Genomic DNA, 67649 nt, shown 5'->3' with positions numbered 1-67649 from the left:
CCGAACGCAGACGAGAGTTTTGGCAGGGGCTGCTTGCAGCCTATGTTGATCTCTGTAAAGCGTTCTATTCAGTGAATCGAGATGCCCTCTGGAGGATTCTTGGTCTTCGTGGGGTGCCACCAACCAAAAGATGGGATAATTGATACTCTAATGGGTATAGGTTCAACTATTCTTAAACATAAAGACCTAATTGGTTCTACTGCTTCTGCTGTGGGAAATGTAGCAGGTGCTATAAAGAGTAGAAAAGATGCACGAAAGGAATCTCATAAATTGCAAGCAATAAAAGAAATTAAGAAAGGCAACAAGTCTGAAGACGACAATGGTTCATGAGCGGTATTTGACGATGTAGATTGTTTCAGAAGTCAAGGATGAGACAATGTGATAATTTTTGACCAAGTTATAAAAATGATCAACATGATGTGGTACGGGTGACAGGTTATTAGCTGCAAAATGTCGAAAACCCGTTTTCGTTCAACAACTTTCAAAATTTGACCTTTGCATAACCTTTAAAGGTCACAAAACAATGTTGTGGACATGAAAATAAGGAACAGAATATGTGCTATAGTTTATTGGAGTTAGTTCGTCGAAGAAGGTCGAAAACCCAGTTCGATTCCCACAACTTTGAAAATTTGACCTTTGTGGCCTTTAAAGGTCAAAGGTCAAGGATTATGACCTTTGGTGCAAAACTTCCTCTGGAACATTGCAGGAACAATATAATGTCATATAGGCTATATGGCATTTCGTATTCCTCGGATTATCCATACTTTGATGAAATCAGCGTAAAAACAAACTTGAGGGGGGCACCACGGTCAAGGTGTTCGAGATAGAGCAAAATGGTTTGAAGACTTTAGGTGGGGAATGATCTCAAGATTATGCATAAAAGATATTGTCATCCTAGCTCTCAAAATTTGGGCGGTCATATGATTTTTATGTCAAAATTCGCAATTTTCTAAGTTTTTGACCTTGTGACCATGACCTTGGGACGAAAATGAAAAATCAGACAACGACAAGTTTTAGATAATTCATTTTGCTATTCTAATACCAAAGAACCAATTCCATTCAGTCAATTCCCAAGGAAAACATAGATTTTTTTTATCCGACTACCCCCTAAAAATGGCTATTTTTTGGCGTGGCTCCGCCCACAATGGGCGTAGGACGCCCACATCCAGGAAAACACAACTAGAAATTGATATCGAACACATAACCAAGTTTCATCAAGATTGGATTAAAGTCCACGGAGTTATGCTCTGGACAGAGAGACAGACAGACAGACACACAGACATTACGAATATCGTGGTCACTCTGGCTGGCGCTCGTGAACCAATACTTGGGTCAGTGTTTCAAAAGTTTTAACATCTGTTTTCCTCAATAAATAAAAGTATGGAAGCAATTGATAGTATCTATGATTTGGATGATACCATTCCCATTCAAACTCCACTAAAAAATAAAACTACTTCAAGGTAAATGACATAACTGAAACAGACTGAAATACAAATGGAACAAAAAGTTTTGAAATAAATCATCAACAAACTTATTTGAATCTCGCCGAAAGTTTCTTGTTGTGTAAATTTACATTCACTAAGGCTGTAAATAACACAAACGCTACACTCGTAAATGATTTCTTCTGGAAAATGTTTGATAGTGTTCGTTTTTATATTGGAACACAAGAAGTTGAAGCGATTGATTATGTCTCTGCTGCATCTGAAATGATGAAATTTACACTATATTCATTTGGTGATAGAAAGAGAAAGCGAGCTGTCGAAGGTTTTATTCCTGACATGGCAAAGAGAACAAACACAGACCCTGGATATAGTCAAAGAAAAGGAATGTATAATGATACAAAAGCAGGTAATTGTTTTACTGCGGCAGTTCCTCTTGAAGGTATATTTGGATTTTGTCATCATGATAAAGTTCTGTATGGTCTTAAAATTAGGTTTCAACTGCAAAGGAATGATAATCAAAATATATTGCTTTTTGGTGTGGCTAATGCTTTTGCTGCTTAGAATAAATTTCTAATTGATGAAATTATTTGGTGTGTTAGTGAATATACTCCTAAACTTAAAACAGAAAAGATGTTGAATAGAAGACTTAACTTAAAGAAACCGCTCAATGTATCATACCTTAAAAGAAGATGCCAACACGTTAAACTGAAACAAACCACTTACACATGGAATTTGGGTGTTCTGGAAGGAAAGTCACGATATCTGTGGCTCATTTTTTTAAAACCAGATGGTGATACTGCTACTGATAAGAATAATGCGTTGAGTGATAATGCTAAGGTGAAACAACTTCGCGTTTCTCTGGATGGAACATTTTATCCACGAGATTAATTGGAAATTAATTGGAAAAAAAATGATGATGCTGAAGCGTACAAGCCTCACCAAAAGGTGTGTGAAAGCAATGGAAATAAAGAACCCATTTTGGATATGACAGCATTTAAAAGTCTGTATACAATCTATGCGATTGACCTGAGTGCTCAAAAGGAAACTATAAAGTCTAATCGAGTGGATACTTCCCTATACATTGAAGGAGGAGAGAGTGAAGAAGTTGATACATATTGTTTGCTTTTGGAAGAAACAGAATTACAGATTAATACAGATAATGGTGTTATGATTAGTCTCACATTATTTTTTTGATAAATAAATGAGTCGTAAAGTGCCAACTGGGGTATATGTTAATCAAATCAATCTTCATAAACTATCATCTTGTATTCAAATTCAAAAGCCTTGTATTATTAACGTCAATACAATTCAGAGAAAAGGAGCAGTAAGAATTGATGTTTTGCTCACAAGAGAACAGGTGAAAATCTTGCATGATACTGGCTCACTTAAAATTAAAATGTCAAAACTAATGTTGAAGAAATATTCAATAAGAGAGACAAGTGGAGGATTTATCCCATTTCTAATTCCTTTATTTGCTGGTTTAAGTGTGGCTGGAGCATTGACGGTGGTATTTCAGCAGCAGTGAAAACTGCCAACGAAAGGAAGGCTCAACTCCAGGCTCAAAAAGAGTTGGAAAGACATAACAAAGACTTGGAGAAACAAATTAGTGGAAGTGGTGTAATTGTAGATTTTACTGAAAAACTTGAAAGTCTACCTGATAAAGCGAGATTGTTAGTTGGAAATATGCTTTCTTCTATTGCACAAGCAGGTGTAAAATTAACTAAAAGGTATAATGGATTATATCTTTATAATAAACAAATGAGCATTGATGAGTGGTTTTAAAAATTTGGAAAGAATACAACATCAAATTTAGAACTTATCAAATATTGTAAGAAATTAAGAATTCATAATGTGGTTATTTGTATGAGAGATGAATTAACAAACGTGTTCAAACATACAAAGAATATTGTTATGAACTTAGAAGATAATAATGGGAAAGGTTCTCATTGAGTTTGTGAGCCTGGTGTTGGCGCAGTGGTTAGGGCAGCGGCTTGGGATCCAAAAGGTCCTGAGTTCAAGCCCTGTTGGGCCACTGAATTAATACACCAGGGGGTTGATTCAGCCTGTCATCCTTCCGAGGTCGGCGAAATGAGTACCAGTATACTGGGCCGGTGTATACCCCGGGTAAAATAGGTGTACCATACCCCTGTGTCGTAAGAGGCGACCAGGGTTGCGTCAGGAAGGGCATCCGGTGTAAATCCTGTGCCAAATCATTATGCGGATCATAACGGATGATCCGCTGTGGCGACCCCTAACGGGAGCAGCCGAAAGAAGAAGTTCTCATTGAGTTTGTATTTTTAATAGTCAAGACAAATATTATTTTGATAGTTATGGTCTTCCACCACCTGTTGAAGTAATACAATTATTACAGAATGGTGTTTATCAAACATTTCAAGTCCAAGAATTAAATTCTAAGTGCTGTGGTCAATTATGTCTTTACGTGTTATTTCAACTCAACAAAAATAAAATTTTTAATGACTATTTTTAATCTAAAATAAATGACATGTTGGGAAAGATGGTTCTATCTTTGGTGTATCCCAAGAACTGGATATTGATTTATCAAATTATTACACAAAGGCACAGGCTGAATGACAGAAATATAGTATCGCAAAAAATATTAATATGAAAAATGTTTATAAATTATTAAATTATCCAAGCCCGATTGACGCGAATGACTTGGTGAGATTAAGTGATTTATCACAATATATATCCTTAAATAAAATGGCACGTTTTGTTAAACGAGTATAATTTACAACCACAACACCTGGTTCAACAAACCAGACACCTTTTCTTATTAAATTCAATTACCTGCTTAGTATTGAATTTTATAAAGAAGGAAGTATAGTTAATATGAGAATTGAGAAATGGAGGTATATGTGTGATTTAAGATATAATTGGTCTTTTTCATTGAACCTTGAAGACCTACACGGTTTTTATCAGTCTCGTAAAGAAGAATATTATCCTCTTTGTAAGAATCAGGAGATATGTGGAAGCACAATTAGCAAACAACAAATACACGATTTTGGGAATAGGAAATTATATGATGATCAAGCAATAGTTTATATGACAAAGAAGGAAGGAAATTGGATAATTATACAAAGTCGAGGAATACAAACTGATTTAACAACAGGAAGATGGGGTGGTATTAAGTGTTATCATAATAATCTGTCACATATTTCTGATACATAAATGACAGCAAGAAGGCTTCAAGAAAATTATAATTTTGCATTCAAGGATACCTATAAGAAAAGGGTGTTAGATTTTACATTCCTTATAAATTGGAACATACACACGGGCATTTTTCAATTAAGAACTGGCCTTATAATGATATTAAAAAACCCACAAATAGAGATTTGATTAAAATATTAAATAAAAATGAACTTCTAAAAGTGATGCAATATAAAACTCTTTTAGAAATCATCAATAAATCTTATTGGTTTCCGATTATGAGAAAAATAATTGTGGATTTAAGAGTATCGCAGAATCCAGATGAATATATGTATGATCTTTTTGGGGTGAAAGTGGTTGAAGAATAGTAAGGGATGAGGAAGGAGTTGAAGAAACAGACTAAAGAGAAGGAGAGGGAGAAGAGAGAAGGAGAGGGAGAGGGAAGAAAGAGAGAATAAATAAATATAAAAAATATGGAAACCAGTGAGATTATAAAAAGATCAAAGGTATTACAGGAAATAAATACATCTCAACGCACTGAGGAGGAAAACAAAGAATTGACAAGTCTATTAGAAATAAATATATGCTTCAAGAGTATTAACATTGATTTCAGGGAGAAGATTTTAATGAGAAAGTGGAGATAAAGAAGAGAAAGAAGGAAAAGATTATATTTTATACATTATTTCCGAGTTTGTGGTTTTGTGTCGCGCTATCTTCGACTTTGTTCAGCGCTCGAGTAACGTGATATTCGGCTTACATTATCTCAAAGACCATATGAGGTACATGGTACAAAAAAAGTAAATAAAATGGTTCTGAAACAGTGAAATCGTATTCCACTGACTGCATTAAAGTAAAATTACTACTGATACTCTGCATCAGTTCCTTTCTCAAACACACCCACCCCAACATGTCGCGCAGAGCGCGGGTATGCTAGTTATTGATGATGTTGGTGTAATTATCTTTGATTAAAGTTTTACATTTTTTTTTCTTAAATAAATGGAGGAGAGAGTGAAGACATTTCTGAGGATTCTTTATGTTTTAAAATAAGATTCAAATGTGCATGTTGGAAACTAAAAAGGTTTTCGCACTCTGTAGGAATTTTTCACATAAATAAATGAGTTATTGTCTCAAATGTAAAAAGAAAACCGAAAGTAAAAATATCTCGTATCTTCAAAGTAAAAATAATAGGGTTATACAAAAAGGTACATGTTCGGTGTGTGGCTCTAAAAAGAGTAAATTCATCACCAAACACAAATGAGGGGGAGATATACAAAAGTTTTTATCAGGAAGTAAATTTACAACAACTGGAATACCAGGGGAATTACATCTACCAGGGTATTCTTTCTGTGGTCCAGGAACAAACTTGAATAAAAGATTAGATGAGGCTGACAATCCTAAACAGTGGAGCAAACCTATCAATAGGGTTGATGAAGTGTGCAGGAAGCATGATATTGATTACGGGAATAACACGACGTTGGAAGAAAAACATGAAGCCGATAGAGAAATGTTGTATCATTTGTCTCCGATACAAAATCCAACGTTGAGAGAAAAAGTTGATAGGTTCATCGTGAAGAAGATGATCAGTGCTAAAGTGAAACTTGGGCTTGGAAATTCAAAAAACTTATAGGCTCTAATGATGTCATTAAGATTGAAGAGCAATTAGCTGATGAATTACATAAACCAATAATCACAAAGTTTCAGAGAAGGAAGGTTTATTCCAAGGAAGTTGATTATATCTGGTCCACTGATTTAATTGAACTCAATGATGATAAGGGGTACAAGTATGCTTTAACCGATATTGATTTGAGGAGTAGATATGCGTGGGTTGTCCCTTTGAAAAACAAAACAGGTAATACTCTTATGTTAGCTTTCCAAGAGATATTCAATAAAAGCAAGAGAAAACCTAAAAAGCTATGGACTGATGAGGGTACAGAGTTCTTCAACAAAACATTTATGAATTTTCTTTAAAATAACAACATTACATGAAACAGCACCTTTAATGAAGGAAAAGTGGTTGTAATTGAGCGTTTTAATTGCACTTTAAAAGAGAGACTATATAAAAAATTCACTTAACTCTGTTCTCAACAATGGTTATCTTTAATTCAAGACATTGTAGATAAGTATAATGATACGATTCACACCTCAACGAAAATTAAACCATCAGATACATTTACAAAATTAAAATATGAAAAAGAGATTAATGCCAGAAAGCCTAAGTTCAAAGTTGGTGATATTGTAAGAATATACAGGTGGAAATCTCATTTTGAAAAAGGTTATACCAAGCGATGGACAAATTAACTTTTAAAAATTGTTGATGTCGTCGGCACAGTTCCTTGGACTTACAAATTATGTGATTTAAAGGGGGAAGAGATTTTAGGTTCATTTTATTCACAGGAATTACAAGAGACAAAGACAAATTGAAAAAAAACCTTTGGACTTACAAATTATGTGATTTAAAGGGGAAGAGATTTTAGGTTCATTTTATTCACAGGAATTACAAAAGACAAAGATAAATTGAAAAAATCTTTTTTGACTCCACCCCTTTTTAACTCCGCCCCTTTTTGACTCTGCCCACACAAGCCCCACCCACGTAAACCCCACCCACAAAAGCCACATCCACACAAGCCCCACCCATGCAAACCCACCCATGCAAACCCCACTCACAAAAGCCACATCCACACAAGTCCCACCCACGCAAACCCCACCCACGCAAACCCCACCCACATAAGCCACATCCACCTCCATCATGTCCACATAATTAGTGATTAGTTTATTTGTTCCCCATACACAACATATTTATTTGATTAAAAAAACATTGCTCCACCCACACAATCCACATCCACACAAACCCCATACACACAAGCTCCACCCACACAAGCCCCACCCACCCACGCAAGCCCCACCCACACAAGCCCCATCCACACAAGCCCCACCCACCCACACAAGCCTCGCCCCCCTGTGCGCCCCCACCCTTGACCCACCACCCCCTCCTCCCACCCCCCCACCCTTCCCCACACTCACATGCGGAGGGGAGAGGAATGAGGGGGGTAGTGGGTCATTGGGGGAGCGCACCTACCCCCCAACCCTAACCCTCCCCCAACCCCCCCTCCCCTTTACATCTCCTTTATTCTTTTTTGTAATTCAAAATCAGATAATTTTACACAAAGCATATATAATTAAACAAGGTTAAAAACATTGAACAAAATCTTCTTTCGCAGCAGTCTGATGGTTTGTGATTTTGAAACTCGGTCAACATATTCTGTTCAAAACAAAGAGGGAAGAACAATTAGGGTATATAAAGATGATTATATCATGATATCTATCTATAATTCCAGCAATCTGTGTGTGTGTGTGTGTCTGTCTGTCTGTCTGTCTGTCTGACTGCGACCGCCGTTTCTTGACGACCGCCAGTCCGATCGGATTGAAACTTGCCAGGAATATTGCCGGGGCCCCGCAGATGTGCCTTTTCGAGGTTTGATATCGATCGGACAAGCGGTTCCCAAGTTACAGCCATTTATCTGTCGGCCAATGACAAGACACGGTGCTATGACGTCACGAATGACGTCACAATTAATGTTTGTTTATTTATTTATTTATTATTATTTCTTTTGCACGATTGAAACTTGCCAGGAATATTGCTGGGGACCCGTGGATGTGCCTTTTCAAGGTTTGATATTAATCGGACGAGCGGTTCCCAAGTTACGGGCATTTTTCTGTCGACCAATATCTGCGAGAGAGATAAGAGGGGGACAGGAGAGGGGGGGATGAGAGTGGGAGCGAGAGAGGAGGAGGGAGAGAGGAAGGGCGAGACAAAGGGGGAGCGAGGTGGGCAAGAGAGGGGGGGGCGAGAGAGAGGGGCGAGAGAGGAGGGGGAGAGTGGGGGGGGGCGAGACTATGGGAGAGAGAGGGGGGCGAGAGAGAGAGGGAGCAATTCTTCAACACAATTCTTCTTCGTTTGATATGACTTCACAATTGACACTGGGAACCTGAGTATGTTTCCCAAGTTATGGCCATTTATGATACGGTTGGTCCAATCTAATTGAAATAATGCCCCTAACCAGTCGTCGTTTACGCACCTACGGGCCCGTACTAGTAACAAATAAATTTGCAAAATTAATGTTTGAATTCTGAAATATATAATTATATATATATATACACACACACATCATGATGCGGTCTTCATGTTAAAATATGTCCTCGCTTATTTGCCCTCTCAGTTGGCATTAACTCATATTTGGCAGCCCCAAAGATCCTTCCTCATCAGGCCATTTGTTTTTTGGACCAGTCTGTATGGGCCAATCAGATCAGGTCAGGTATGGGAGCATGCGCCGGAGCAGCGCGTAAGATCGCACGGCCAAATCCCACTTATACGACATGTCCCAAGTTTATTGCACAACAAATTTCAAAATTTTCTTCAATGAGTTGAGGTTAACCCTGATCAATAATTCAACATTTTTATTTCGGCATTGCATTGCGTACAATTAATGATACTAAGACCATAATTTATTTTAGCTGAGAGGTACGTTGAATTAGCCTTGAAAAAAAAGCTTGGAAAAAATGATGAAATAAATAATTGCCTGCAGCCTGAATTTGAGCCGGTGTGCTTACAAATTCCTGGGCCAATTTTAACTCCCAGTCCGTCACTGACTATATGTCAGGGGTTGAATGATGTTTATTCTTCAGCATGTATTGTATTGCGCGTTGTAAATCGAAATAAGCATCGTTCAACTTATATCCATGTTGTGTCACAAGGTGAAGACATAACATTCACAAACGTGGATATAAAGGAGAGCATTGCATATTTTGCAAGAGTTTGCATTTGGCTATTTATTTCCATCCTGTATGAAAAATAATTGTAATGGATACTCAATATACTGAAAAGTAGATGTTTGGTGTAAATAATGTACAGACTGAGGGTATGGACAGATTAACTTGATGTTACTAAATAAGGAATTCCCTTGAATGTGTAAACAAATGCACACAAGAATCTCTCTGTCGGTGAGGAGCAAGATGAGAAAGAGATACAAACATCTTCCAGACCTGTCCATTGATTTATCATCGCATGTCCTTTGAGGCTGATGATGGCCGTTCACCTGTGACATGCAAACCACTTGGGAACCTGAATATGTGTATGGAGGAGGAGCTGTTGCGCAGCCAACAACAGCACTGTGAAATAGCAAACAGTGTAATCTGGTGTCAAGGAGTGTACAAGACAAGACTTGCAGTTTAAGCAGGAATTTATAATTTGTTCAGGCTGCCAGCAATAACTCACCTCCCTTTTGCACAAGACATCGTGGGATCTTTCCACCAACGAATGTGAGCCAACGGGTCCTTCCAGCTTAACGTCCTTTCGAAGGACAGCAGACACACTGATGCATCGCCCTGCATACAAAACACCATGGTGAAAGTTTATTGCTCGATCAAGATTCGAACCCAGGTTAGACAGCTTACAGTTAGCATGCATACATTGAGGCTATCCTGCCAGCCTATTGATTCAATATTTAAATGTATAGCCTGCAATGCTTACGTGACATTGTTCAAAAGTTACATCATATTTTTAGTTTCAACTTTATTGGGACCATCTACACTCTTTCCTCGAAAAGAAACAAAAAAAAAAAAACAAGTAGTTGCTGTTGATGCGATTTACTGATGTGACATCATGGGACACACAGGAGCTGCAAACATCTTCCAGAAATAAATGCTGAATAATTACATGTCCATGTCATTGTGACCAAGGGGCTGACCGGATGGCCTAGGGGTATGCAAACTTGCCTCTAAGCTGTCTAAACTGGGTTTGATTCCCATCCCAGTTATAAACTGTCATCCTAGTGTTTCATCAGCAGGGTAATTCCTCAATGTGTGTGCAGTCCTTCAGATAGACATTGAACGGGCGTCCCGTCTGCCAGCATTGGTTGGTGGACGCTAAAGATCCCACAGTGTCCTTCACGAAGAGTAGATGAGCTATTGTCGGCACCCTGAAGAAATTACAAATTCCTGTCCTAACCTACAGAGGGCATTGCATAAGCAGCACAGCTATGCCCTCAGCCAATGATGCCACCCTGCTGCCTTGTGCTGCATATTAATGAATAAGATTGTGACCAAATCATGTGATGTTGCGTTGTGACAAATGTTTTCACATTGAGATTCAACGTGGAAGTCACAAACTCAATACTAGCTTTGTCCACATCCAGCATCAATCAATGCATTACACTGTCATCACATTGACTACATGAGAAATCAAATCTGAGCTCAAAGAATGATTTGCCACACCTGAATCAGCTCCTATTCCAGCTCATCGAGGGGTTGTAGCTGTTTTGGTAAGGTTTGAACATGCCAATCGATGATACCTCAGATTTGATCAATTGGATTTAAATATGGTGAAATGATAGGCCATTAACTTTGGCATTGAGAAGGGTTCTTGTTCGAATGGCCCTGTGAGGAGGAGCATTATCGTGCATCAAGATGATTCCTGGACCATGTTTTTGAAGGGTAGGCAACACATGTTTCTCTAAATCTCTACATTAATCTGCTGTTTTGCTTTCTCTGAATAATTTATGAAACTGCCATAAGATTTCCATGGATATGGATCAAGTTGGTGCAAAAGGTTTCAGCAATACCACCCCACATCCTGATACTTCCATGTCGAAAAGTTGTGGTTTCCCAGACACAGATTGAGGCATATTCTCAATTCATCTTCTGTAGACCCGTGCATGGGAATCATGCCTTTCAAGGAGAAACCTGGATTAGTCACTGAACACAAAACTTGCCCATCGCATGCCTGTCCATCAGACATGCCGATTTGTCCACTGCAAACGTGCTTGGATGTGTCACAGTGCAAGTCTTGGATCCACAACAGGATGGCTAGCAAATCCTTGCATCACGAAGATGCCTCAAGATGCTGTTGACACTTGTCCTGAGAGGTCGAGGGAGTGGGCTTGTAGTACTCTGGGCATTTCAAAACCGATTGTGTCGATGGGTCATGTGAATGTATGGGTCCTGTGTGGCAGTCGTTATTCTGGGACATACACTGCTTGGCATATATTTTGTTGATTCTGTGCATTGATAACGGCTTCTGGCTTATAAGTTAAATGGCTAATAGAAGACCGTGCTTGAATGTGTCAAATGATTTTCATTCCTGTCATTTTCTGAAACACGTGGCATTGTAATGGATTGTTGAAGAATCAGAATTTCTTGATGACCCACACGCTGTTGTCTTGCGAAAGATTGCTTCAACCTTGATCAAAATACTTCACATCATCTCGAAAAACTATGGGTGCATGCGTTGCACATGCTAAATGATTATTGCATGAGGCAACTATAACGGCATTCGGTAGAGTTTATACCTCAGCCAGGCTGAACAGTTCACGATTTTTAGCCCACTGTTAGGCCGGATCTGCATTCGGACCTGAACCAAAATCTAATCGGCTTGTTCTTGTCACCGACCCAACTCCATCCATCAAATGTTTTCATAACCCGTCCACAACTTTTTGAGATATCGTGCTTTATATCGTTTTTTGGCCCATCTCTCAATTGTGAAGAATCACTGAAAAAGAAGAAAACTTTAATCCTCATATCCGGATCCAGATGGTCACCAAAATCGAATCGATTCGTCCTTGTCACACACTAAACCTGTCCACCCAGTTTCATCCGAATCCATCAACATTTTGAGATATCCTGCTCACAAACAAACAGACAAACAAACAGCGGTGAATACATAACCTCCATCTACCTTCGGTGGTGGAGGTAATTACGTTACTTGGAAACTTTCACTTGGCTGTTCTGCACATCCCTCGTGCCAAAAAGCCACTTGCAAAGAAGGCTTGTATCACCCAACAATATATTTAGAGGCTCCAAGGCTCTTGGGGTAGATTTCAGGCATTCACATTTGTAAAGAGAAAGCAAAATCTTTACTATAAGAGAGCCATTACTCTGTGTGTTGCCATTTTTCTCAGAGATTGCTGAACGGATCTTCGTCAAACCTTCAGGGTTCGTCATTGAGTGCTTGGGACTGTTTTAGACCAAAAAAGAAAAAATTGAAAAATTTGAAAAAGAAAGTTCGATTTATTTATTCTTTTTAGAATTTTTTTTGTTTTTTAGGATTTTTTTTTTATCACTCAATAGTGCCGAGACCTTTTTGATTAATGACAGTTATATTCAAGTATACATACATGTAAATAGGTACAAAACAATTACCAGACATTTAAATACAAATAAATCTCTTCCAGAAGCAGTCGAAGTTGGCGGTACATCTTTTTCCTGAACGGCCCCATATTTATAAATAGGGCGCAAAATTAGCCCCAAAAAATCAATGGTACATTCACGAGCATCCATTCGACGAACAACATCTAATTCCACTTCTAAGGTAACACTTTTACAACATGCCTCTTCGCAAATAATCTACAGGGTGTTTACAAACTCCTGTTACCCCCTCCACAGAACATGATAAGTGAATATAATGAATACACATGTATTTTATAGTCATAGAAAACAAAATAGTAACACTAGCATGAACAAACACATGTATGTGTGTGTATGTATGTATGTATGTATGTATGTATATATATATATATATATATATACATATATATATATATATACATATATATATATATATATATATACATATATATACATATATATATATATATATATATATATATGTATATATATATATATATATATATGTATATATATATATATATGTATATATATATATATATATATATATATATATATATATGTATATATATATATATATATATATATATATATATATATATATATATATACATATATATATATATATATATATATATATATACATATATATACAAACAAACATGACAATAGTGACCGAAGCTTTTCATGCTGCACTCCTCAGGGTAAAAATCGCATCAAGTGAAGAAGGAAGTGAAGACGCGTGCTTAAAACAGGTCTCAATAAGGTAGACGCTGATTGGTTCAACTGTAATGATGTCACGGTAATCCGAATGCCCATTGGTCGGCTCATCATTTTCACCTCGAGCTCCCATTGGCTGGACCAGAGTTCGTCGATGATTGACGTTTGCAACCACATCCTGGAGAGAGGGGGGATGGGTTTCCCCAAAGGTCCATTCACCATTTGTTACCGTACTTCCCTTGATCTTTCCATGCTGAAAGAGACAGAGATCGTATAAATTCCTTTTGACGACATAATGTTGGATCGGTGGTGAGGATGAAGGTTGCTTCCAACATACGTAAATGAAACGAGCTCCGACCTCGGCTCAATATCCTGAACATATCTGCATTGTACTGGTCTGCACAGATGGGGTTGGCAACCAGGTGCTGTGCAATGACAGATGAAGCAGGTACAGTGGCCGGTGGTTGCTGGATATTTCTCCATGCTCGAACTGGTTGTGTTCCAACCCTCACAATCTTTCCTCGAATCACCAAGGGGACGTGTTGTTTTGATCCGATCAGCCAATCTTAGTGTTGTGTGGCCCACGTACCGAGCTTCACATCGGCACTTAAACTCATAAATAACATTGCTGGTTTGTGAGTTGGGTAGCACATCCTTGTTTACTGATGTCAGCAAATGGCGAGAGGTTGAGATTACTCGGGGTTGCACAGCCGGAAACGTGTTGGACACAATATGTTTGATTTGTACTTCAAGCCTTCATGATGATTGCCCTTTCCAGGGCATCCTGATATAGACTGGACATTTGTCTGGACCAATCTTCCGATCTTTTGTCGTGTTTAGAAACTTGTGTATGTATCTCTTAACTACATGCTCAGGATAACCATTCTCACCGAGTATATTCATGATGTTGTCAATTTCAGCAGGAAGATTACAAGGTGAGCAAATCCTCTGTGCTCTGTTAACCAGGATATTGATCAAGGCAATTTTATTTCTCGTGGAGCTGTAGGAGTCCCAGCGAGTATACTGCCCTGTGAAGATCGGCTTCCGGAAGACGGATGTTGTGAAACCAAGGTTGGATCTATCAACCAACGCATCTAAAAACGGTAACGTGTTTGACGATTCCAGCTCTGTGGTAAACTTTTATGTTTATTCCAGCTCCGTGGTAAACCAGGTAAACTCCGTGGTAAACTTTTATGGATGTTTATTCTGGATGAGATCCGTCGCTTAAATCGCACACAGTCAGCGCTACGTCACGTCCGACGCAATGCCTGGAACGAAGCACGTGGTTTCATGTCGCTGTGTGACACGATCTGGTTTTGTAGATACATTGCAGCGATTGACCAACGTGCAGAGAAGGCGGCGCAGAAGAAATGTGATCGTACAATCGACTGCCTGAAGGAGAAACGATTCGGTTCCCTGATCAAAGACTCATCCCAGCATGTACTCAATAAATCGGACTCTAATCTGTCTGACATGGAAAGGTTTGCGTTGGCGCACGGTTTTAACTTTGGCATTCCCAACCAGAATATCAAGAGGGAAGACATTTTTGCTGAGTTTGAACTCCTGTATGCTCAACTATCAATGCATCAGGCTGTGTCAAACGAAGCAGACCAGGCGCTGAGGGCAAGGCTATCGGACCTCATGCAAGCGTACTGTGGAATCCCGAATGACGTCACGGATGTTCTCTTGGCAATACAAGGATTGAGGAGGAATGCTGCCTTCACATCTGCAAACCGGATAAAGGCCCCGGAGTGGTAATCATGAATAAGATTGATTACATCGACAAGATGATGGACATTCTGAAGGACGAAACCAAATTTAAATATCTGGGCGGTGTAACGGAACACGATTGCCACCTCAGGTGGAAGGTCAGATCGTCAAACGACTGTTGCAGCTTCTCAAACGTGGAGAACTATCAAATGAGGTGTACAACAGAATTAAACCTGTTGGAGCCCAACATCCAAGAATGTACGGCCTGCCGAAGATTCACAAGGAGAATATCCCTCCAAGACCAATACTGTCCATGGTGCGATCGGCACAACATGAACTTGCCAAGTGGTTGGGAGAGATCCTGCAACCAGTCTTGGATTCACTTTCTCATTTCGTGGTTAAGGATTCCTTCACATTTGCAGAATCAATTCGAGCTAAAACACCGACAAGTGGGCACAACATCATGGCATCCTTTGATATTAAAAGTTTGTTCACGAATGTACCATTGACGGAGACGATTGAGATATGCACACGTTTGCTGTATCACACCGATCTGGAACAACCGATGATCTCGGAACACGTCTTCGTGGAATTAATGAACACAGCAACAAGGGAGGTGCAATTCTGTTTTAACAACATGATGTATGTTCAAATGGGACAGTGTGGCCATGGGTTCTCCATTAGGCCCAGCTCTTGCAAATATCTTTGTAGGCTATCATGAAATGTCGAAACTGACTGGTCGGCAAGGGGTCGATTCGCCCATCGTATACTATCTGTATGTTGATGACATTTTTGCTTTGTTTGAGTCTCGGACGAGATGTGACAATTTCCAGGCATGGCTCAACACTCTCCATCCAGCGCTGAAGTTTACCACGGAGCTGGAATCGTCAAACACGTTACCGTTTTTGGACGTGTTGGTTGATAGATCCAACCTTGGTTTCACAACATCCGTCTACTGGAAACCCACTTTCACAGGGCAGTATACTCGCTGGGATTCCTACAGCTCCACGAGAAACAAAATTGCCTTGATCAATATCCTGGTTAACCGAGCACAGAGGATTTGTTAACCTTGTAATCTTCCTGCTGAAATTGACAAAACTCGGTGAGAATGGTTATCCTGAGCATGTAGTTAAGAGATACATACACAAGTTTCTAAACACGACAAGAGATCGGAAGATTGGTCCAGACAAATGTCCAGTCCATATCAGGATGCCCTGGAAAGGGCAATCATCACGAAGGCTTGAAGTACAAATCAAACATATTGTGTCCAACACGTTTCTGGCTGTGCAACCCCGAATAATCTTTACCTCTCACCGTTTGCTGACATCAGTCAACAAGGATGTGCTACCCACCTCACAAACCAGCAATGTTATTTATGAGTTTAAGTGCCGATGTGAAGCTCGGGACATGGGCCACACAACACTAAGATTGGCTGATCGGATCAAACAACACGTCCCCTTGGTGATTCGAAGAAAGATTGGGAGGGTTAGAACACAATCAGTGCGAGCATGTAGAAATATCCAGCAACCACCGGCTACTGTACCTGCTTCATCTGTCATTGCACAGCACCTGGTTGCCAACCCTATCTGTGCAGACCAGTACAACGCAGATATGTTGAGGATGTTGAGCCGAGGTCGGAGCTCGTTTCATTTACGTATGTTGGAAGCAACCTTCATCCTCACCACCGATCCCATATTATGTCGTCAAAAGGAATTTGTACGATCTCTGTCTCTTTCAGCATTGAAAGATCAAGGGAAGTACGGTAACAAATGGTGAATGGACGTTTGAGGAAACCCATCCCCCCTCTCTCCAGGATGTGGTTGCAAACATCAATCATCGACGAACTCACCTCCAGCCAATGGTAGCTTGAGGTGAAGATGATGAGCTGACCAATGGGCGTTCGGATTAACCGTGACGTCATTACGGTTGAAACAATCAGCGTCTACCTTATTGAGACCTGCGTATAAAGCAGACACCTTCAATTCCTTCTTCAATTGCTGCAATTTTTACCCTTAAGAGTGCAGCACGAAAAGCTTCAGTCACTATTATGTCGTGTTTGTTTGTGTCCGTATTAAAGTTCTGTAGTACCAAACATCTGTTTACATATATATGTGTATATATATATATATATATATATATATATATATATATATATATATATATATATATATGTGTGTATATATATATATGTGTGTATATATATATATATATATATATATATATATATATATATATATATATATATATATATATATATATACATATACGAGGTGTGTTCAAAAAGTATCCAACCTTAATTTTTCGTGCTTAAACTAATGAAGCTCGGGAGGCGTGGTTTGGTGCACGTATGTAGACGATCCTAATCCGTATGCGTGAATATTTTCCCGCCTGCAGAAGCTGTCAGTCGCCGACAGACCGCCGATGAGTGAGGAAGTGTAAGTGAGTGCCGTCGGATTTTCGTTTTTGACAAAATGACGGATCACTGTGGTCTCATCGCCAGTGATCACTGTGTTGAAGAAGTTGGGATCGCTGTTCAGTCTCCAGCATGTCCTGTGCGATCTCCAAACAGAGTTACTTCTGCTCGATCATCAGCAGCTTTGGCACGAACTTCGCTGAGATTCTCCTTAAGCCCAAATCCTCAGTCACAATGGAATGAACGGATCCAATGCTGACACCCACCTCATCTGCAAGTTCTCTGATCGTGATTTGACGATCCTGCATCAGCAGGGTCCTCACTTGGTCAATGACGATCTCATTTCGGGATGTTGAGGGCCTACCAGAACGTGCTTCACTTTCCACTGATCATGTGCGACCAGCTTTGAAGCGGTTGTACCACTCTTTTATCTGTGTGGTGCCCATTGCTTCGTTCCCAAAGGCCTGTTGAATCTTGCGGATCGTTTCCACTTGGGAATCGTCAGGCGTTACACAAAATTTGATGCAGTAGCGTTGTTCAAGTTTTTCTGTCATTTTAATGACGTCACTTCTTTAATGTTATCAAAACTTGTCCATAACGTATTCGACGTGTGCTAGCGTTTTAGACAAATTTTTCATACGTCGGCATACGCTGGCTAAATCGTCAAGGTGTGACAGGGCCTTCAGAGAGGGGATCTATCCTTTACGCTTCTCAATGCATCACATTTAAGATCCCATTAGACATGGGGATGGAGCTAATCTGAACATGCATTTAGGAAATAACTGTCTGAGGACCTGGATGTGTGAATGCATTCATCAGACCGGATTCTGAAATCCATAACAATATATATTTCTATATGTGTGTATGTGTGTATATATATATATATATATATATATATATATATATATATATATATATATATATATATATATATATATATATATATATATATATATATATATATATATATATAAAGCCTGGTGTTGGCACAGTGGTTAGGGCAGGTCCTGAGTCCTGGTCCAAAAGGTCCTGAGTTCAAGCCACTAAATTAATACACCAGGGGGTTGACTCAGCCTGTCATCCTTCCGAGGTTGGCGAAATGAGTACCAGTGTACTGGGCCGGTGTATACCCCGGTTAAAATAGGTGTATCATATCCCTGTGTCGTAAGAGGCGACCAGGGTTGCGTCAGGAAGGGCATCCGGCATAAAACATGTGCCAAATCACTATGCGGATCATACGGATGATCCACTGTGGCGACCCCTAAAGGGAGCAGCCGAAAGAAGAAGAAGAAGATATATATATGTGTATATATATATATATATATATATATATATATATATATATATATATATATATATATATATATATACTCACACACGCACACACAGGGTGGCCTGAAAGTCACTTTACCCCTTCCCAGTGAAGCATTGTTCTTGATCTCTTTAAATATACAGGTTTTATTGAACAGTACTTACAATAATTAATTTGTTATTGTATCTGTATGTGCTCCATCATTCTTCTGAGTCAGTGTTTCTGCATACCATAGAGGGCGAGGGGCGAGGGCAGATGGGAAGGGACGGAGGGAAGTGCGAGAAATTTATCAGGGTTTAAAGTAACTTTCGGGCTACCCTGTATATATATATATATATATATATATATATATATATATATATATATATATATATATATATATATATATATATATATATATATATATATATGTATATGTATATATATATATATGTATATGTATATGTATATATATGTATATGTATATATATATATATATATATATGTATATGTATATGTATATATATATGTATATGTATATATATATATATATATATACATATACATATACATATATATATATATATATATATATATATATATATTTATATATATATTTATATATGTATATGTATACATATATATATATATATATATATATATATTTATATATATATATATATATACACACACATAGATAATAATGCTGTCTTCTCCCCCCTTCCCCCTCGTGCTGCCTTCTCCCCACCTTGCGCCACCTTCTCCCCCCCTTCCCCCTCGTGCTGCCTTCTGCCCACCTTGCGCCACCTTCTCCCCCCCTCGCGCCACCTTCCCCTTGCGCCGCCTTCTCTCCCCCCTCGTGCCACCTTCTCGTGCCGCCCCCCCCCCCTTGCTCTGCTTTCCATTCCCTTCTTTCACACTATCCTCCACCATACAACTCTCCGGAGGTCGAGGAGAGGAAAGAGTGTCAAGGAATGTGCCAATTGACCAAATGAAAGCTTTTTCTTTTTATTTTATTTTTTTCTTTTGTGCAGTCGGAACTGCTGCTCGGATCAATACGGTTTTCATAAAACAATGAATCGCCAAATCAAGGCAGGATAGCCGAGAAGTACACATGCTCGCTCTTAGCTCTCACCTGGGTTCCTATTCCGTCTCAGCTATAAACTGTCATCCTGGTGTTTCACAGGCAGGGTGATTCATCATTGTGTGTGCGGTCTCTTGGATGTACCTTCAGCTGGGCGTCACATCTGGAGGAATCCCCCTCCTCCTCTCCCTCCCTTCACTCCCCTCCCCTCACTCCCCACTTCCTCTCTCACCCTTCTGCCCCTCTCACCCGTCTCTTATCCTTCTGCCCCTCTCACCCCTTCCTTTTCTCTCCCACCTCTATCCCCTCTCTCTCTCCCCTCCCACCCCTATCCCTCTCTCTCCCACCCTTCTGCCCCTCTCACCCCTCTCTTACCCTTCTGCCCCTCTCACCCGTCTCTTATCCTTCTGCCCCTCTCACCCCTTCCTTTTCTCTCCCACCTCTATCCCCTCTCTCTCTCCCCTCCCACCCCTATCCCTCTCTCTCCCACCCCTATCCCTCTCTCTCCCACCCCTATCCCTCTCTCTCCCACCCCATCCCTCTCTCTCTCCCACCCCTATCCCTCTCTCTCTCCCACCCCTATCCCTCTCTCTCCCACCCCTATCGCTATCCCTCTCTCTACCACCCCTATCGCTATCCCTCTCTCTCCCTCCCCTATCCATATCCCTCTCTTTCCCACCCCAATCCCTCTCTCTCCCACCCCTATCCCTCTCTCTCACCTGCCCCTTATCCCTCTCTCTCACCTGCCCCTATCCCTCTCTCTCACCTGCCCCTATCCCTCTCTCTCTCTCCCGCCCCTATCCCTCTCTCTCCCGCCCCTATCCCCTCTCTCTCTCTCCCGCCCCTATCCCTCTCTCTCTCTCCCGCCCCTATCCCCTCTCTCTCTCTCTCCCACCCCTATCCCTCTCTCTCCCACCCCTATCCCTCTCTCTCCCACCCCTATCCCTCTCTCTCCCACCCCTATCCCTCTCTCTCCCACCCCTATCCCTCTCTCTCCCACCCCTATCCCTCTCTCTCACCTGCCCCTTATCCCTCTCTCTCACCTGCCCCTATCCCTCTCTCTCACCTGCCCCTATCCCTCTCTCTCTCTCCCGCCCCTATCCCTCTCTCTCCCGCCCCTATCCCCTCTCTCTCTCTCCACCCCTATCCCCTCTCTCTCTCTCCCACCCCTATCCCCTCTCGCTCTCTCTCTCCCACCCCTATCCCCTCTCTCTCTCTCCCACCCCTATCCCCTCTCTCTCTCTCCACCCCTATCCCTCTCTCTCCCACCCCTATCCCTCTCTCTCCCACCCCTATCCCTCTCTCTCCCACCCCTATCCCTCTCACCTGCCCCTTATCCCTCTCTCTCACCTGCCCCTATCCCTCTCTCTCACCTGCCCCTATCCCTCTCTCTCTCTCCGCCCCTATCCCTCTCTCTCCCGCCCCTATCCCCTCTCTCTCTCTCCCGCCCCTATCCCCTCTCTCTCTCTCCCACCCCTATCCCCTCTCTCTCTCTCCCACCCCTATCCCCTCTCTCTCTCCCATGCCTATCCCTCTCTCTCTCCCACCCCTATCCCTCTCTCTCTCCCGCCCTATCCCTCTCTCTCCCCGCCCTATCCCTCCCTCTCTCTCTCTCTCTCTCTCTCTCTCTCTCTCTCTCTCTCTCTCTCTCTCTCTCTCTCTCTCTCTCTCTCTCTCTCTCTCTCTCTCTCTCTCTCTCTCTCTCTCTCTCTCTCTCTCTCTCTCTCTCTCTCTCTCTCTCTCTCTCTCTCTCTCTCTCTCTCTCTCTCTCTCTCTCTCTCTCTCTCTCTCTCTCTCTTTCTCTCTCTCTCTCTCTCTCTCTCTCTCTCTCTCCTGCCCCATCCCTCTCTTTAATATTCCCGTCAGTGAAGCGACGGATTGTATTTGCTCGTCTATACTATAGGAGAGATGTGTGTTTGTCTCTCTGTTTGTGTCACCATTTTCTTCAGAGATGTCCAAACGGATCTTTGTCAAACTTTCAGAGGTTCACCAGTGAGTGCCGGGGAGTGTTTTTTCGCAACAAAAAATTAAAAAAAAGTTTTTTGAAAATTTTGAAAAAAAAACAGTTGGATTGTTTTTTTTTTATTGCTCTGTAGTGCCTGAGCTTTTGTCGTATATCAAAGGTAATATTAAATGATCCCTAACCACATTCCTTAATGGGTGTAGGGAAGTGTTTTAGGGCCCCACAACCAAATAGAAAATAACAAAATTTGATTTCTTCAAAATGCCAACAGGATTAGAACAGCACCAGGCAATGCCAGGTACCCCTGCTAGTATTTCATGTAGTATGTGCTTGTCAAAACTGAGAATAATACACTTGTTCAATGTAAAAGCACTCAGACAACAAAATGGTAAGTAAAGGAACAATTATTGGCAATAACCTTCCCATTTGAAGATATAGATAGAGGTATCGCTGGGGTTAGGGATACATGGGGTTCCAACTCATCTCAAGGTACGAAGACTATTGTTACTTTTAAAGAAACTCACATACAATGTATTGACAAAATGCAAAGTTAGCAGATATTTCAAGAAGTGGGAGATGATTATAAGATACATCTTGTGATAGTTTGTGCCAGTTAACCTTGAGCCATGTGTGTCACCAGGAGTACGACTGCATGTCTGTTTATAACAATTATTGCGACATTACCACCAATTGCGGTGAATTTATGCAAATAAATATGAGGGGCATTAAAAAAAATTGTTCCTGGAATGAGACAATTATCTGGAACATGGCAAGGCTTAAACAATTTTCTTCAATTATATAATTGTATATTTTAATACGAAATATCACATTGTTCTGCATTTCATGCATCTACCTTAACATTATAATTCACATGTGATGGTGTTTGGCATCAAACAAAATAGATACAGCATAGGATACTGTAGAATCATCCCTTGCTTCATGTAATTACTAGGGAGGGGGGGGGAGGTGAGCTTTTCCCAGTGGAGGTTTCGGGATGTGTTGGACAATGAAAAGCTATGGAGCCTCTTGGTGGTTATCTTTTACCTGCGGGCTGTCGGCAGCACTGCTTTGAACCCACATCCCAATGTACACTTTATAGCAGTCTTTGGTGGCCCCAAAACGTCCTTCAATGCCAATATGAGGTAGCTTAAAAGCTCAACCATATTCTGAAGTACTTGCACCTAAAATTTGGGGCCTTTAGGTGCTACGGTTCGGCCGTGAAAGAGTAATGCACTAACTAATGCTCAAACACTTTAAATTATTTATGAAATAAAAACACCACACAGGGTATCTTGTAGTTTTCTTTTTAAGTGGATAATAATTTCTAATTTTAGTAACATGGTTTTATTATGAGAGAAGGTGATGAATTATATCCATATCCATCTGAATCAAAGCACTCAAAGCATCCCGATCTATCACTAATCATCACCTGCATCGTCTGATCATTGCTTGCCAGATTGCTTGAAAATATTTTGATTTGACTCAGACCAACACTACTGAGAGAGTGAGGCAACTCAAAGAGTATTTCCCGGAGTAACGGCTTCCAATGACCCAAGGTTGAATGGTCTATACGTTCAGAGAGTGGCGTGACAGCTGGACTGGAAACTAGGATTTGGGGGTAAGGAGCTTGGGGAACATCACTCTGTTATGATCAAGGGAAGGTGGACTCCTTTGAGATGGCGTTTCTTTTTCCTTAGGGCAGCTCCATCATGTGTGTGCTTTGCCTCTCTGATCCCACACCATGTCTGTGGAATCCACGCACCACAACGCCCTCCCCATCGACTGCCCCCCCCCCCTTCACTCAACTCCTCAAACGGCTCCCATTTGCTTCTCATTTGTGTTTGTTTCCTGGCAGATGGCTGCATCTACCACATTGTTCTTTATGCCAGCTCTTCTGGTGGAAGCATGGGAAGGGGAAAGAATTGGGGGTGGGGGGGGGATGGGGAGGCAGAGGTGAACTGATTGGTCGTTGAGGGTCAGAGGGTATATTTCGCTTCAAGCTGCACCTGGCTTCCAGTCCCTGCTGCGGTAATGAAGGGCTGGTGATGTAGAGTAGCCCCAAATGAAGCTGTTACAGAGGTATGTTGTAGTCGATTTTTGTAATTTCATATGTAACATTCTTTTTATTTAAATGCATTGGTGAAAAATATTTTTCTTAAACACAAATTTTATAATTCGTGTTGTTTTTTTTATTAATTGACCTCTTATCTGGCTCACACTATAAATTAAAACCATAAATTATTTTTCTATTGTGATACCTTTATTTAATACAAGTAAAGACAAACCGTCACTTCGCTGTTGGAAATATTAAGGGGGGGGAGAGAGGAGGGGAGGGGAGGAGAGAGAGGGGGGGAAGGAAGAGAGAGGAGGAAGGAGAGAGACAGAGAGAGGAGAGAGAGAGGAGGAAGGAGAGAGACAGAGAGAGGAGAGAGAGAGGAGGAAGGAGAGAGACAGAGAGAGGAGAGAGAGAGGGAGAGAGGGAGAGAGAGAGAGAGAGAGAGAGAGAGAGAGAGAGAGAGAGAGAGAGAGAGAGAGAGAGAGAGAGAGAGAGAGAGAGAGAGAGAGAGAGAGAGAGAGAGAGAGAGAGGAGAGGGAGGGTGGGGGAGAGAAAGAGAGGGAGGGAGGGAGAAAGAGAGGGAGGGAGGGAGAAAGAGAGGGAGGGAGGGAGAAAGAGAGAGGGAGGGGAGAAAGAGAGAGAGGGAGGGAGGAGAGAGAGGGGGTGAGAGAAAGAGAGAGGGGGAGAGAGAAAGAGAGGGGGGAGAGAGAAAGAGGGAGGGAGAGAGAAAAAGGGAGGGAGCGAGTGAGAGGGAGAGGAGGGAGGAGAAAGAGAGGAGGGAAGAAAGAGAGGGAGGGAGAGGAGAGAGAGGAGGGAAGAAAGAGAGGGAGGGATAGGAGAGAGAGGAGGGGAGAAAGAGAGAGAAGGAGGGGAGAAAGATAGAGAGGGAGGGGAGAAAGAGAGAGAGGGAGGGGAGAAAGAGGGAGGAGAGAGAGAGGAAGGAGGAGTGGGAGGAGGCAGGGAGGGTAGAGAGAGGAGGCAGGGAGTGGAGAGGATAGAGGGAGCGGAGGAAAAGGAGAGAGGGAAGGGCGAGGAGAGGGTAGAGGGAAAGGAGGGGAGTGGAGAGGAAGGGGAGCAGAGCGAGGAAAGGGTGGGGGGAGGTGGGTAGAGTGACACCTCACCAAACGTTGTTATACACTGCAAGAAGGAGAGGTGTGAGGAGAGGTTGATAGAAAGATAGAGATAGAAAAAAAAAAAAGACAGAGAAAGGCAATGGGTGGAGATGGCGTCAGCAAAGAGAATGATATGTTATACTTAAAGACCAAACACACACACACACACACACACACACACACACACACACACACACACACACACACACACACACACACACACACACACACACACACACACACACACACACACACACACACACACACACACACACACACACACACACACACACACAGAAAAAATAACCAAAACTCATGTCAAAACAGCTGTACATACGATGACACAACAACGTCTGTAATGTAATCTGCTGGCACATCTCTAAAAGCTTTGATATCCCAGTTCCGGAAATTTTGTGGGAACATGAACCAAAAGCAAACACTGAAAACACAGAAGTACCGCTCACGTATGACCTAATCATCCCATCGAGCGTGAATATCGAAAACAAAGCAATGCAACCAGATATCATACTTAGCTACAAAAAAGAGAAAACTGCATTGCTAATTGAGATGTTGATACCAGTGCTTTTGGATGAAACGATGCAAAAATCAAGAAAATGACCAAATACCAATACCTCAAGAATGAAGTGTGAAGATCCTGGAAACTGTGGAATGCCAAAGTTGTTCCAGTGATGACAAAGAACCTCACAGAGATATTTAAAAACATCCCCTGGGAATATTACTACAAACAAACAACAGTTGGAAGTTGACTGGGGCTCAGTGATGATTCTTAAGAGAGCCCTCAGCACAAAACTTTGAGAACAGAAAACTTCACGGCTTGATCCATGAATCTTGACCCCCTTACCAAAATGAAGGTGGATACTTTGAGCCTCCTTTGGGAGGACTCCATTCCACATTTTGAAACCTGCATATGTGGATACCCATCAACAACACACACACACACACACACACACACACACACACACACACACACACACACACACACACACACGGAAGTGGATACTTTGAGACCTTGTTGGTCTCCGATTCACCTCCTGAAACCCACCCACCACATGTGGAGATAGCAGGCAACAACAGCAACTTGCGCATATGCACAAGCACACGCGCTCATGCGCACACACGCACACGCACACGCACACACACACACACACACACACACACACACACACACACACACACACACACACACACACACACACACACACACACACACACACGCGCACACACACTTTGAGACCTGGGGTGGGAGCATTTAAAACCCCTGCTATCTTCCTGGCAAATGTCTGTCTGCATGCATGCATGCTCATACATACAGCGACCTTTGCACCCCACCGATTGGTTAGCCTGCTTTGGCTTCGTAGTTAGGGTGGTGGCTTGGGACCCTAAGGTCCTGAGTTCGAGCCCCGTTGGCCACTGAATTAACACCAGGGGGTTGACTCAGCCTGTCATCCTTCTGAGGTCGACAAAATGAGCACCAGTATACTGGTAATGGGGCGCTGCATCAGCGGCACAGCTGCACCGCTAACCAATGATGCAACCAGCAGCCAAAAAAAAGGCAGCACACGATTGTAACTGGTTGGCTTACTCCGAATCTGATTCGTACATGCTGGCCCCTCAGCAAAGGTGTTGGGGGGTTCAGGGGGGGTGGTTGGAAGAGAGCAGTAGATGGGTGGAGAGAGAGGGAGGGAAGAGGAAAGGGGGGGAGGGTGGGAGGGGTAGGTTTGGGAGGGAGAGGGGTGAGGGATTCCGGCAGATGTGATGCCTAGTTTGTGATGTTTGTGATGTGATGTTTGTGATGTGATGCCTAGTGATGCAGATGTGATCGTCCATCCGAGAGACGACACACACATTGATGAATCACCCTGCCTGTGAAACACCAGAATGACAGCTTAGAGCTGGGTAGGGATTTGAATCCAGGCTACACAGAGTGAGCATGCATACCTCTCGGCTTTCCCGCCGTGGTGTGGCGATTCATTATTTCATAACTGAAAATATTTTTTCTCATTGTGATCATATAATTTATTTTGCCTTCTAACTTCCGGAACTGGACCGCTGTATCGCCAATAAAACTTGAAGGACATGCGTCAAGTGGCTTCACTAAGCAATGCACGAAATGGTTGAATAAACTTTTAAAAGTGAAACATTTTTTATTTGTATTTATCTCTGCCAAAGTAACAGGTCATATAATGGAAGAACAAAAAGGGAAAAACGTCGTGGAAAATACATTTTCACATTTTCAGCGAGCTGGCAACCGCCTGTTGTACCGGAGAACAACACTTGGCTAACAACGCAGGCGAGTGAATCTTGAACTTTGTTCAAGTCAATCGATATACAGCATTCAGTGACTGCGAATATTGTAGTGCACTCGCCATGTGGATTAACCACTCCAACAAAACGGATGATAAGTGGCTCGCTTGGCACGCGATTAGCAATCAGATTAGCACAATGTGGCTTCAGACCCCAGCGAGGTTACCTAGGATCCGCCTTCAGACCCCATAGAGTGTGGTGACCAATGATTCGCGCAGGCATGATGGGCTGAATGGCCTCCACCTGTGTTATATTTCCTTGTAAATTTCCTTGTAATGTACTGTCATCTTAAACATACACCTCCCAGAGACGCCCGAAATGTCAAATATGTCTCAATTGGACAAATTAACACTTTTCTATGAGTCGGAACTGCTTGTAAGTTCGATTCTGGAGCTAAAATTTGGTAATTCCACTTAGTTTAAGAGATTCTCACAGTGAACCAACGGATTCTCACAGTGCGGAAATGAAATAAATCAACGGATGCTGATGTCTCTGGGCGTTTATAAGCATTGCAATGTATCCAGCGATTTGTAGCTATGATGAACATGCATTTGATTATATGAGTGAGGACAGTGAGGAAAAAAAAAACTATCGTTAAGAATTTGTTGCGGCCTGTTCCAAATCAAGGCAAGGTTGAGCAGGCCAAAAAACAAGGCGGCTTCAGACCCCAGCGAGGTGAACTAGGAAACGCCTTCAGAACCCATAGAGTGTGGTGACCAAGGATGTGCCTGATAAAGGATATAATTAAATCAGGCCGTTAATTATCTTCAAAAGGGGTGTTTTAATGAAGCCAAACACCCAATTTTCAGTCGTGCACTTCGTTGGGGTTTTCTTGGTGTGCATGCAAAGTTTCAGGCTACGAGGTTTAATGTTGTGTGTGTGTGTGTGTGTGCGTGTGTGTGTGTGTGTGTGTGTGTGTGTGTGTGTGTGTGTGTGTGTGTGTGTGTGTGTGTGTGTATGTGTGTACATACATATATATATATATATATATATATACATATATATATACATATATATATACATATATATATATATATATATATATATATATATATATATATATATATATATATATATATATATATATATATATATATATACCTGGTGTTGGCGCAGTGGTTAGGGCAACGGCTTGGGATCCAAAAGGTCCTGAGTTCAAGCCCCGTTGGGCCACTGAATTAATACACCAGGGGGTTGACTCAGCCTGTCATCCTTCCGAGGTCGGCGAAATGAGTACCAGTGTACTGGGCCGGTGTATACCCCGGTTAAAATAGGTGTACCATATCCCTGTGTCGTCAGAGGCGACCAGGTTTGCGTCAGGAAGGGAATTCGGCATAAAACATGTGCCAAATCACTATGCGGATCATAAGGATGATCTGTGGCGACCCCTAACGGGAGCAGCCGAAAGAAGAAGATATATATATATATATATATATATATATATATATATATATATATATATATATATATTGTTACAGAAATGGCCCTTATTGGACTACTAAATATAGGATAAGCTCAGATCCTCCATGAAATGCCTGTTTAGCTAGGTTGTTTGGTAAAGTGTACGTTATATGTGTGTCGGGAGGTGTAAGAGACTGTTTTTATGTTCGTACAGTGGTGGTGAAACAAGAGATCCCTCTTATTCCTACCCCATCCTGGGATAGGCCCCTCCCTGTCGGCTGAGGGGTTGTGGCCTGGAGAGAGGGTATGGCGAGAGGGAGGAAGTGACATGACGGGGGAGGAGTTTGTCGGTTTGGCCGAGAGAGGCATGCTCGTGGAACGAGCGAAAGAGAAACGAAAGGAAAAAGGAGTTCTCAGTTTGGAAAACGGAGTCACTGAGAGAAGGCGTCCTCGTGTGTGAAAAACAGTCGGGTTCTCGAGGCGTGCTCGGAGTCGCTTCGAAGCGAGCGAACGAAGGAGGCACGGTGTTGGATCTGCCGGGAGAGACGCTGAACCGACCTGCACGTCGAGGATTCTGCCGTGAGAGGGACGGCAGCCGGCTTCGAGGCGAGAAAGAAAAGGAAAGGCAGTGGTGAATCGGCCGGGAGAGAACGCTGAACCTGAGGGTCGAGTCTGCCATCGGCCGAGAAAGAAAAGGTGATTCGACAGAGAGAGGAACTGAGAGGACGAAGCGGAAGTCGGGCTTCGAGGCAGGTCGGCAGGAGAGGAGAGGCCAGAACGTCTGACGGTCCTTACTGACCTCACGGCTGGACACGTTGTCGATCCGCCTGCGGAGCCCGGCACCTCGATTTGGGTCTGGTGAATGGGCCAGGCCTGGATTTGTATGCTGAACTCTGGAGAGACATCGGCTGAGGCCTATCTTTGATCTGGCGGACTTGTGCCGTCAACATTGCGCGGGGCCAGAGCGCGCGGAGACCGCGTGCGTGAGGTCTGCGACAAAAGGACAAGCGCCATTTTGCCATGCGGCGTGGTTCGAGCTGGGAGTTCGAATCCGTGGACATCCGCCTGTTGCGAGCGACATTCGTGCTTTTTGACACTGTCCTCTCGTCCATGAAACCTCACCAAGTACTCTGTCTTGTCTTGCATACATGCTGTTTGTCTTTGTCCACACGTGTTGTATAAGGCATATTTCGGTAGCGACCCCCTCAAAACCTGTAGACCCTGGTTCCCTAGTTAAGAGCTGGTTGAGGATTGTTAATAAAACCATTGTCGTGAATTTTGCTTGTGTTGTGATCCCCGATGTTCCCCAATAAATCTGGTTAATTCGTATGAGGTTGCCGCTATGGATTAATTTCTGTTGCGTCGAGGAACGATCCGTTTGATTGGCATCTTCTTCGTCTTCTTTCGGCTGCTCCCGTGAGGGGTCGCCACAGCAGATCATCCGTTATGATCCGCATACTGATTTGGCACAGGTTTTACGCCAGATGCCCTTCCTGGTCCTGGTGGTGGTGATGCAACCCTGGTCGTCGTGGTGATGCAACCCTGGTCCCTCTTACGACACAGGGATAAGGATTGGGTTTCGCCATGATTCCGGGCTGCCCTAAAACCCTTTCATAGCGCGGCCCAGTGCAGAGCTCCCGTCCTCAAGCGATCCTCCGAGTAGCCGGATTACAGGCGCACGCCACTACGCCCGGTACCGATCCGTTTGATTGGCATATAACACCAAAAATGGTTACAGACTGGCAGAAAATGCTCAGCATCTGACAAAACCAGTCTGTAACCAGGGGTTCTATTTCCCCAACTGGCAAGGTACAAGGATTACGTTGGTATTGCGATTGAAGGCGCGTGACCCGAGGCCTGTGCTGAGCCGGCCGGCATTATAAACCCCGGAGACGGTGGTGGTGAGGGTGGCGCCTCGGACCGGGTGAGAATCGCGCCACCCCGGATCCGCAACAATATATATATATATATATATATATATATATATATATATATATTGTTGCGGATTCGCGCCCGCCGGCGTGCTGACGGCCACGTAACTCGAATCGCGGCACGTCGCCCACCGGACGGACAATCCAGTCGTGACCCTCTCGGACTAACGCCGGGAACCAGTCACGGGTGGACCTTTCGGTCTCACCACAATCGTGCCAATCAGCCCCCGCGTGGGATAGGGTTGCTCGCCAAATTCGACCTACCTAAGTACCCACACGGAGGGTAGACCGGGCGATCGCACCTCGCCGCAGGTCGACTTCGGACACGGGCCACTTTAAGCGACCCGTTCCGTACTATCGGGATAACCGAGCGGTGTTATTCGTTGGCCTCGACGGTTCGATTAATTATCGGGCGTCTTAGCCCACGACCAACCCTTTACGTGAAGCAAGATGGGGATTCAATGAAAGAAATGACGAAGCGAAGCGGGAAAACAGTTCAACAATAAGCACATTTATTTCGCGATGAACGGAAAGCACACATATACAATTCCACCAAAAGCACATGTAAAAGAAGAAGACAATGCAATATTACACAAAAAGCAAATGCAACAATGCAGATCTATCCGACTACCGGGCACACGGCAACACTTATACAATTTTACTTCACAGACGGCGCCGACAACACATATTCCCAAAGCAAAAGAAAAGAGAACCACCCTCCAGGATGAGGGGGGTAGGCGGGCCTGGGGCCGAGACCGTGTCGGGCCTACCGTCTGATGATGAGACGCGGAGCGGCGGTGGTGCCTCAACTCCGCGGGCCTCGCGGACAGTGTCTGGTAGGGGGTGGGAAGGGGGCCCCCTTTTGTCGCACTATCTCAGCGCGGGGGGAAACAGGAGGGGGTTGCTGATGCTCGGGGAAAGGAGGATTTCACAAAATCTCGGGTCCCGCGGTAAGCGTCTCCTCCTCCACCTCGGTCGCGTTGCTAGCCTCTCTGGTGTGCAGCTCCCGGCACCGACGCGAGCACCCCCTCGTCCGCCTTCGCCGCCGTCACCTCTCCACAGCTCCGTCCTCTTCACTCCGACTAGTACCACTTCTTTCCAGCTCCACCGACGACTCTCTTGAACCCCGCACACTTTACTCAACTTCCAACTCAACTTCTACTGAACTCTCCAACTGAACTCTTTCTCAACTTGTCTGACGAACGCAGTCGTTTTTATAAGCCCCGTGGCTTCGCTCTTTCACCCTTGACCCTCTGCCTCCGACCCTTCACCTGGCTCCCCATTGGCCCGAGGAAAAGTGGGCGTGAATGCTTTTTGATCCATGAATTTGCATATAGCGACCGCCCTCCAACGCCCTGGAGGCGGGGCCAAATCGCCCCTCGCTCACCGATTGGACGGAACAAAAGTGGGCGTGAGTTGTTTTTGATCCGTTTTTCTGCGGAAAGTCCGTGATGTTTTTGAACACGCTGCTCGGTGCGCGCCCCGCACGAGTCCAGCATCGGTGCCCACGAGTGGCGCAAGATGACGGTGATGCGATGGTGGCGAGTTGTGACGGTAAAGGTCGTGGCGGTTGTGGTGAAGCGGCGTTGTGGTTGGTGGTTGTTGTTGTGATGGCTGTTGTGGTTGGTGGTTGTTGTTGTGATGGCTGTTGTGGTTGGTGGTTGTTGTTGTGATGGCTGTTGAGACGTCGTTGGTGGTGGTAATAATGTCGGCTGGTCCAAAATAAAGATAGTAAAAGAAAAACGGCTATCCTGAAGAGTCGCAGCCCTCATGAATGACATTTATTCCCTCTAGACAACGGGTTTGGGCCTAACTACACATATACTTACCGAGATATCTCACCTAAGGGACCTGAATGGTGGTTTGTGAATTTGGTCAACCACAACAATATATATATATATATATATATATATATATATATATATATATATATGTATATATATATATGTATATATATATATATATATATATATATATATGTTATGTATATGTTATGTATATATATATATATATATGTTATGTATATATATATATATATATATATATATATATATATATATATATATATATATATATATATATATATGTTATGTATACATATATATATATATATATATATGTTATGTATACATATATATATATATATATATATATGTTATGTATACATATATATATATATATATATATATATATATATATAGTTACGTCTGGGGGGGGGGGGGGTTATGCATTCAAAGGGTAATTAGGATGTTTAATTAGGTATGCCATGCTGTTCGAGTTATACCAGGATCTCGATGTAATTAAGTAGGGATTTAGTGGTGATAGATTGTCTCGTAAATGTCCATTTCTTTAAGGGGGAAATGATAATTGTCACGTAATTAGATAGGGAGACGGGTTGGGGTAAGTGTTGATGCGTATCACCTTTTAGTCTTTCCTGCAGGCTTGCTGTGACATGAAAGAACGGTGCTGTGTACAGCTCCGCCCCCCTGATGATCATTGGCGGAGGACCGCAGACGGAGGACTAATGAGGCACTCCGTTGGGAGTTACAGAGACCCTGGAGCATGGGGCGGCCTGGTTGGAGGATTGAGAGAAAGGGAGGTGATATATCGGTGGACGGCTCCGCCTCCTGATGACCATTGGCAGAGGACTGCAGATGGAGGACCAGAGACTCGTATCTTGATTGCTTCACGTTTTTTCCTGGAGGGAATGCTCGATCGAGAACCAACACGCCGAGCCACTACTCAAGAGATTCTGCAGCACCCTTTCCTGCAGCTTGCAGGACCTCCTGCCTGTATATTGTCCCTCATGCGAAATCGTCCACGCCGTTAATTTATGCTCCAAGCGAGGCTTTTCTGCAGAGTAAGCTTGAAGCCCTTGCTCCTTCCTCGTGCCTCTTGCCCTTGCTCTTTCCTTGTGCCTCTTTCCTCTCTTCGTTTTGCTCTCGTGTTCTGTATAGATGTTTGTCATTTATGTCGAAATATGTATGTATGTATGTATATAATATGGAATAGGCAAAGCCGAGAAGCGAACGTAGAATTCTTCTTACATTCGCTTCTTAAATATATCAAATTAAAGTCTTTTTGCTATGAAAAATTAAACATTACCTCAACATTACCATCACAACAACAACTACACCGCCGAGAACAGGATGTCATCTGAAAAAATAAACATTACCTCAACATTACCTTCACAACAACAACGACACCGCCTAGAACAGGATCTCATCTAAAAAGATAAATACTAGAAGCGAACGTAGAATTCTTCTTACATTCGCTTCTGACTTTACCTATAACTTGTTGACAACTGTATATGCAATTTCCGGTTATTTCGGCCTGGATTTGGGATCAGCGATCAAATAATGTAAATCACGATTAAAAATTATTTTTTGATGATGTGGGAGATATCTTAATTAAAATCAGTGGAGGAAATATGCACCATGTCTGATATTATTTGGGTCTTTCATGTCTCCGACGATGCCTTTATCTCCCGGCATGAATCATTCCCCATGACAAAAACCGGAAACACAAAAAACCAGAAACAAAAAAAAAAACGGAAGCAAAAGGGTCATAGCCAACGACACGGATTCACAATTGCCAGGGTATTGTGTTGTTGTTTCCTATTCTCTCATGTGCACACGTCAAGTAATATTCACAAGATAGAAATAAAACCCAATCGTGTTTATACACCGCACAGCGTTAAACAACAACCGGAAGCAAAAGGTCATATCCAACGACACGGATTCCAAATAGCCAAGGGTATTGTGTTGTTGTTGTTTCCTATTCTCTCACGTGCACGCGTTAAGTATGAAGCTCACTGCGTTCGCTATTATGTATATATGTATATCCTATGTATATGTTATGGTATGTATGTATGTATGTATGTATGTATGTATGTATGTATGTCTGTTGTCTTACTTGGAACCTCTTTATCATTACTAATTAACATATCAAATGGCGTTTTTACTACGTTTGGTTAACCCTTTGTGTGCTGCATTGTTTTCGGCCACACTGTTCCCTGTTGCTTTATTTTGTTTTTACATCGGGCTGTGAATGTGAATTTCAAGTGGTATTTGCAAAAAAAAAACACAACTTGGGTGTCCAGTTAGAGTGAGACAAATAAACAAAATTAAAATAAAAAAAATTGTTTCAATTATTTTTATCTCGTCTCAAATCTGCGACCGCAGCATGCAAAGGGTTAAAAAAAAAAAAACACTTTCAATTCCTACCAACCTGTGTTTTTGTCACCTTCAACTTGCCATGTATGATGATAATCCTCATACTATGTCACAGAGTGTTGGTGCCACCGAATCAGCTTCCTGAGCAAGGGTTATACTGTGTGGTTTGCCATTGCCTTCACAGATCCCAGCAGCAGTTCGGGCATGAATTTGTAATTTGCTTAAGGCGTCAGCAATAGCTTGTCTACTCTTAGCTATGGACACTGGGAATCTTATAACGTCCAACAACTAATGTCAGTAGACAGAATGCCCAGTTCAATGTCCATTGGGGATCAACACACACGTCGATTCACCCATTCTGTGAAACACTGGGATGACAGTTTATAGCTGGGCCGGGATTCGAACCCTGGCCAGACAGCTTAGAGCCAAGTGTACATACCTCGAGGCCACCCTGTCATCCCAGGTCGTTCTGAACACACTTATTCAACAAACCGTGATTCCATGTTGTATTTATACTGTTGATGCGGGTTCGGGGGAAGCGTGGAGCTCACGAGGGGTTGACTCGGACCTGCTTCACAATCTCTGACTCTGAAGTCGACGAGCCAGATAACTCCACGACCCGACGAGTTGCTAAGCAACCACGGATGCTGTCTAAGGTGACTCAATCTGGCAGTGTCCCCACGTCCATCTCTCACGTTTCCTTGGTGTGGACCATGCTCTCGACTTCCCACCTTTATCTATTTATTGCATATGGCCGAGCAAAACCGCTCGCTCGACACACAAAACGGGAAAGTAGAGAGAAAGGCCGCAACACTCTTTGAACCCTGTGTGTCGCTTGCTCATTGGCCCGCAGTCTGGTGTCGCGTGACCTTGCTGCCATCGGTGTACGTTACACACTGTGAGTGGAGCTTCTGCACCTTGGCAGCGCGAACATGGCTTTGATTGAAGGTGTTTTGTAACGCAATGAGTGTACTGTAAGACGTGTGCTGTGTACATGGTTGTGCTGTCGGAAAATGCAGGGAAGGAAAGGTTTAAGAGGCATGGGGGAGAGATGAGAGGGGACTGATGAAGAGAAGGATCGGAAGGAATCGGTGATGAGCAGGATTTTGGCGGGGGAAGAATTACAACGGTGGGGGGTAACACTTGATGGACACACACAATGCATTTTCCCTGTCCCTGTTATGAGGGAAAAAGGGAGCCAAACTAAACACAATAACTGTTGAGATATCCAACTAAGGATCCCTTATGTGTTGAGTGCGACACCCCAAGGTCTTTTCCATAAATGCAGCGCAGGCAGCGGCCGCCGAAAACGGGAGACAGCCGGACACACAAAAGCACAGACAGACACCACGGTTCACATTGTATAATCGATGACTTCCTCTTCCATGAGACTTCATCACAGAGAGAGAGACCATTTGGTGCATCAAGCCTGTACAATGGTTGCTAACCTATGACAGTTTTTTTTTTTGGATACAGAGTCAAGGCTCGTGGAAGAGCTAGAACACTGAACGGATGACGACGCAAACAGGAGAGCGAGGGGGGACATCAATGGCAGAGTTGAAGGACAAAAATGGAGGGAGATATGGACAAACAATAAGGTGGGGAGGAATGGGGGTGGATAGCATCTATACAGAAGGAAACCTCTTCATCCCCCTTCCCTCCTCACTTCGTCTCCTTCCTCTCTCCCCACCCCCCTCCCCCCGCCTCTCTCTCTGTCTCTCTCAAACCCACTTTTCAAAAGCAGCGTGCCAGAAAGGCGAGACAGCTGAATGCACAAATGCATGGATAGACACCACACTTCACATTATATAATAGATTGATGTAAATTTTTCCGCATCTCCTACCAATGCGCAACTTTGAATTATTTATTTCTATATATTCATTTTACCATATCCATTAGCAACTGTGCAACTTTTAATTATTTATTTACTTACTTGCATACACTTTACCATCACCACTACCTACATAACACCTTGAATTATATATTTATTTATATACCCTTAGCATGTATGATAGCTACAAATTTATTTATTTAGTTAATTTCATGTAAAATCTCCAAATGCCATGTTTAAGGTGTGGTTGGGGGTTGTGTCCTCGATGAGGACTTTCATGTATCCTTGTGTTGTTTTATAATTCTGAGCAATATATTTTTTCTTCTTCAACAATAAGCTCATGCTGTTCACCTGCAAACTTTTTGATGTTGGAAATTTTTGAGATATGATGAAATGCTTAAGAATCTTTCAACAGGCAATATGAGTGATTTTTTTTATGAGAATATGCCATAAATCACAGTTTGCAGGAATCCTCGGAGGAGGAAATGTGGGTGTGCAATAACACATAGTGACAGCAAATTCTACATATGCTCCAGGACAACCTGCCTCCAATTAGGCGATAAGTCGGCGATCTGAAGTTCTCCCAATTGTTTGCAGGAAGAAAGTTTAAACGGACAACATTGAAAAACTGCATGTTTGTTTCATGGTTGGCAAAAATGAATGAGGGTGGGAGCCAGGGCCAAAGACCAAATGCATTTTTGCATCAGTAACAGATTAATTGGAAACATCTTGGAATTGCAAATAGCATAGCCAACATACAAATAACATTTTGAGGTCGGTGCAGAACTTTTGGTTGTGACAGTGTAATTAGTGAAGAACACTAACGCAGAACGTTTGAGCTCAAATTCTCATCAAGACGGCTTCAAGGGATTGGTTGTTGGACAACTGCCCAGACCATCCATGTCTTAATTTTTCATGAACATGATTTGTTTATTTCATCCTTTAGAGACTTGGGACTTCATAGAAGCTGCCGACACGTTTTAAATTCCTGCCAACTCCCTGGGTGGGTAGCCAATCCCCTCACAAACATGTGGATCCTCCGATTGATTGGGAGGGGGTGGTGGGAGAAGGAGGGATCATGCGGCCGAATTTTAACCTGGCACCGTTCATAAAGGTGTGGGTCGCAGCCAAAGGCTATGACTGTTCTTTATGCTGTGCCTGAGAGGTCATGACATCAGCACAACCATGATTAATAGCTTGGGCTTGCAGTGTCTCGAGCCACATATTGCGGATTCCAGATTCATCATTGTAATTCTCCCAAAGGCCAGTGGAGAATCACTATAGTTATAATCGGACACAGAAAACAAATACTTGTTTGTAAGAAACAGTGGATGCAACGTGTGACTTCTGAAAACAACTTTCAAGTTAAACTTGGAACAGCCTCGACTTCCATGATGATTTATTATGTCATTGGATAAGGCTGACAAAATTGAGCACAAATAAAAAAATAAATGCTATTTTGTTTATTTTTGCCTTGTACGACATTTGAGAACCTCTTAAACATCACCTTTCCTTTGACAATGCAGCTGTTCCCCTTTGTTGCTTTGCATACGAATTTGATTTTTCAAGGACAACCATCGAATTAAAATTTGAAGTCGATGAAATGATATTTTATGGTCTTCCACGTTGGCATCAGAAAAGCTGTGCCTCGGTGATGATGCAACCAGCAGACTGAATTAATAATTGTAAAACGGTCAAATATGTATTTGCTGAATGACCAACTCTCTGTTGAATAAGTTTAGTAGATGGGCCAATTACTCACAGAGAAATGAGATGATTGATGATCCTTCATGTACATGCATTCACCTTTCCTTCCCTCCACTTCTTCCATTCACCCACCTTCAAGCCAATTATATTTTCTTCTCCTTCCTACCACTTTCCCCCACTCGTACCATTCCCAAATCTTATTTATCCCCCTCCCCAATTTTCTTGCATCTTCTTTACTCTCCCATTAATCTTTTTTCGATTCTCTTACTTGCCACCCCTGTCCACGCAGCCCTTCTGCATAAGTAATATTGACATGTAATCAGTGATCAAGAGAGTTTGCATGGCATTTGGTTGGCTAAGCTATGTCCTCGAGGATGACAGAGGAATCTTTCCCCATAAGTGGACAGCATCACCAATCATAGAACCGGTTGTACAACTTGGACTGTCCAGCAATTTTGAGGTCAAATGACACAGAGGTACATGGGCAGATCACAGTACCGCACTCAATTACAAAATTAGATCTCTTTTATCTATATATTACTAAAACTCTCATCTTGCATGTATGTATATGTATGTATGTATGTATGTTCCCGAAATACAGCCAATATGGTACAAGATAGCGCAAAAATGTTAGGGCCACCTAACTCACCATTCGCCTGCGGTATGCAGTGTCAAGTTTCGTTCAAATCGGGAAACGAAAAAAAATTATTAAAAAATCAGTTTCCGATTCAGTCAAGTACTCTTGGGGAGAATTTGATCAATGCAAACAACTTCAGCAGTATAGTTCGCTGGAGCTATCTGTTTTTTTTCTTGAAATGTTTTTTTTCATCAACCGCTGTCACAACGGGAAGCCAACGGGTTCACGGGTTGTCTCGTTCTAGTATTCTCATAAAATTCCAGACAAAATCCAAAATGCAGTCGTGATATGATAGAACCAGGTGATTTAAGCGTTAACCTTGATATTTAATAATGTTGCTTTACCTTATATTCTTATCTTAGCACAAAACACAATAACTTTACCGGCCTGATGGCAGGATTATAAACTGTGGTAGACTGGTAAAGTCATAAATGTAGGATACTTGTTTCTGGAGAATGGCAATAATAAGTGGGACAAATGGAGAAGAAGAAGGTTCAATCTGTAGAGTGGAGATGCAAGCCAAAGTGGGGTTAGGCTGGCACCATGTTGCGAAAGACAAAAGATGATTTGGATGATGGAGGATGAAAGAAGTGGTGATGTGACACTGCATCTGTCACTCACCAACTGCAGTGGCACAGCAACATTTTCCGATGGAGGTGGTTTTTGCAATTGCTGGCAGGAAGATGGCATATATTTAGGGTCAAAGGGGAATGGATAGTAAGGATAGTAAGTTAGTTCCATTCTTTATGAGCATGACTCAGAAAACAAAGTAACATAATATTGAGGAAGCTCACCTTTGGACTAAGTAGCACATGGCTTCACAAGATGACCTATAATGTCATTTCTGGTGACATCTCATCCCAATCGTATAATCTAATATCCTGCAACTTGGTTATACTCGGCTGTGTTCATTGCTGTGTCCATGGGCAGCTCATTTTTCTCTTCACTGGTGCCCTCATCATAGTTTGACTGGCTTGGAGTTTCCTGGTTCTGAGGTCCTGTCAGCCAACTCTGCATTCCACCAACAATCCATCTCCACTGCTCCTGCTCTGTTCCAGCCATGTGAACCACTCCAACAAACACTGTTCAACACTTCAGAGCACGCTGGCTGTCATCTCAAAACAGGGGGTCTGTCGTAAACTTTATCCAATGGGTGTGTCCCAGTTACCTTATGTTCTTGCGAGTCAATCGGTGAGTTTTGCTCGGTTCATGGTCTGTTCTCCCACTGTTCCATGCTCAAATCAAGCTCACTAAATCTGTTTTCCAGACTTATCTGGAGAGTGACTATTGGGGTAAATCTGTACCAGACACTTTCAAATGAGCAAGATATGTTCACTGCTAATTCCCTCTGGATAGCCTATGTGTGCATCCAGATGAGCTGGATTTAATTTGTTCTCTTTCCAACTGTGCAACCTCACAGTGGGGCCTGTTTGTGCTGGTCCAATCAATTCTTATACATATTATGCCTTAACTCTAAATCTAACAAATATTCTCAACCTCAAACATTTTAACAGTAAAATGTTTGATTACATCAACAATGTATCAAAATTACTATTTCTACCAAATAAATGTAAATAATAATAAAGTGACGAATGTAATCAAACTGGTTTCTTCGAGCAGAGCAAACATATATGGAACTTTTTTTTTTATCTTTCTCAACTGTATTGAAATGGCCTTTTGATTCATGAGTTCTAAGATATCTCCCCGTTTTTGATAGTTCTAAGATATCTTCTTCTAAGATATCCATGAGTTCTAAGATATCTTCCTAAGGCTGGAAATACCAATCATGAACACAGTAGACAAAACTGATACTCTAGAATTTATTTACAATTTATTTGATTCAGAATTTATCCAGGGTGCACCAATAGGATGGCCTACTCATTTTGAAAGGTACCATGGCATCTTTCCTGTTCAAAGACAAATGTTAGAGCCAGATTAGCATCCCCTCTGAGGGATGGCATACTCTGACACAAAGCCTTGCCTGTGAAGCAGCAGGAAGACCGTTTGTAATTTGGTTGAGGGTTTAATAAGCAAAACTAGACAACTTAAAAGTGAGTACACTCCCTCTGAGCTATCATGTCAGCCCAGAATGCATTTAAATATCAAGACGGATATTTAAGAAAAGAAAAAGAAAACATTTGCTTATCCAAGTGACCATTGCACACTACCCATTTTGGGTACTGGTCCTCTGTAATGTCCAAGTAACATAAAAAGGGGTCTCAAAAGGTTCTCTGAATGAGAAACTCACAATAGATAGTCCAGTTTATTTTATACTGTGTCATGGATAAAATTCTACTGTATATTAGGTCAGGAATTTTTTTTATTCTTACTGATTATAGGGCTGGCAGGATATATTAGAGGTATGCACACTCACCTTTGAGGGGTCTAGTCTAGGTTTGAATCTCAATCCAGCGACAAACAGCCTGGTGTTTTGGATGCAGCAAGAGACATGAACGTGTTTGCCGTCCATCTGAAGGACTAGGCGGAACGTCCTGTCCACAAAGGTTGTCTGTTTACGTAAAAGATCCCATGATGTCTTTCATAAAAAGTAGACGACTTGACTACCGGCAGCCTCAACAGATCACAAACTTGTGCCACCTTCAATCGAGTATCCTGCAACGCATTGGCAATTGGTCCAGGTTCTCGCCTTGAAACATTTCTTGACTTATCGTTATCACCATGAAACTGTGCCAAGAGTATCATCCTTAATTATTATTACTAATTATAAATACATAAATCTACTCCTTACAAAGCCTTGTGTTGGCTTAACGGTTAAGGTGACTGGCTTAAGAGCTTAGGGTCTGAGTTTGAGTCCTTATTGTGCAATTGGAATACACCAGGTGGGTTGACTCAGCCTGTCATCCTTCCGAGGTTGGAAAAATGAATACCAGCTTACTGGGGTAAGTATCCTGCGTCAGAGCGGCGACCTGTCCAGGATTGTACTCCTTGGCCAATGAAACTGCCTTGGTAGCCTGAAATGTGTCTCATGGCATGAAAGGAATGGTTATTATTATTACTTCTCACAAACAATTAAGTTACAAGTGACAGGATCATTTTCTTACTTCAATGGATATTGACTTTGGCATTTTTCTGACCAATTTGTGTTTTATGATTATAAACCAAAACAAAACACTCATTACCATGGTTTATGATAATTATGGATGCAGTGAATCGAATGACACTCACCAGAGGAGAGGGTATTGCATTTGGGTCCGTTTGTCTGTCTGTCTGCACATAATGTGCTGACGTAGGCCTCAAATGCCACCCGGTGGTAGCCATTATTGCACGTTATCTTTTTCAACTGAGTACCTCCACAAAGTATCCACGATTACAATGTGAGCACGTCTATAAAGTAGGTACTATTAAAATGTAAGTACGTCTCTAAAGGATGTGCTATTAAGAATGTGAGATAAAGTCTGTACTATAAAATGAGTGTGCATGCCTGCGAGTTCCACTCATTGGTCGGACAGTTCGCCTGACTCGACCCACAATGTTTACACCTATCCCGCCATTTTTCTGTACTCCGTTTTGGTCTGAGGTTTCATTTCATAGTCCTCTTGTAAGGCTCACACTTTCTGGCTCTCAGAGCTTTGTCTTAACTCATATTCGATATTTAATTGGTTTAAGACTGTTGCAAAAACAGGAAGAACATCGTTAGGATATTGATGTTTTTAAAGGCAAAACGCATTTTCATAGCCATTTCTGGTTGGGCACAATGTTGGAGGGGTAGGGGGAGGGGGAGAGGAAGGGGGGGGGGAAGAGAGGGTTCATGGTCTTCATGGAGGAGAGTTGAGGTCCTGAAGTCACATTTTACATTACGTGGAATTTACGTGGGTCCCAATTCCTGTCCCATTTGCCACAGGATATTGCCTGCTCTTTCATTATCCATTCTTCAATGGAATCTGAGACATCTATACTAATAAGTGTCATTGTCAGTCATTGTGTCTTCTCCATCGCTCGAAAACTATGAAACCTAGCAGCTCCAAACTTTGCACCCATACTAAGGGAACTCTAAAGGAGTGCATGAATGAATCCTGGGTATTCGGGTAAATTTAAACACCCTTTTGAAGAAATTAAAGGCTTACATTCATGAAAGGCTTGTCCTTGGTCAGCCCATCTTCACCTCACAGGGGTCTTAGCCAACATTTTGATTCAGCCTACTAAAAATCCTTGTCTTGGAAACATGATATACTCTCATAGACTAATAAAAGTATATACTCAAAATATGATTTCGGATTTGAGGATCAGATCTCGTCGACTAAAATAAGTGTCAAAATCGAGTGAAATCAGAAAATTTTTAGACATGAGCAATTATTTTAAACTAGCTATATACTATATCTTATAAGCTTAAAGTCAGGCTGTGCAACCTCCTTCTCCATGGAAGGATGGCAGAGAGGTACGCACACTCACTCTAAACTGTCTTGCCTGGTTTTTAGATCCTCATGGAGGATCTCCAAGTCTTTCTCACGTTGTTGTTCTTCATCTTCTTCTTGTGGACTTTTTTGTTTCACAGCCTACAGTTTTCATCGAAACTTCCTGAAACTTGGCGTATATATGTAAAAATACCCTGCGCAGACAGTAACGATTTCCAATTTTGAAAATTCCTCCTAGAAAAAAAGATATTACATCAAAATATCTCCGCTAATGGAAATCGCCTAAAAAATTATCTCCGAAACTAGGCAAGCTTTTTGAATTCTGCTTGCGGGAATCGAACATAGCATTAGCAGAGATTAATTACCACACATATGATATATCACTATGACGTCATATCAATTTTTATGATGTCATTCTTATTTTTTGACATTTTTTGTTTCACAACCCAGAGTTTTCAGCGGATCTCCGTGAAACTTGCCATGTATATGCAGAAAGCCCACCGCAGGCAGTAACCATCTCCAATTTTGGAAATTCTTCCTAGAAAAAAAGTTGACGTCATAATATCGCCGCCAATGGCAATCGCCTATACCATTATCTCCGAAACTAGGCAAGCTGTTTGAATTTTGCTTGCAGGAATCAAGCTGGGCATTAGCACAGATAATTTATCGCAAACCTGAAACATCACAATGACGTCATATTCGTTTTTATGACGTCATCATTCAGAGGATGAGGATCTTAGCACATTTGAGCTTGTTATTGTCATCTTTTTGTGTGATCTGCTTTCATTTAGGATGTTATTTCATTTCATGAGGAGCTTCGAGCGATGTTTTCTTCCACAAAAAAATGAATACGAGTTGTTACTTGCAAAATCGAACATTTTCAAGTACGCATGTTGCTTAGACGATTTTGTTTTTGTTTGTCTGTCTGTCTGTTTGTCACCTACAAATCACAATTTTCAACCAATCTTCACGAAACATCACCACATGGTAGAGTTTGGCATAAGGAAGAAGCCTCTTGCTTTTGAGGTCAAAACATCAAAAGGTCAACCTAGGTCAAAGGTCAACAACTTAGGTGGTGTTTCTAAAATTCTCAATTTTCATCCGATTGACTTTAAATTTGAAGAGGATTTATATTTCAGGTCAATGAATTCAACTCGCCAATTATTTTTGAGGTCAACCTAGGCCAAAGGTCAACAACTAAGGTGAGATTTCTAAAATCCTCAATTTTCATCCGATTGACTTGAAATTTAAAGAGAATGTATATTTCAGGTCACTGAATTCAACCAACAATTATTTTGGAGTTCCACATCGGCCAAAAGGTCAACATAGGCAAAAATTCAAAAATTGTCAATTTTCTTCCGATTCACTTGAAATTTGAAGAGGAGTTACATGTTTGGTCATTTAATTCAACCAGAAATTATTTTTAGCGTCAAATTTGTTTTCTGGATTTTGCAAGTGTCGTGCTCCGCACGACGTCTTCTTCTTGTTTGCTTGCTTGTTTGTTTGTGACACTAATCCTCTGAGCTCCCAAGGCAAGCTTGGTGTTGGCTTCGTGGTTAGGGTGGCTGACTTGGGATCCTGGGGTCCTGAGTTCAAGCCCTGTTGGCTGCTGAATTAACACCAGGTGGGGTCGACTCATCCTGTCATCCTTCTGCAGTTGGTGAAATGAGTATCAGTGTACTGGTAGAGGGGCACAGGATCAACAGCACAGACATGCTCCAAGAAATGATAGCTACCCAGCAGTCAAGCTGCCAGTCATAAGAAGTCATTTTCTCACAGTTCATAACTTATAAACACATTAGCCACCACCTGTCACGGGGAAGGAGTGGTAGTCCAGAGGGAGGTGTGTGGGGTGGGAGGAGGCAGGGGATTGGGTGGGGTGAGGGAGGGGAGTGGGAGGAGGGAGATGAAGGAGTGAGGTGGTGTGGGAGGCTGGATGGAGGGAAAGGAGTGAGGTGGGGGTCTGGAGGGAGGGGAATAGGTGGAGTGGGAGTCTGGAGGGAGGGGGATGTCAGGGGAATGGGTGGTGTCAGAGTCTGGAGGGAGTGGAGGAGGGAGGGAAAGAGGTGCAGGCAGTGGCAGTCTAGAGGGAGGGGTGAGAGGAAGGATGGGAAGGGGTGGAATGGGAGTCTGGAGGGAGGGGGATGGGAAGGGAATGGGTGGTGTAGGAGTCCGGAGGGAGTGGAGGAGGGAGGGGAAGGGGTGCAGTGGCAGTCCAGAGAGAGGGGAGTGGGAGGAATGATGGGAAGGGGTGAGAGTCCAGAGGTGGGAGGAGGGAGGGGTAAGTGTAAGATGAGGGAGGGGAAAGTGTGGGAGTCTGAAGGGGGGTGGGAGGAGGCAGGGGATGAGGTAGAATGGAGGAGTGACCCGGTGTTGCCGGGCAACGCCGAGTACATTTGCTCATTTAAAATACATCACAGATCTACACTTTCAACAGCAGAGAAATACATTTTAAAATACACATGTAGTAAACATTCAAACTGTCTCCATCATGTCAGACTACACAAACTTGACTGTGTGTACTACAAAAATGTGTTCATAACGGCTTTCTGCTTTCATACATGAACCACACAACAGTAGGAAGAATAAAACTCTGTTTGGCTTCAGTGCAGGGCACAAGAAAGACTTAATATTGATATTGATTACCTCTAAAACCTCTAATAAGGTAAAATGTGTTTATAGCATGCTGCATGTGCACAATTACAGCAAAGTGATGTACATGTAATTTGTAAAATAGTAAACATTCACAGGCACACTTCATCATGCCAAACTTAAAAAGAGAGCACTTCCTGTGTGTACTACAGTGCTGTATTCAGATGTCTAATACAGTGCCCATTGAAAGTGTGCACTCCCTTTCAATATTTTCACCTTTTGTTTAATTGTAGCCTCCTGGAATTACATCGCATTAAATCCGACTTTTTCCACCTTTATTTATTCATTGTAACCCACAACTTCCAAGTGAAAAACAAATTCTAGAAAATTAATTGAAAATAAAAAAACTAGAATTGGATAAATGTCCACCCCACCTGAGGATATGCTTGGTGGAAGCATCTTTGACAGCAATTACAGCTGTGAGTCTGTTGGGATAGGTCTCGACCAACTTTGCACACCTTGATTGGGCAACGTTTTCGCATTCTTCTGTACAAAACTGTTCAAGCTCAGTCAAGTTGCATGGGGACCGTTGATGGACAGCAATCTTCAAGTCATGCCACAGATTTTTGATGGGATTTAGGTCGGGGCTCTGACTTACTGGGCCATTCAGGGACATTTATATTTTGTAAAATCATCAATATTTGTTGCTCTGAACAATATGTAATGCATGTTGTAAAATACATGTGCCTCATTCTATGATGAATATCAAGAGAAGAGAATAAGTGGTGGTGGTGGTGGTGTATGTGTGTGTGTGTGTGTGTGTGTGTGTGTGTGTGTGTGTATGTGTGTGTGTGTGTGTGTGTGTGTGTGTGTGTGTGTGTGTGTGTGTGTGTGTGTGTGTGTGTGTGTGTGTGTGTGTGTGTGTGTGTGTGTGTGTGTGTGTGTGTGTGTGTGTGTGTGTGTGTGTGTGTGTGTGTGTGTGTCGGTTGGTATCTCCATTTGCGGGTTTGAGTAGATGGAACGAAGTCTTCCTAGGACCTAAAGTATCCGCCTTCACTTTGTTAAGGAATCACAGTTCGTGGACCAAGCTGTTCGTTTTGTAATAATATTCCTGGGGATGGTTTTTAAAATCTCACTCAGGTTCTTTATTATTCTTGCTGCTCCAATTATCACTGGTGGTGCAATTTTGATGCTCTTCATCTTCCAATATCTCTTGATCTCATTTTTGAGGTCCTGGGAAGTGGTCATTTTTATTGATTTCTGTATTATTTAAGCCAAAATCGCTGGGTACCGATATCTCAATCACCAATGCTGTCTTTTCCTTTTTATTCCTGAGAAGGATGTCCGGTCACAAGGCTTTTGTTTTCTATGTTCACTCTTGATGGGATCATCAGCTCGTACATGAACGCGATGTCCTTATGATCACTGATTGCCCTTGGTTTGTGTTTCCAAGAGTTTTCTGAAACTGGGATATTGAAATTTTTTGCAGATATGCCAATGAATCACTTTGCATACTTTGTTGTGCCATTGTGTATAAAGTTGTTCTGATCATAGTTTTTTGCATCTTAAAAACAGGTGACTCGTACTTTGTTTCTGTCTTTCAGAGCCTACACTTCTCCATCTGTCTCTGTCCCACCATTTTTTAAAAATTCATTGGTGTAGTGTCCTTGATCTTAGGCATTTATTATTCGTTTTCCTTCCCAGTTGAGCTGACACCTTCTTACCCATTCCAATGAGCCTTCTTTGTCAATACCAACTCGGTCCAATTCTTTATTGTATTTTTCTGCTCTTTTATCCTCCCAGTTGTTGGTGTATATTTGTTGGTATTTCTTTTGATATATTTATGTTATCTTTTTTGCAATTGTTGGGGCTGTATTTGTTACTGCTTCATTTTCCTGTGCAATATCTTCTTTTCGCACCTGTTTTTGGAAATTCCTTACAAGGTGGGTTAGGGATACTTTATCAGGTTTGTTGTTTGTTTACAAATTGAATCCGATAGTCTGTCAAGCATTTCACATAATCATCTAGTCCAAAACTTGTCGCTCTGTGCACCTGGTTGAGTTCCATCAGGCTGCTCCCTCCCTCGCTTCTCAACAAGTACATTCTCGGGATGCACTTTTTGTAGAACGTTTTGTGGATGGTAAGGAGTTTTCTTATTTTTATGTCTAACTTATTTATTTCTGATTGGGGCCAGTTTATTATCCCACAGCTGTATTGGAACATTGGTACTGCGAGTCGATTTGTGCTTTTGATTTTGTTTCTTGGTGAGAGGTACATTCTCAGGATCAGCTTTGTTCTACATCGGTATTCCTTGGTGATTGTTTTTCACATTGGTTTGTGACATATTTGGTGGCTCTTTTCTACCCCGAGCTATTTGTATGATGCTTTTTTTTTCTAACTGCTGCATTGTTGTTTCAAAGTCAATTATTATGTTGTCTGTTTTTGTTGGTTTACCTTCTACAAATGTGCACTTGGTACACTTATTTGGTCCAAATTACATTTGAATGTCCTCAGAGAACAGTTTTACTAGTTTTAGCTGTTCTGTCAATTCTTCGTCATTTGGTGCAAAGAGCTTTAAATCATCCATGTATATTAGGTGTGTCACCGAAACTATTTCTTTGGATGTTCTGTTGGTTGTTTAGGTGTATCCATGTCCTTGTTAACCTCCGCCATCTTCGAAGATGGAGGTTACTGTTTTCACCCCTTTCTGTTTGTTTGTTCGTTTGTTTGTGAACAGTATTACGGAAAAACTCCTCAACGGATTTTGAGGAAACTTGGTGGGGGGGTTAGGTATGATCCAAGGATCATGCCATTAAATTTTGGACTTGGTCCCCCCCCCCAAAAAAAATAATTGTTAGAGAAAAAATTTATTTTTTTTGCACTTCTACATGTTTTCAGTGATTTCCAACCCCCCCCCCCCCAATTTTTTTTTACCCTCCCCCGATAAAAAAATAGAGAAAATTTTTTTTTTTGCATTTATACATGTTTTAAGTGATTTCCAACCCCCCAAAAAAATTGTTACCCCCCCCAAAAAAAAAGAGGAAATTTTTTTGCATTTCTACATGTTTTAAGTGATTTCCAACCCCCGAAAAAAAATTGTTACCCCCCCCCCAAAAAAATTGTTAGACAAAAAAATTTTTTTTTTTGCATTTCTACATGTTTTAAGTGATTTCCAACCCCCCCAAAAACTGTTAGAGAAAAGAAAATTTTTGCAACTTTTTTTTCAACAAAATTTCGATTTTTTTTTTTTTGCATTTTTACATGTTTTTAGTGATTTCCAACCCCCCCACCCCCCAAAAAAAAATGTTGGAGAAAAGAACTATAACTCTGTTAGCACTGTTGACATATTTAATGAATAAGATATAAGGTTCACTTGAGTGACCCAGCAGTATTGGCGGCGGAGGTTTTGCACTCTCCCGAGTGCTCCCCCTATAGTTTGTTGATGAGATAACTCAATATAATAGGTCCAGAGCCAGACAAAACAAGAGGGGGGGGGGAGAGACTGTCTCTCTGGAAGATCCCATGCCATATATTAACAGTGTGTGTGTGTGTGTGTGTGTGTGTGTGTGTGTGTGTGTGTGTGTGTGTGTGTGTGTGTGTGTGTGTGTGTGTGTGTGTGTGTGTGCGTGCGTGCGCGCACGTACATGTGCATGTCTATCACTATAGGGCGGTGACCCAATCACCCTATGCATAAATTGCCAATATGTGTAATAAGAACGTTGAATGCATCTATAAAGTATTGTATTCTTAGTTGTATTTCAGTGTTCTACCCGAAGGCAGTTCCAGTACTGCCGAAGCGGTTTCTTGGCAAGGGTTATGCTGGATGGTTTGCCATTGCCTTCCCAGCAGTAGTTCGGGCAGGGATTTGAAATTTAGCAATGATGTCAGCGATATCTCATCTACTCTTTGCAAAGGACATAGCGGGATCTTTAACGTTCACAAACTCTTGCCAGCAGATAGTATATGCCCAGTTCAACGACCATCCGATAGATGGCACACACGTTGTTGAATCACCCGACCTATGAAGCACCAGAATGAGTTTATTGTTGGGTCGGGATTCACACCGATGCTAGAGGTGAGGTGGTGTCATCCTTCATTTCATTCACTTAGAGGTGAGTCCTCTTCTTTGTTTGTATACAGCACAAAGCTGTGGGGTAGCAACATTGGCTGAGGGTGTGGCTGTGCCGCTGGATGCAATGCCCTCTGCTGGTGAGGGCAGTAATTTGGAATTTGGCCATGGTGCCAGCGATAGCTCACCGACTCTCTGCAAAGGACATCATGGGATCTTTAACGTCCACCACCGGATGCTAGCCCAGTTAAATGTTCATCCGAGGAACAGCACACACATTGATGAATCGCCCTGCCTGTAAAACACTGGGATGACAGTTTATAACCAGGTCTGGATTTGAACCCATGCTAGAAATCTTAGAGACATTGTGTGCATCATTCTAGAGTCTAGACAATCCTTTATAAAGTATATCCGATTAAAAAACATCTGTCTACGTCACTAAAATACGTGTATCCATAAAATACATATGTCCAAGCATGTAGAAAATGCATATGATTGGAACGTGAACCTATGCTAATTAAACCGAAAACGTTTGTCTGCTGTATGAACATAAACCTGCATCGTCACTGCATTGTCTACGTACCAAACAAACACCACACAAAACAAGTACTCATGAAGGTCTGCAATCTCTGATTGCTGTTTCTAGTGGAAAGTTGTTTCTTAAACCAAACATTTTGAATATCTATGTTGAATAATCGAAATGGAAAAACTCACAAATAAGTTCACATTTTGCCGAATATGTTTTTGAGTAGATTACAGGGTTGTTGAAACAATGTTGTGTTTCCAATTTCACGGTGAGAGATTATGTGAGACACAAAATTATTATGGATCAAAGCAGGTTTGTCAGCCGTCAGATGTTATTTTATCTTATGAAAGATTTAAAATATGGTACATTGTTGTGACTTTCGTCTTCTCAACAAGATTAAATCTTCACTGGATGCTTAGAAAGCACATTTTATTCCATGGAGCAATGTTGTCTTGTCATTGCTTTAACAAGATCAAAAAAATATATAACTTTTCCATGGTATTGTGTGATGAAGCATTTTAGGAGATGGCAGTATAACCGAGAACAGAGGTTAGATCACCAATTTGGATTCAGAACAGATTATGCTACCATGGACATGTTTATTCTGCTCTCCCAACAATGGATTGTGGCCCTCAATATCAGACATGAGATCAGGGTCTTGCCTCTCAACAATTCTTGAGCTTTCGATACAGTCTGGCATCCTGCTTTGTTCTCCAAACTCTCTGCCTGTGGCATCCAAGGCCAACTCTACACATGGCTGACTGACTTCCTCCACTCTCATAGCCATGTGGCTCTCAATGGGATACTCTCATCTCCTCTCCCTATTAAGGCTCTGGTGTGCCCCAAGGCAGCGCCTTAGGCCCAGTCATATTCCTTTTATTCATCAACCTTCTCACTTACTGGAAAATCCTCCATCTCTTTGCTAATGACCACCCTATTCCATAACATCCATCACCCTTCATATTGCAGGCAGCAATGTCTTCACCTTCTGCAGACCTTGATTGAGTCATGAGCTGGTCAAACACTTGGAATATGTTTTCATAAATCTCACACTCGCACTCTATCTCGCCAAAAGGACCATCTGGTGATCCCTCCCATCTACTTCCTCAGCAATCCTCTTGAAGTTCAGTCACACAAACTTTTGGGCCTCACTTTCAGACATGATCTTTCTTGGGAAAACCTTGGCACACCTGAACTCTTATTCATCCACATCTTGATGGAGTACTGCTCTCCCCTCTGGGCTGGCATCTCTGCCTCACACCTTACTCAATTCGATCCATAGAAATAAAGGCCTTCAAGATCATTGAAATGTTCTGTGATGAAGCTGAGTCTATAAACCAATAACTTTTACATCATAAATAGGTTGGTGGTCTCTATCTTCTACCGTCTCCTACCTGGTCTTGCAACGTCGACCATTTTCATCCCCCACCTTCATGTTTCTGTGGGGTGCATGTGCTCTGTTAGTAACCCCCCTTCTGATAAAACTCCCAAAATCAGAATCACTGCTCACCTCCACCAATTCGTTTCTCTTCTTTCTGGCTATGGAACCAACTTCCTCAGTCTCTTCAATTTCATTCTCCCTCCCAAGTCTTCAAGACAGCTCTTCACCACCATCTGAGATCACCCACATCCAAAGTCATGATCTTTTCTACTCTGGTAATACTCCCGCACCATCCCAAGCTCACCTCCTTCTAAAATTCCAGTTTTCCCTTCTTGAGAGTTTGTTTCTGCATCCATATTCTTCACCCCCCTACACCTCTTGGTGTTGCCTGGTGTTTGTTTAATGGTTAGGGTGGCGGGCTTTGGATCCTAGGGTCCTGAGTTCAAGTCCTGCTCAGTTGTTGAATTAATCTCAGGTGGGGTTAACTCGGCCTGTCATCCTTCCGAGGTTGGCAAAATGAGTGCCAGCTTGTTGGTATACTGTGTCAGAGTGTCGACCCATCCAGGATTGTGCCCAATAGCCAAGGAGACTGCTTAAGCAGCACCACCAATGCTCTGCACAGAGTATGGTCCCAATCTCCTCCTCCTACCCTCATTCGTTTTTTCCCCACATCCCCTATTTGTTCAATTCTCCTTCCATATTGTGTTCCTCAACCATGCTGTTGGTGTGTCGTCTCCTCCCCCTCATCCCCTCTCTTTCTATTCTTCCTCTTGTTCTGTTCTGTATTTCGTCTCATCCACGAGTGTTGATTTTGTATGGAAAAGAAAATGCGGCCTGTTCCAATGTGAACGTGTTTATCACACTTTGTGTGCACAATGTGTCAATGAAAATCATGAAAGTAAATTTCAATGTACACAACGTTTAATCTCTACCCAGTGTGTACTGAACTATAAAGGAGGAAAAGTACCTAAAATTACAAAAGCTGCATATTGAAGAGATGACGAAGAGGGCATTTAGCCATTTTGTGCACTCAAGGCCAGTATAAACACTCCTTTTGTCCCATAGTATGTCGTGAAATCTTTGGATAAACATCATATCACTTTCATTTGTTATCCCACTGTATATTGTATGCAGTGGTTACCGATTAGTTTACTCAGTGGTACTCATGCCAAAAGTGCACACAAGCACTCCATCTAGAGTAATATTAGGACAAGTATGGAGGCCGGTTGGTGGGACAAGGTGGACCAGATACTGTGAAAACTACTTGTATCATTATTGCTTGGTGGTTCAGAGCTGAAAGGTCGGTTTGGAATGACAAAGGGTGAAGCATCTGCGATGCTTTTTTTTTTCTGCAGTAGAATTTCTTCTTGTATTGGGTGCATAACAACTCCAACGAAAGTTGACGGTATCCAAGTTGATAGTTGAAAGGCAAGAATATTTTCAAATGCCTTTTAGTTGTTGGAAGCATAACTAATTGCAAATGCGATTCCCTTTCATTGGGTGCTATTTTGTTTAAGCAGGACGTAAAGTTTATTCACTAAAGCGGTTAATCAATGAGAGGCTGTGTGCCTTGTGAGTATAGCCTGTGGCATTGTTCTGGTGGAGGACTGAATTTGGGAAATGAAGTACCACAAGCTTTGATGACATCGTGCAGGGGTAAATGATCATTGACACAACAATTAGGAAAGAGCTTTCCACAGGTTATTATTATGGACCATACTCAAAAGGAGGCTGGCGAGATAGCTTTGAGGTATGCGCACTCGCTACCGAGCGGTCTATCCTTGCCTGCCCCCCGCTGGTGTTTCACATCCAGGGGGGTGCATCAATGTGTGCACCAATGCCATTCGTGGACGCTATGTATTTGCAGGACATAGTGTGACCTGCTTCTGCATTCGTGTTTTTTTTCTCCACCTCAGGACTGGTCTCCAATATCAACTTGGGAAATTGGAAATCAGCCAACATCACATCATTACATAAAAAGGTGCAAAAACGGATCCCCTTAACTACAGCCCAATTAGCTTACTGTACTTCCAATCATCAGCAAGGTCATGGAATCCATCATCGCAGTTGATATAAAATCATTCCTTTTCTCCAACAGCCTCATCTCAGATCATCAATTCGGACTCAGACCTGGTTAATCCACCTTGGACATGCTACTTTGACTCTCCCAACAATGGATGGAGGACCTCAATATGAGACGTGAGATCAAGGCAATCTCTCTGGGCATATCTCGAGCTTTCAATATAGTCTGGCATCCTGCCTTGCTCTCCAAACTGTCTGTCTATGGAATCCAAGGCCAACTGCACTCTTGGATAACTGACTTCCTCCACTCTCCTATCCAATGTTTGGCTTAACAGAATCTTTCATTCTCCTCTCCCTGTCAAGGTTGGAGTACCAAGGCAGTGTGCTCGGTCCCATATTATTCCTAATCTTCATCAATGATCTCACAACTGACTCTCTGGAAAATCCTCTTTATCTTTTTGCTGATGCTTTTTTTTTTTTTGCTTTTTTACTCCACTCCCTGCCATGACATTTATCATCCTTCTGATAGACAGGTAGCAGCCTCTTCCCTCTCCTCAGACTTTGACAAAATCACAAACTTGTCAAACACAATTTTGTTTATGTATCCATATTGTCCACCCTTTGCATTTTCCCTTACCCCTCATCATTAATTCTGTGTGTAAATGGAGGGAGGAGTAGGATGACACACATGTTTGCATACTTATGTGGACCAGTCTCGTATGAGAGGTGGCTGAGAAAGATCTCCGTTTGGTGACTGAATTGGGCTGTCGCTAAATTTGGGCAATTTGTTCCACCTTTTACATTCTTATCCATCGACATCATCTGTTGTGTACATATTACTTTGCTCACCCCAGATGTTATATGCACTTTCACCACTGTAACACCAAGATTGCACAAATGCTAAATGTAAATGCAGGCAATCCATCCCTCTGCCAACCACTCTTTCCATGTTCCATTGTGTTGTCACATTGCAAAACAACATTCTTCTTCCATAGCTGGCCAGGTTTATAGTCTTGTACACCGAGAGTTGAGAGGTACTCCCATTTTTCACTCACCTACACTTCGGAGAGCTTATGCAATCGAGCAGTGCCCATAGGTGATTGACTGAGTCAGTCTGTAAACACTTCAGTCGTTTTCGCTTGAACCAAACAAAAGGTTTTGATGAAACTTGGCCACAAGCTTCATATATGATTCCTCATGAAGGTTTATTGACCGCATTTGTTTGTTTTTTGACCTCCCCCCAAAAAAAGGTATTTGCTCTCTCTTCTCTGAAACTTCACATGCACGATTTCGATGAAACTTGACTCCAAGCTTCATCACCCGTGATGTACCAAAGTGTATCAACTGCATCCAAATCTGTGCTCATTAGGGGGGTTACGGGGGAGGGGGGGTTGAACCACCCCAAAAATAGGTATTTGCTCTCTTCTCCGAAACTACACAAATATTTTGGATGAAACTTTAACACAACCTTCAGCACCCATGATGTACCAAACTCTGTTCACGACATTAAAACGATCAGGGTCTAAGGGGGTCTGCGGGAGGTTTGTGTGACTGTTGCTCCTGATCCAGGTGAGCTTCAGAACGAGCAGTCCTATTTTTATTGCTGCAATCCAATGTTTTCTCGCAATTAACTGACATACAATGCATACATTATTTAACATAAGAATACATGGTACATTCTCGATTACAATGTCTGCATTTTGTTGTACAATGTGTGAAAAAGTAGTTTTCACCATATTTAAAGCATTGTTGACTCGTTACCCCCTCTTCTTTCTCTCCCTCTCTCCTCTTTGTTCTCCCTCTTCCCCCCTCCCCCACTCCCTCTTCCTCCCTCCCCCACTCCCTCCTCCTCCATCTTATCTCCAACCCTCAAAAGGACTCAAAAGGAGAGGATATTGCATTTGGTTCGTTTGTCTGATTGTCTGTTTGTTCACATAGAATGTGCTAACGTAGGCTATAAACACCACCTGGTGGTAGCCAGTAGTACACGTTCTCTTTGTTGTTAGATCCTCGTGGAGGATCTCTAAGTCTTTCTCACGTTGTTGTTCTTCATCTTCTTCTTGTGGACTTTTTTGTTTCACAGCCTACAGTTTTCATCGAAACTTCCTGAAACTTGGCGTATATATGTAAAAATACCCTGCGCAGACAGTAACCATCTCCGATTTTTGAAATTCCTCCGAGAAAAAAGTTATGACGTCAAAATATCTCCGCTAATGGAAATCGCCTAAAAAATTATCTCAAACTGGGCAAGCTTTTTGACTTCTGTTTGTGGGAATTGAACAGGGCATTAGCAGAGATAAATTACCGCACATATGATACATCACTATGACGTCATATCAATTTTTATGACGTCATTCCTATTTTTTGACATTTGTTGTTTCACAACCCGGAGTTTTCATCGGATCTTCGTGAAACTTGCCATGTATATGCAGAAAGCCCACGCGCAGGCAGTAACCATCTCCGATTTTGGAAATTCTTCCTAGAAAAAAAAAGTTGACGTCATAATATCACCGCTAATGGAAATCACCTATACCGTTAATCTCCGAAACTAGGCAAGCTGTTTGAATTTTGTTTGCGGGAATCAAGCCGGGCATTAGCACAGATAATTTCTCGCAAACCTGATGCATCACAATGACGTCGTATTCGTTTTTATGACGTCATCATTAAGAGGACGAGGATCTTAGCTCATTTGAGCTTGTTTTTCTAACCGAGTGCCGTACATCTTTTCTAAAGTAGGAAAAGGGGTACCAGGCGAAAAAATATCTTTCACCCTTCAAAAATCGTGCGACTAAATTACTGAAATATCAGCAACTTTTTTCCTGTCCTTTTCTCACCTGTGTTGCAAGTAGAGTGAAAGGCGGTGTATAATCAGAAATACCTTTTGGCAAGCCGATATATTAGTGTTATACGAATAAAATGGAAACGTTAAAAAAAAAACAAGTATTGAATATTGGAAGCGTATTGTGGATCTAATTGAGATGAGAAACGGGATTGAACGACATTCACTATTATCATAAGTCAAGAAGATGAGGGAGGGAGAGTTTTTGTTTTAATGTGAATTGAAACCGACCTATCTATCCTCACCTTACTCAACTGTATCATACACTCAGCTATATGATACTGTTTGTAGATTGGGCTTGATTTGTTGTATGCCCTATAGGACAATGGTTGCCGGATGCACACAGGCAGAGACGGGTGCAGGCACGCCGAGACCGAGCTCCGAGGCACGAAGAGAGAGGAAGGGGGGCAGGTGAGGAGAGCTACGCCTCACCAAACGTTGCTATACACTATGGGAGGAGGGGTGGGAGTGATGATGAGGAGGGACAGTGGGGAGGGGGTTTGATATAAGAGGTAAGCATGAGGGGAGGGTTCTCAACTTGCGTTTGGTAGTGGGATTTGTGGTGAGGAGGGGGGAGTACAGGATCGAACAAAAAGGGGTATGTTAAAACAACATGTTAATACAGCATTCAGAGACTGCCAGATGTTCATGGAGGAGAGGGAGGGGGTTTGGGAGGGTTACACATGAGGGGAGAGAAATCGAAAGCAGCGTGAGGGGAGGGAATGAGAAGGCAGTGTGTTGGGAAGCGAAGGTGGCGTAATTGGAAGGGAAGGTAGCGTGATGGGAAGGGAAGGCATCATGATGGGAAGGGAAGGCATCATGATGGGAAGAGAAGGCATCATGATGGGAAGAGAAGGGAAGGCATCATGATGGGAAGGAAAGGCGGCGTGGTGAGAAGGGAAGGTGGCGTGATGGGATGGTAAGGCAGCGTAATAGGAAGGGAAAGCATCGTGATGGGAAGGGAAGGTGGCGTGATGGGATGGGAAGACTGCGTGATGGAATCGGAAGGCGGCGCGAGGGGAAGGGAAGGGACAGTGGCGCGAGGGGAAGGGAAGGGACGGTGCCATGAGTGGCGGGGAAGGGAAGGCGGCACGAGGGGTGAGAAAGGGAATGCGGTGCAAGGGGTGGGGAAGGGACAAGCATTAAAACGCGCCCAAACAGCAACATTTTCTTTTTCACCGCCGGGTTCTATATAAAACTGCGTGGGAGCATTTAAAACCCACGCCATCAACCTATCAATGACCTGCTTGCATGCATGCATGGTCTCACATACAGCCGCATTTGCAGGCCTCTGGTTCGCTCGCACCGAATCTAATTCATGCATACTACACTCTGGGAAAACCGTTTTAAATTCAAAACTAAGTCCTTAATAGTCCCCAAAAAAGAGGGAAAGGAGTGGGGGAGTAGGAAGAGGGGAGAGGGGTTAGAGGGAGAGGGGTTGGGGGGGATTGAGAGAGAGAGAGAGAGATGGACAGGGGTTGGAGAGGGGGGGAGAGAGAGAGAGAGAGAGAGAGAGAGAGAGAAAAGAGATGGACAGGGGTTGGAGAGAGAGAGAGAGAGAGAGAGAGAGAGAGAGAGAGAGAGAGAGAGAAAAGAGATGGACAGGGGTTGAGAGAGAGAGAGAGAGAGAGAGAGAGAGAGAGAGAGAGAGAGAGAGAGAGAGAGAGAGAGAGAGAGAGAGAGAGAGAGAGAGAGAGAGAGATGGACAGGGGTTGGAGAGAGAGAGAGAGAGAGAGAGAGAGAGAGAGAGAGAGAGAGAGAGAGAGATGGACAGGGGTTGAGAGAGAGAGAGAGAGAGAGAGAGAGAGAGAGAGAGAGAGAGAGAGAGAGAGAGAGAGATGGACAGGGGTTGGAGAGAGAGAGAGAGAGAGAGAGAGAGAGAGAGAGAGAGAGAGAGAGAGAGAGAGAGAGAGAGAGAGAGAGAGAGAGAGAGAGAGAGAGAGAGAGAGAGAGAGAGAGAGAGAGAGAGAGAGAGAGAGAGAGAGAGAGAGAGAGAGAGAGAGAGAGAGAGAGAGAGAGAGAGAGAGAGAGAGAGAGATGGACAGGGGTTGAGAGAGAGAGAGAGAGAGAGAGAGAGAGAGAGAGAGAGAGAGAGAGAGAGATGGACAGGGGTTGAGAGAGAGAGAGAGAGAGAGAGAGAGAGAGAGAGAGAGAGAGAGAGAGAGAGAGAGAGAGAGAGAGAGAGAGAGAGAGAGAGAGAGAGAGCAGTGAGAGAGAGAGAGAGAGAGAGAGCCAGCGGTGGGAGAGAGAGCCAGCGGTGGGAGAGAGAGCCAGCGGTGGGAGAGAGAGAGCCAGCGGTGGGAGAGAGAGCCAACGGTGGGAGAGTATTATTAATTTTTTTTTATGTTGAAGGCTTCAGTCACAGACTAAATAGAGGCCAAGCCTTAAATAATAGAACTGCATTGATAGAAATGTAAGGAAAGAGAGAATAGTCGAAGAGTTTTTGAGGGAGTAAAAAAATCTGCTTTTTTGAAAAGGGGGAGGTTCTTCAGTGTTTGGGAAGACATGAGAAGGTAAAGAGTTCCAGAGTTTGACAGTGGAGCGGAAGAAACAAACATCGTAATGGCCCACCCTTGAGTTGCCAATGGTCACACAATAATCATGTGATGTTGTGGCTTGTTGAGTATTCATTGGTCTCGCTAATGGTGGAGGTACACAAGCAGCAAGTTCTTGTGAGCACAAACCGAAGTAATATCTATAGAAAAGAGAAAGAGCCTAATGTGCGGTGAAATTTGAGCGGGTCGAGTTTTGAGGTCACATTGGTGGAGTTGACAAGTCGAATAACTTTGAATTCAATTCTCTCCAGTAAGTTTGTGGAGCTGGAACCTCCCCAGATGTGAGAGCAGTACTCCATACAAGTACGAATCAATCCTATACATAGTTGAAGCAACTGTTCAGAGGAGAAGAATCTTTGACATCTAAACAGGACTCCTAATTTATTTGAGGCAGACTTAGCTATTTGCGTAATGTGTGGATTCCAGGATAAATTTGATGTTGGAGTAATACCGAGTCGGTTTATTGTATCACATGGTGTAATTGTGGAGCTTTCAAAGGAGATTGGAGAGTTGAGAGGAGTTTTAGAGAGAGAGATGGGAAGAAATTGGGTTTTTGAAGCATTGAACTGAACTTGATTACATTTGCCCCACTGGGAGATCTTGTCCAAATCCGAATTTAAAGAGGTGGCTGTGGTGAAACGAGATGTAGATTGAGGGAGGGAAGATGGGGCAGATGGGAAAAACATGGAGGAATGTAATGTTGTCATCAGCATACAAGTGCATTTGGTTATTTGTGGAAGAAAGAAGGTCATTGATAAAAAGAAGGAAGAGTGTTGGAGACAGAATGAACCCTGAGGTACACTGCTGTTCAGAGCGGAAGGGGGGAGGTGTTGAACCATCAATAATTCCAAAGATAGAGCAGTTGGAGAGAAAGCTCGATATGCAAGAGCAGAGTGAAGGAGGAAAGCCGAAAGAGGGAAGCTTGGATATCAGACCCTGATGCCAAACTCTGTCAAAGGCTTTTTGAGCTATTAAGGTCAACAACAAAAGATTCCCCAAACTCTCAAAGAAGAGACCCAGACATTCATCATGTAAGAAAGGATATCACCTGTAGATCTTGCCTTGTGAAAGCCGTCTTGGTGGTCAGATAGAAGATTGTGAGATTCAAGATGCTTGAGAAAATGGGAATTGAGAAGACATTCAAAGACTTTGCAAACAGTAGAAGTCAGAGCAATGGGACGGTAGTTGGAAGGGTTTGAACGATCACCCTTGTTTAAAATAGGCTGTACTATGGCATGTTTCCAAGTAGGAGGAAAAGTTTGGGTTTTTAAACAAAAACGAAACAAACGAGCAAGCACGAGTGTAAGTTCTGAAGCACATTCCATCCTGCCCAAAAGCCTTGCTTATGTCCAGAGAAAGGAGTATTTTTTTTTTACTGCATGAAAAGAGATTGTAGGGAGGGACATAGGATAGGTGAGGGGAGCATCAGAGGGAGATGGAATGTTAGAGTCACCCAGTGTGGAGTTAGAGGAGAAAAGGGAACCAAAAAGAGTTGATTTATCGCTTGGAGAGACAGCGATAGTATCATCGGAATGAAAAAGCGAAGGAAAGGTAAGAGCAACAGAAGATGTTTGTGATACTTTTAGTGAAGGACCAGAAAGATCTATTCGTGGAAGAGTCGGAGGAAGAAGAGTTTTTCCATGTCCGATATATGGCATCTTGTACGTATGGCCACAGAGCACCAATTATTGAACGAATAATTGGTCGGAGAGGTAGACTTGAAAGAGAAGGGGATAAAAGCCTCCATTCCTGCAACAATAACCTCAGCTATACATTCAGCAGAGATAGAGGCATCGCCCGAGGAGAGGCAGTAGTCTTTCCAGGGAAAGTCAGAAAAGAAGTTTTGTAAACCAGTTGTGGTATTGGGAGTTGCATGAATATTAATGAATGCATGATGAACCGGAACTTACGAGGTGGAACCGAGAGTGATGTGAGCGGGCTGTCGAGTGTGTGGAGCGGGAGACGTGATTAAAAACGGTTGAGCGAAAGATCCTTCGTGTGGGGTTGTCTTTGCTTTGCTGCACAACATATTGGTGATGAGGATGGCTCACCTTGCTCTTACACCACCTGCTGCATTCTCACCAAGTCCGGATGAGCCTTCGATACCTTTTACCTCATGGGTGCGCATGTTCGAGAACTTCATGCTGGTGGTAAATGACAATGCACTTTGTGATGCGAGGAAGCGCACATTGCTTATACACTGCCTCAAAACTGAAGGGTAGTGCTTATTCTATACCAGGGGTCGGGAACGTTTTTGACTCAGAGAGCCATTAAAGCAAAATATTTGGAAATCTATTTCAGTGAGAGCCATATAATATATTTTAAGACTGAATTCAACTAAATGTGAGTATAATAAGCCTCTGAATTTATTATTTTAAATAATGTTGTTATAATACTCACCATTAATGGGACTTCTGGTGCTGCATGGATTTGCTGATGGCTTTGTAGTCTGGTTGGTACTTGGTGAGGTTAAGCTTCATGCAAGCGTTGAGGCTTTCATCCGTTAGACGTGATCGTAGGTTGGACTTGATGTTTTTAAGATGTGAGAATGACTGCTCACATGCATACGTAGATCCAAACAAGGTCAATACAGCAATACTCACACGCTGCAGTGTGTGGTATGTGACAGGAAGCGCGTTCCAAGTTTTGATAATCAGCTCGTCTTCGGGTTGAAGTTTTTTCATTTCTGTCCACATGTGCTTGCTCGCCAACTCCGCTTTCTGTCGTGCGATTCTTTCCAAATCTTCATTCAGTGACTTGAACTTCTTCACCCACATGTCTGAGGCCTTCAGGTCAGCCACTTCTGCTTCAAAATCTCTGACGGAGACACCAGGAATGTAACTCAGGTCGGCTGTGTTCAGTGAACACTCGTTTGGATGGGTGATGAACTTAAAAAGACGAGTGTGCTCACGAAATTCTCCAAAGCGTGCTTTGAATGACTGTAGGAGACTGGATGTGAATCCAGCTAACTGGTGGAGATCAAAGTTTTGAGTGGGCTCACTTGCTGTGCATGCATCTTTAAATTGTCTCAGTTTTTCAAAATGTAGTAAACGACCTGTTTCAAGATCCATGATAAAGAGCTCCAGCTTGTTTTCAAAAGCAAACACGGCTTGTTGAAGGGATAACACTATTTCCAATGCCTTGCATTTTCACGTTGAGCTCGTTCAGATGTTCAGTCATATCCACGAGATAGTAAAACTTGAGGAGCCACTCGGTTTCGGCTAGCTCAGGATGCTCAATCCCTTTCATTTCAAGGAAAGTCTGGATTTCGTTCAGGCAAGCCGCAAAACGGCTAAGCACCTTCCCTCTTGACAACCAATGCACATTGCTGTGCAAAAGCAGACCGTGATAGTTATTTCCAACTTCATCCAGCAGTGTTTTAAACTGGCGACCATTTAAGGCTCGGGAAACAATAAAGTTGATCACACGAATGACGAGCGACATCACTTCGCCAAGCTGCCCATCACACATCTGAGCACAAAGTGCCTCCTGGTGTAGAATGCAATGGAAACTTAGGATGGGTCTATTTTCATGTTCACGGAGAAGCGCCACAAATCCTTTGTTTTTCCCCACCATACACGGAGCACCATCAGTACACACTGAGATAAGTTTATCCATTCGTAGATTTTTTTCTAGAGCGAACTCCATGAAAGACTTGAATAAATACTCACCTCTTGTGGACCCTTTTATTGGCAGAACAGCAAGACTTTCTTCGCGCAGTGTATCACCAGCAGCATATCTTGCAATCACACTGAACTGCGACAAATGGCTTACGTCTGTTGACTCATCCAAAGCCAGGGAAAAGAACGGCGCTGTATTTATGTCCTTCACTTGCGTTTCCTCCACTTGGTTTGCCATCATGATGGTACGATCATGAACAGTTCTTGCCGACAGAGGCATGTCTTGTATCCGTTTGATTATCTTGTCTTTGTTCGGAAGATCATCAAAAGTTCATTGGCGACATCCAGCATGAACGTTTTTGCATACTCGCCATCTGTGAATGGTTTTCCGTTCCTCACTATTGCTAAAGATCCAGCAAAGCTGGCGGAATTATAGTCACCTTGTCGGGTCCATACGCGGAGTTGCTGCTGGCTGGCTTGCACTATGCTCAGTAGCTCTTGGCACGCTTTCTTTCTGCTGTCTCCCGCAGGGTATTTTGATGCAAAGGTAGCATGGCGTGTGTCGAAGTGCCGCTTTATATTCGACCGTTTCATCGATGCAATTTTGTCATTGCAAATTAGACACACCACAGAACCTGCTCTCTCCACAAAGGCGAATTCTTCGGCCCATTCGTACTGAAATGTACGATACTCCTCATCTTTTTTTCTTTTCGCCATCTTCTTCGTCGAAGGGTGAGCTTTGAGTAAATGAGAGAGAGGGAGATGTTGACCCAAGTGAGTCTGGCTGGCCTGCGCACGGGCTGACATACTCGAGAGGTGCGGCGCGGCCGGCCGACTCTGGGATGCTGTCGCCTCAGCGGTGGCGCGCGATTGGTCGAGATGAATTCCGTGACGCGTCTCGGCGGCGGCACGTCATTGGAGGAACCGAAATCACGAGTCGCCTCAGCGGTGGCGCGTGATTGGTCGAGATGAATTCCGTGACTCGTCTCGGCGGCGGCACGTCATTGGAGGAACCGAAATCACTACTCGCGTCGGCCGCATGACTGGACGAAACAAAAACCGCTTCAGACAATTCGGAGGTGTTTTTTCTTCTCTCCTTCTGCCAAGTTCAGCCCTGCACGTGAATGAAGCACGACACCATTCAAACTATAGGTAAAGCTTCTGCGAGAAATATTGGGCTTTCCAAGTTTCAAACTCCAATTTTATCTGCGAGCCAGATGCAATCATCAAAAGAGCCATACCTGGCTCGCGAGCCACACGTTCCCGACCCCTGTTCTATACCCTCCCAGTTGATGGGGACACATACTCTGTATGCATGCAAAGTTTCAGGTTGCTAGGTTTTATGGTTTTGGAGATATGGAGGAGACACACAGACACACACAGACACAGACACAGACACAGACACAGACACAGACACAGACACACACAGACACAGACACAGACACACACAGACACAGCCTTTTATGAATATAGATTACTCTTGTTATTGTTCATACTATCATTATTAATATAATTTATTTTGCAACAATATAAATATCATTATTATGCCATTATCATGGGATGGAATTGATATATTTCTGGTTGCAATACATTTTACTTCTGGTAGGTATATGAACCAGCGACTCTTTGCCTATACACTGCCCATGTGTAAATATACAGGTATTCAGTCCCTTTAGAAAGTATTCACACCCCTCAACCTTTCTCACATTTTGTTGTGTTACAGCCTGATTTTAAAATGGATTAAATTTAAATTTTTTGTCAATGATCTACACATAATACCGCAGAATGACAAAGTGAAAACATGTTTTTAGAAATTTTTACAATTGATTAAAAATGAAAGGCTGAAATGTCTTGCATCAATAAGTATTCAACCCACTGAGTCAATATTTTCCAGAAGCTCCTTTGACAGCGAATACAACTTTGAGTCTTCTTGGGTATGTCTGTATCAGCTTTGCACATGTGAATTTGGGGATTTTCTCCCATTCTTCTTTAAAAATTTGCTCAAGCTCTGTCAAGTTGGATGGGGAACGTCGTGAACAACAATCTTCAAGTCCTTAGACAGATTTATCAATGGGATTTAAGTCTGGGCTTTGGTTGGGCCATTCAAGAACTTTCATGTTCTTATTGTGAAGCCATTCCACTGTTGCTTTGCCTGTATACTTGAATCATTGTCCTGTGCACTCTGAAGCAGGTTCTCCTCACGGATTTGCCTGTATTTGGCCCAATTCATTGTTCCCTCTCTCCTTACAAGTCTTCCAGTCCCTGCTGCTGAAAAGCATCCCCATAGCATGATGCTGCCACCACCATTATTCATGGTGGGGATGGTGTTAGATGGGTGGTGAGCTGTGCTCAGTTTCTGCCAGACGTAGCGCTTTGCATCATGTATGCATGTGCAGGGATTGATGGAAATGCTGCATTAATGCACCGCGTTCATTGCAATTTTACACAGCGCATTGAGCTGTGCATTTCTCATGAGGGACAACACATTGAACATGTCATGTAATGTAATGTCAATAAACCATTTATAATGTATGTTCGCCTATATTTTCAGACTTTATGACCATCCTGTATAAATACTGCACAGAGACAAACATCGCCCGGACATGTCCAGAGATAAACACAGTCCGGAAACAAACTCTGTCCAGACATAAACACCGCCCGACACACCTGGAGAAAAACTCCACCCGAACACACCAACAGATGAACACCGCCTGGACATGTCGAGAGGGAGAGGGAGAGAGAGGAGGCAGGTGTGTAGGGTGAGAGGGGAAAGGTGAGGCAGAGTGGATGAAAGAAGGGGAGTTAGGGGGTGGTGGGGAGAGCGACACCTCGACAAACATTGCTATTCACTGCAGGAGGGAGGGTGCATGAGAGAGACACAGAGAGAGAGAGAGAGAGAGAGACACAGAGAGAGAGAGAGAGAGAGAGAGAGAGAGAGAGAGAGAGAGAGAGAGAGAGAGAGAGAGAGAGAGAGGAGGTATATACTGTATGTTTGGGAGGGTCCTGCTCTGTATTAGGCAGTGGCAGCGTGAGGATGGGGCAGAGAGACAGATAGACAGACATGGTTGGGGGGAGGGAGTTCGCAGAGAGAAAATGTTCTGCTTTCAACACACACACACACACACACACACACACACACACACACACACACACACACACACACACACACACACACACACACACACACACACACACACACACACACACACACACACACACACACACACACACACACTTAGTGCTTGGCCGATATCCAATTCTTCAGGAATCGGCAGATTGGAGTCAGTGTGATTACCTACTATAAGGTACAGTACGTACCTTACACAACCCAAAAACTTTGAGTAGCTTTCACCCTTGTTTTCGGGACATTTCAATAAACATATAATAAAAACAACATTGCATTACAGACATATTAGGGGGATGTGCATAAACAATAATTTTTATGAACAGCTGCCAATCGTCATGTGACGGGTGAAAAAAAAAATTGCTCTGTTATTTATAAAACACGTTAAAATGGAAAACGGCTCGGAAATCAGGGTTATCAAGTATATTTTGCTTTGAAACTCGCAAAGACAAACCATAATATAACCTTTGTAAATCCTGTACCTCGACCTTGTAGCAATAGCTGACTGTACATCCCGAGCGGGACATGAACTGTACCGCTATCGACTGTAGGGTGCTCGGCAAGTGGCTTAAGCACTCAAGCGAACACTCCAATAGGCCTTATTCAGATGACGTCACCGGTCACGTGACTGCGGCAGCTCCGCCATATTGAGTGGCAAGAAAGTATCACCGCGTCCATAACAACCGATAGTCTCCACTTCAACTACACCGTTATTTTCAAGCAAGCGATTTTTTTTCTGTAAATGGGTGAGAGTTGTTGTGCCCTGGGATGTACTCCGATATACTAAAGGCTCTGGAGTGCAGTTTTACCGCTTTCCCGCCGAAGTAGACCGACGAAATCTTTGGATATCGGTTCTGAGAAGAGAAAAATGGCGACCTGGCGAACATGACTGGTTGTGCGGCCTTCATTTTGTCTCTGGTATGTAACTAATTTCTGATACGTTATTTCTGTAGTTGGTATTAAATAACTGGTGGTTACAAAATATAGTCTGATTTGTATCATTAAAATGCATTATATCCCTTGTTTTATTGACAGAATGAGATAGGCTCGATCACCTTTCTAACCCCTGTCTAACGCGCACAGTTCTGCGTTGTTTCACCACAGAAAGTCACATCGATATGTATAATACATGAAAAAAAAACTTGCACTTGGAAATATCGACAGCAGTGTGGCATTACACCGGATGTTTGTCATGGAAAAAATATAATGTATCTGTAAGCAAACTGACGAACCAAGATTTCCCACAAACTCAGCATTTAGACAAGAGCTTCACTTGAAATTAACTTGTGGTAGCAGTCAGGTTAAAAAAAAAGTGACGCTGGTTGCTGAACAAAACAAGCAACAACGATAATACAATAAGAGTGAAATGAAAGAAAACAGGCTTACCTTTACCTCACGATAAC

General features: G+C 42.7%; 2 long non-coding RNA genes across 3 annotated transcripts in view; one reads left to right on the top strand and one right to left on the bottom strand.

Moving 5' to 3' along the window:
* Positions 1-7727: 7727 nt before the first annotated feature.
* On the bottom strand, positions 7728-36035 carry LOC147018361 (uncharacterized). 2 transcript variants are annotated; one of them, XR_015062795.1, is made up of 4 exons: positions 35521-36035; positions 9883-9992; positions 9651-9776; positions 7728-7869 (listed from the first exon to the last, which is right to left on the bottom strand). It is a non-coding gene; the product is annotated as an uncharacterized LOC147018361 (long non-coding RNA). The 2 variants fall into 2 exon arrangements; XR_015062794.1 differs by having other exon boundaries at positions 35538-36020.
* Positions 36036-66652: 30617 nt separating this feature from the next.
* The window catches only part of LOC147018360 (uncharacterized), a 60258-nt gene continuing 59261 nt past the window's right edge, over positions 66653-67649 (top strand). The window contains exon 1 of the long non-coding RNA XR_015062793.1: positions 66653-67164. This is a non-coding gene — a long non-coding RNA (uncharacterized LOC147018360). The remainder of the gene's footprint in view (positions 67165-67649) is intronic.

Source organism: Eptatretus burgeri, chromosome 10 (assembly GCF_056783735.1).
Source record: "Eptatretus burgeri isolate ZD-2024b chromosome 10, Ebu_testis_v1, whole genome shotgun sequence".
Taxonomy (NCBI): domain Eukaryota; kingdom Metazoa; phylum Chordata; class Myxini; order Myxiniformes; family Myxinidae; genus Eptatretus; species Eptatretus burgeri.
The sequence above is the reverse complement of the archived record's forward strand: the minus strand, read 5'-3'. Positions and strand labels throughout refer to the sequence as shown.